This window comes from Microtus oregoni, unplaced genomic scaffold (assembly GCF_018167655.1).
Source record: "Microtus oregoni isolate MIOR12 unplaced genomic scaffold, Mior012 000008F_ref0000371, whole genome shotgun sequence".
Classification (NCBI taxonomy): domain Eukaryota; kingdom Metazoa; phylum Chordata; class Mammalia; order Rodentia; family Cricetidae; genus Microtus; species Microtus oregoni.
In genome coordinates, this window is record NW_024543067.1 from 25,579,119 (window position 1) to 25,651,207 (window position 72,089).

The window sequence follows — 72,089 nt, forward strand, 5'->3', positions numbered from 1 at the left end:
TACATAGTGAGATCTCTCAAAAACCAAACGAACATTTTCATTATCATATTATTCCCAGAGAAGAAGACCTCAGTGGCTTCCCTTCTCAAAATTATAAGTAAAATACATAAATTATAACTATTATGAATAAGTGATTTGAATCATATAAATCAATTATCAATTACGTGTATGAATAAAGTTTAGGCTCCGTATGTGTCTGTCCACACAGCCACACCTGAGCAGAAAGGCAGAAAGGGAGCTGGGCACTGTGCTGACAGCTGATGACCACTTAGTCCCATCCTTGGGGCCTCCTCTCTCTGAAGATTCTGCTTCTGCTGTTTCCACTTTCCTTCCCTTCTGAGCTCCGGGCAATCACATGTGCAGCCTCATGCATACTAGGCACACACATTACCCCTGAGCTGCCCCTGGTCCAGAGATGTCCTTCTGCTTGCTGTCCTGCCCTCTTCTTCCTCATGGTGGTAAAGAAACTGCCTCCTAGACACCTTGCCAGGCTGCCTCTGAGCTTCTCATCCTCACAGGACAGGGAAGGTCATTTGCTGACTTTCCATGTTGATTTTGATGTTGGTTGTGAGTCTTGAATACAGTTTAGAACTTTGATTTCTAATCTATCTAATTCTATAGCATGTGTTTACCTAGAAATTCAGGGTATTGGATGATATTATTCTTCATTTTAAAGACAGGGTCTCATGTACCCTACACTGGCTTTGAACTCACTAGGTGGCTTTGAGGATGACCTTGAACTTCAGATCTTCCTGACCCCACCTCCAAAGTACTGGTGTGTGCTGCCACACCTGGTTTATTCCACTCTGATCAGAGCCAGCACTTCGTGTATGCTCGGCAAGCACTCTGTCGTTCTAAGCCCCATGCACAGCCCTGTTATTCTCTCTGTTTCTTCTCTCTGTCTCTGTCTCGTTCCCTCCTCGACAGTGTGTGAGTGTGTGTGGTATGCATGAATATGTACATGGGGAATGTATACACCTGTGTGTTACATGTGGATGCCAGAGGAGGACATTGGGTGTCTTCCCGTATCACTCTGCACCTCATTTTCCCACCTTTTCTGACAAAGACTCTCTCACTGACCCTAACGACACATTCCCATGTCAGTTAGGCTGGCCAGCTAGGGAGCCCCTGGAACTCCCTTGTCTCAGCTTTCTGTAGGGGCTGAGAGTCAAACTCACGTCTCTTGCTTGCTTAACAAGTGTTCTTACCCCAACCCATCTTTCCTTCCCCTCCCCAGCCTTATTATTCTATGTTCTTAACCAAAAAATTTAAACCTCCCTCTTTTTTCAGAATTTTACATTTATTTGCTTGTTTGTTTAGTGTGTGTGTGTATGTGTGTGTATGTTCATGCGTGTTGCATGCCAGTTTTCTCCTACTATGTGGTCTCCAGGAATGGAACACAGCTCATCAGGCTCCAGGTCACAAGCCCTTATCCTCTGAGCCACGTCACTTGCCCGCTAAGCCTTCCTTGAGGCTGGTATTCAGTGTAGTGTTTATTTACCAAAGGATCTGGAAGAGGTTGTGAGGGCTGGCTGGCTAGAGAGAGCTGCTGATACAAACAGTGTGCACAGCCCAATGTCTGTAGAGTTTATACCGCAGCACTGAAATAAGGACGAAGAATGCTCAGCCCGTCCACTGCCCTGGAAGTGTCAATATGACCTAGGACAGCTGGCCTTGGGTTTGGAAATAGTGGGCCTATTAAGTGTGGAGCAAGCAAAAGTCAAAGAGGGAATAACAAGCAGCTGAAGACATGATAGGCAAAGCACAAAACATGAAACCACCGCGTCCAGCAGTGGTGACTACCCCACGGGAGAGCCCACAGGGAAGAGCAGTCAGGAGTGGCCAGCTGAGCAGTCCTTGAGGATCAACATCTGGCTTCCTCCCGTTACAGTGTAAGCAAAAGCTTTCTCTTATGGAATCAGTTTCTCAAGGATGTGGCATGTCTAACCCATGGTGTTCTCCTTTTCCCCCCTATGGAGCCAAGCCAATGAGCCAGCCTGACCCAGCATAGAGGGGAGGAAGAAGACTCTGGGCCTTTTTGCCCCCAAAGTCTACTTTCAGCAAGCTTAAACAGCACATAAAATTTACCAGTGTGATTTACATCAACTTAAACAATTAGTGATGTGCCATTTCCTCTTTCGCCCACCGCTGTCATTTAATCAATGGTTGGGTCAATGGCCAGTGACATCTTAGAAAGAAATATCTTGTGTTCATTTTTATCAATCCATCCCAATATTTCTCAGAAATGTTTTCAAATCATGACAAAAAGCAATTCTGAAATATGAACAATCACCAGCATTAGCATCCATTGGTCGTATTAATACTCTCATAATCCTTGTGTGCAAGGAGAACTTGGAGACAGACAGACTGGGAAGGTCACAGAATGTTTCCTAGGATTGGTGTTGTTGATTATGATTTGCTTTTCCTTGTGATGGACAGTCATTTGCCCTTTTAAAACCCTTAACGGGCAGACTCCATGGTAAGTGTCCTTCCTTCAAGGTAGAAACCAAACTGTCCTCCTCTCAGCCTCTGGCTCAGGGACACAGCGTTCAAACCAGGGCCAATCAACAACCGTCACACATGGGACTTTAGATGTCAAGAGGCTGAAATGGTGATAAACAAGACATCAGCTGCCACCTGTTTGTGGATCTTGGGCTGCCCACCATAGAAGACAAGATTCCCACCAGATCACACTGTGTGTCTGGGACACTGTCCACCACAGAAGACGAGGGTCCCACCAGTTCACATTGTACTGGGACACTGTCCACCACAGAAGACGAGGGTCCCACCAGTTCACACTGTACTGGGACACTGTCCACCATAGAAGACAAGATTCCCATCAGATCACACTGTGTGTCTGGGACACTGTCCACCATAGAAGACAAGATTCCCACCAGATCACACTGTGTGTCTGGGACACTGTCCACCACAGAAGACGAGGGTCTCACCAGTTCACACTGTACTGGGACACTGTCCACCACAGAAGACGAGGGTCCCACCAGTTCACACTGTACTGGGACACTGTCTACCATAGAAGACAAGGGTTCCACAGTTCACACTTTAGTTCTGGTCTGTCATTGTTCTTGCTGGTTCTCCCAAATTGGGGCTCCAACTCATTGGCAATTCTCTGATCCCCAAAGGCACAGTTTCTCTTACATGAGCCAAAGGTCGTTTATACAGCATGGTATTTCAGAACACTCACTGATAGCAGATCTGGAAAGTGGTTGATAATTGCTGAGTTTCTAGGGTTACCTCAATAACAAACCTGTGCCTTTCACTTAAGGAAGACAACCATAACCCCCACATCTTTCCATGAACCTAACACACACACATGGCAGGCACATGCTCAGACACCTGAATGTTGATGGACACATGCGTCATACACATGCACGAATCCCACATACCAAGAGATAGAATAACAGATATAAGAACCTCCTAACAGTATAGAGATCACTTTATATATGTCACTTTCCTTCCATTTTCACATGCTAGTGATGAGAATTTTTGTTTCTCTCTCTTGTCCCTATTAGTTCAGAACACCACCCCTCCATCGCAGCCCGGGTGTGCTGGTCAACTTTTGTCATCCTGACACAGACTAGAGTCACTTGGGATGACAGTGCTCCACCAGACTGGCCTGTGGGCATGACTATGGAGCATTTTCTTCTTGATGAATGATTGATGTGAGTTGGTCCACTGGGAATGACCCACCCTCAGCCTGTGGGCCTGGGCTATAAGAGAGGGAACTGAGAAGCCGTGAAGAGCCAGCCCCTTAATGCGATCCTCTGTCGTCTGTTTCATCCCCTGCCTTGAGTCCCAGCTTTGAGCTCAAGTCTTAGTCCCACGATGGGGCTCTAAGCTGTAAGCCCAACAAAGCCTTTCCTCCCCTAAACTGGTCTGCGGTTCTCGTGGCAGAAAACAGCAAACTAAAACACCTGACCTTTCTGAGTTCCTTCCTGTTGGGGCTGTCAGGAGAAAGTAAGAGGAAGGACACATGAAAAACAGTAAGGAAGTGTCAAAGACTGACTGGGTTTTCATTTCGGCAGCAGCTGTGAAGCAACATCAGGAGGGCTGTGGAAGGCACAGGGCTTACCAGTTTTTGAAACGATTGTTGCAATGTCGTTTACTTTCCTGAAGGCAAAAGATGACAATTACTCTGTGTGTTCATTCATTCATTAAACAAATGTAAGTGGTTTGGTTTTGCTATGAAACAGTCAAGAAACTTATAATTTAGTTAACTGAATGAGGCAAATCAATACGTTTCCTTTTTTCTGTTGAGATGTGTCTTATTGATCCCAAGACAATCGATACAATGCGAGTACCTAACAAACAGGTTGTTACCTAGACGCTGCAGGCCTGGCATAGTCCCTATACTCTTGAGAGACCCAGGCCCTAACGGATCCACAGCCCTAGCACTACCCTTGAGAAGCCTGGCTCTGAACACAGAACCAGAGATAGATACACTGTATCCATGGACACAGAACCAGAGATAACACTGTATCCCTGAACGCAGAGCCAGAGAAAAACACTCTTGACTCGAAGCCAGAGCCAAAGGAACAGAGTTTGACCCTAGAGCCAGAGCCTGTTAAAGAAATTCACCTTGACCCTAAAATCCAAGCCATCTCTGCCTCTGATGCGAAACCAACCAATCCTTGAACAGGAAAGACTGACCAGTCCCTGAGTAGGAAAATAGTAATCTCTAGTTTAGAGGCATGACCTTTCCTGACCTCGGCCCAGGGAGGTAGTCACCTCTACTCTAGGGAAATGACCTCTCCATGACCCCTGACATCAAGGGCTCCTTCCTCCTTAGTAGGGGGAGCTAATCAGAAGTGGGAAGCCCCCTCACCCTTAGGAAGCAACCAGTTCCAAGCCAGTAGACTTAGAGTTCCACAAGCCTTCCCCACTGTATAAACCAGTGTCCCCACATGGCTCAGGGTGCCGCCTGCTCTGCTCCTGCTGCTGCTGCTGCTGCTCAGGTCTGACAGGGAGGTCCAAGTTAACTCACAATAAATAAAAGACTCTTTGCTTTTGCGTTGGATTCTGCCTCATGGTGATATTTCAGGGATCCAGACTTTGGGCATAACACTCTCTCTTCCATTCAGGAAAGGACAGCAGAATGAACAAGGAGAGGAAGATCACTGTGAGTGGAATTTGTCAAAACATGAAAGAAAGACTTTTAACATACTCTTGTGGTCTCAGGGGTAGTGGTGTTAGTTATTTGCAAAAGACTTCCCAGACGATTTTGAAATAAGCAAGGCCCCAGAGGCAACGGCAGCACTGAAAACTTCTTGTGGCTGACGGGTTCTTGATCATTTTCACACTTTATTATTATGTTACCTCACAGCTCCTGGCTATAGCACTCAGCCAGTTCAGTGGGTCTCCAGTGTTACCATGCATCAGAACTGCTTGAAGAGCTCGTAAGGACTTACAGTGAAGTTGGCCAAGCTAAGCCTGATGACCTGAGTTGAACCCTGGAAGCCACATGGTGGAAGGAGAGAACAGTGGTTCCTACATGTCCTTCTCTGGCCACCACACGTGCACAAAACATATCACACACACACACACACACATGCGCGCACATACACACTCACACACAAACTTAAACATCATGTCCACAGGCACACAGGCAGCTCCTATTGCACTCAGTGCATTATAAAACAAAAGAATGTAGAAGTTGGGAGGAAACGTGGTGGGGAACTGGGAGGTGTTGAATTGGAAAAGGGTAGATTTGATCTAAGTACACTATATTCGTGTGTGAAGTTAACACAAAAATATATAGTAAAGGTTTGATAGTTCTCGGTGATTTTGGTGCTGTGGGTCCAGGAACCACACCTTGAGAACCAGAGACTTAGGGTTCCAGGCATTCCCTTGCCAATAGACTTATTAAAAGCCAACCAGGTTCCAGGTAGCCAAAGGAAAAGCAGCAGAGCCGACATCATATGTACTAACCTTTCACTGTATTGTGCTACAATCTCTACAATGACAAGACTTTCCTTTGTCAGTTGGCAGCATCCTCCTATTTTAGATGTGAAAATATCACAGCCAAAGGAGATGAATCAACCTCATAGATCATGTGCACACAAGTCAGAATTGTGAACTGAACAAGCAAAGCTTAAAAAATAAAAAACATAAACAAAAAATAAAAATAGCTTTGGGTGAAAAGTATCTACAAGTGAACAGAATTCCTGCAGAGTTAAGAAAAGGGTTTCAGTTCAGGGTACATGCCAGGGCAAGCCACAGGACGATGAAGGAGGGGTGAGAACATTTGTTAGGCAAAGAAAGAGAAACATGCATGAGCTACTTGCCTGCAAAATGTATTGGTTTGAGAGACCTGAATCCAGAGCTGATGTTACAGTACAGATAGAGTGTGGAGGACATGCTGGGGAGGAGTTAGTGCAGGTAGACTCTGGAGGACGAGCTGAGGAGGAGTCAGTGCAGGTAGACTGTGGAGGGCATGCTGGGGAGGAGTCAGGGCAGGTAGACTGTGGAGGGCATGCTGGGGAGGAGTCAGGGCAGATAGACTGTGGAGGGCATGCTGGGGAGGAGTCAGGGCAGGTAGACTGTGGAGGACATGCTGGGGAGGAGTTAGTGTAGGTAGACTCTGGAGGACACACTGGGGAGGAGTTAGTGCAGGTAGACTCTGGAGCACATGCTGGGGAGGAGTCAGGGCAGGTAGACTGTGGAAGGCATGCTGGTGAGGAGTCAGGGCAGGTAGACTGTGGATGACGAGCTGAGGAGGAGTCAGTGCAGGTAGAGTGTGGAGAACATGCTAAGGAGGAGTCAGTACAGATAGAGTGTGGAGGACATGCTGGGGAGGAGTCAGTACAGGTAGAGTGTGGAGAACATGCTAAGGAGGAGTCAGTACAGATAGAGTGTGGAGGACTTGCTGGGGAGGAGTCAGTACAGGAAGAGTGTGGAGGACATGCTGGGAAGGAGTTAGTGCAGGTAGACTCTGGAGGACATGCTGGGGAGGAGTCAGTGCAGGTAGAGTGTGGAGAACATGCTAAGGAGGAGTCAGTACAGGTAGAGTGTGGAGGACATGCTGGGGAGGAGTCAGTGCAGGTAGAGTGTGGAGAACATGCTGGGGAGGAGTCAGTGCAGGTAGAGTGTGGAGGACATTTTGGGGAGGAGTTAGTGCAGATAGAGTGTGGAGGACATGCTGGGGAGGAGTCAGGGCAGGTAGACAATATGGAGGGCGTGCTGACAGGGTTTACGTTCGACTCCTTTATGTTTGAGCTGTCCACTGTCCCATGTCAATTCTGATCACAAGTAAAATGTGAGTTTCTCTCCCTCATATTTTCTGACTTTTAATTTTTTTCATCAAGATCGTTTACATAACAGTGAGAAGCTTTGTTTAAAAAATAAAGAAAAGGTTATCTTCTAGGCCCCGCACACATGGACAACTGTAACTGCACACATGAATACACACACAAATGTGACCCAAAACTAACCATGATACACTGAAAATGGCAGGTTTTGTCTTATATTTTGGTTAACAGACATAACTCAGGTGTAGCTTTTATTCTTTCAGCTCTTTAGCGCCTTGGGAGCCCACCACCCACCTCCCAAATAAATACATGGAGTCTTATTCTTTCTTATGAGAACCCAGCCTTAGCTTAGCTTATTTTTAGACAGCTTTTCTGAACTTCAATTATCTCATCTACCCTTTGACTCCAGGCTTTTATCTTTCTCTATCGTGTATACCTTTCTTTATTTCTTACTCTGTGGCTTGCTATGTAGCTCGGTTGCTGGCCCTTGAAGTCCTCTCTCTTTCTTTTATTGTTCCTTGATCTTTCTTTCCCAGATTTCTCCTCCTATTTATTCCCTCTGCTGGCAAGCCCCGCCTATTTTCCTCTCCTGCCTAGTTATTGGCCATTCAGTTCTCTATTAGACCAATCAGGTGTTTTAGGCAGGCAAACTAACACAGCTTCACAAAGTTAAACAAATGCAACACACCTATGCATCATTAAACCAATGTTCCACAGCATAAACAAATGCAACACATCTTAAAGTCGTATTCTACAACACTCTGGTGTTATCTCATTGCAAAGTCTTCTGTTAGTTATGGTACCATGGTATAATGCATAGTTGCCTTGATGACTCGAGACCTTGTGTGTCTTAGAACCACCAGCAGCACTCTGAGAAACATTGTGGGAAATGCAGATACAGGATGCTGGAGGTTGGCTTCAGTGTGTAGACAACTCTATTGTATCATAATCCAACTACATTTTAAACATTTAACTTTTTCATTTTCAAAGTTGCATTTATTTATTTTATGTATGTATTCATGGGAGGGGGCATGCAGAAGGTGCTGTGACATGCATATAGAATTCAGAGGATCACTTGGAAGAACCAATTCTCTGCTTCTGCCATGCGGGTCCCTGGGACCCAGGTCATTAGGCCTGCCAGCAGACACAAGTAAAGGTTCAGTAGAGAGCCACAGGCCCCTATCTTTTCTGTAATCAGAATGGAAAGGGGATCCGAAGGCAGGGCTAACCAAATGGTTCCATTGGGTGGGATTCAGATCAATCAAGCTCACCCCAATTTGTGCACATAGCTAACAAGCTTCATTAAATGTGACCATTTCTCTCCTTTGTGACTGGGTCAGTCACAAAGAAGAAAGCTTTCCCTGGCCCTGTGCAGGGCTGTTACCCCATCATCAGAGAGAGACACCATCTGTGTAATTACCATTTGAGACATGAATCATCATTTGCAAAGCCCAGACCTGTGCAACTCTATAAAAGGAGCGCAGGTCCAGGGGCAGGGGTGCACTGTCTGCCACCCCCTGGGCTGACATATTTACCACGAGACCAAGAGGAAATGAAGGTGCTACCTGCCTCTGGCCTTGCTGTCCTTATCACAGCTCTAAAGTTTGCCACCGCAGTCCCCACCCTATTTGCAGCCACTCCTAGGACCTTCAGGAGCAGCTACCACCTCGCACAGGTTTGTGACTCTCCACCCCATCCCTCATCCTACTCCTAACCCAGAACACCCAACAGGGCATATGAGAAAGTCAACAAAAATCTATTAATGTCCACAGAAGTCTGATGAACCACACCATCTAAGATCCGTTCCTAGTGCTCTTAAGTGTGTGTGTTCCGTGGATGAATTCATGGCTGAGTAGATGTATCTGTGTAGATGTATCACATTATACAGAATATGAGTGGAGTTGTACAACATACAAAATTCAAAAACAAGGCTGTGAATTTAATGTTGAGTGCTCAGCATCCACATGGGAAAATTTTCTTAGGTTTGCATTTTGAAAAATGACTTTTGTGCTCCAGGTAGCATTACTCAGAATTTAAGACAGACCAAGCTTTCTTCTCACCAGAGGGTCTTTTCTCCCTCCTGTGCTTCTCCACAACCCTTACCTCAACTTCCCTTTCCCCCTTGTGGTCTCTTGCACCTGAATGGACTATGAAGGAACTGACTGTGGTGGAAAGGATAAACAATTATATTAGAATTTTGTAAAGATTTCATGGCTGGAAATCATCCCAAATACAGAGAAGTCAGTTAATGGAGAAGAGTGATCTTTAACCTGTAGGACCAGATCTCGGATGACAGAATGGCTAGCTACGGTGAAAGGTATTTGTAGATGTGTGCCTGGTTCTCCTGGGAGTCTGGTGAAAGTATAGCATGCACATGTACATCTCTGCCTGGGGGCTGCTATCTGGTCCGGCTAAGAGCTAGGCATCTGTCACCTATGCACCCTTGACTGTCCCTACCAATTGTTTTGACACTCGACCATTTGGGTTGATCAGTTTCTTTTACAACATGAGAGAATTCAGGGAACATTTGCAATAACAGCCCTGCATATGAATAAGCGAGTCCAGCTTGACAGTAGACACCCCCTCCCCAGAAGATGGGACACCCCCTCCCCAGAAGACGGCAACATCAAGAGTAGACGCCCACTTGAGCCAACTTTCTTCCTCTAGAGCCCATGTGTGATGAACTCAATTCAAAGTAGCTCCAGGCACTAAAATTTTAAATTGTGTTTTCCTGGTCCTTTTTCTCCATATGTAATTCCCCCTCCAGAAACTACAAAGCTTTTGTGGTACCCACTTCCTGACACACAGAGCAGGTGGTGCTCTACCAGAATAGATCTGAGCCAGTGGGGGTTCTGACATTAGTCAGACACTCTCCCAGCCAACCGTGGCCAGACCATTAGATTACAGGCTGTTGTCCGATAATGGTTGACTATGGTCTGCAGAAACCAAAAGGCAGCTCTTTACAGAGGAATTAACGTGGTCCCACTTGAAATAGGACTAAGGTCAGAAAGTTTTGGTCAAGTCATCTTTGCTAGTCTGGTCATCTGTGGGGTGGGGACGCATTTCAAAAGAATGGAGTGACTGAGGTGCTGAGGTCTGTTAGGACACTCTTATTTCATTCTCTATGTAAGCCTCTGTTGTACCTTCGGTACTGTGTCACCTGCCACACAGATGTTCCTGCTGCAGCAGGCCCAGGCACCTGCTCTGGAATGAGCATATTCTTTGAGAGTACACAAAGATGAGGGCAGATCTGTCATGCTAAACCCAAAAACTAGAAACAATTTATATGCGATCATGTAGCTTACAGAAATATCCATAGCATCAGCCTTGGGAGCTCACAGAATCCCAATGCAAACAAGCAGTGTCTATTGTTACTGGTGGCCTCTGGGCAGTATGAGCGCCAAAGCGCGGCTGAGAAGATAAGTCTGTCTCTTCTCTCACGGTGCTGACGGGAGAATGGCGGGACCGGAAGGAGGGTAAAGGGAGAAAGCAAACGTGTCTCTCACGTGCACAAGCTTATTTTAGAAAGTAGGAAGAGACACCGGAAAGAGACTGGCTGACTGGGACTGTGTCCCATCCAGGGAACCTCTCAGACAGTCACATCTGGGATGAGCCTCAGCTGTAGAATGAGCTTGTCCTGGAAAATCCTGGAGGCAGGGCAAGCTGGCAAAAGCATCCTTAAGTGCAGGAGTCCAGTGTAGAGGAGTGTGGGGTGTAATCACTGTGTGGCGGAGCTCAGAGACCATGAAAAACATGGGTAACTAGAAGGCATCTTCCACTCTGCTCTTTTCCTCAGAAACCGCTAGCTACGAAATAACAACCCAGACATCTGTGTCCCCAAACCCACAGACAAACATCTGCACTTGAGAACTTAAACAGTCCTTACTTCATTTATTTATAAATCCTTAAGTTCTGGGTTTGTTGATCTGCATTAGGGCTTTGAAATGATAGGATGGGGCAGTAGATGTAATATGGGTGGGCAGAGCTAGGAATACAGCTCAGTAGTCGAGCATTTGCCTACCGTACCCGAGGTCCTTCCTCCACTCCCCAGCATACACACAGTGAGGGAGGAAGAGGGGGAGAGTGACTACTTCATGGCTTGCTTTTTCAAACAGTGTAGATGTTTCTTGGTTTAGAGTGGTGCTGTGTCTTGATAACCTCACCGTAGGTCCCACAGCTTACCCAAAGCTCTTGCGCGGCGCACAGCACTCTGCGGTTAGCCGGCGTTGGCCTGGCTACTGTGTGGCTGTGAGCTGTGGTCATGGCCGAGGCTCGGGATCCAGAGAGAGCCGCACCCCACACTTCCAGTCTAGGGAAAGACCAAGAGGGAAACTTTGTAGTGCGGTTTGTATTGAGAGGGCATATCACCCTCGCACCTTCATAAAGTCAAAGCCCACTAGCCCAGCCTATCAGAACGTGGGCACCACCTGGTGCTGTTGACATGACGTCTAAAACAGCTTCTGGAGGGTCTCTCAACACAGTACTTACCACACGCTTATGAAAAATTAAACCATCCAAAAGAGGATCCTAGATTCTGGAGCCATTTGTACCACTTTCTTTTCTGTGACAAAGATTTTTCTAATTGCTATTATCTTTAAATTTTGGCTTCTATTTTTCTTGCTGAATATTATACCATAAAAACATTTTAGCTTTTAAACTATTTTCATAACTTTGAAGAGTTACAAACAGGGACTAAAGAGATGGCGGAGCTCTACTCTCGACATCCACATGGTAAAGAAACACATTGGTACCGTCTCAGTAGGGAAGACAGTCAGGAAGGCTGAAGCTGGCCAGAAAGCTAAAGTGGGAGGAATTCAAAGAATTGCCCTGGCCTGTTCTGTACAGCCTGCATTCAGATAGCGTCAAAGTCCTTACAAACCTCTTTTGATGACTCTGAGAGATAGGGGAAGAAAGCATACTCTGGCCGCTCCTCAAACCAGTGACTTGAGTCCTAAGATGTTGGCAGGGAGCCAGCAGAAACAGACCCTCTTAGCCTCGGCTACTTTTATTTGTCAAACATTAGACAAGAAGCAGGCAGAGGACAGTTGGAGTGAAGGCTGAAACTTAGTGATTTGAACCGTGTGGGCGGTGCAGGTGGGAGGACACCAGTAAGTCTGGAAACCTGTGACCCAAGGACAGCATCAAAGTAGTGGCCTATAAAACGGGACAGTTCCAAGTATACCTCTAAGTGCAAAATGGAACACCTTGACTGCAGAAAGAATGCCAAAGCCTTGTCAACAGCTCTGGCAAGAAAGTGCCCACAGCACAAGCCTCACCCTAACTCAGAACGAACGAGAGTCCTCCATAGAGGCATTCCTAACCCATTGCCTCAGGAATCACCATCTCCTTAATGTCATTGCAGTGACTTGGCTTTGTTCTTTTATTAAGTAGGAATAACTTCTGAGTTTATTTCATTAAAACTGACAGCTCTGATCCCATCTATTAAGTTCAGCCTTAAACTTTTAAAGCTGTAGGTTTGACAACCTGCGGAAAATTTAAAGGAAAAGAAAAACATTACAAGCATTGTGTAGCCTCATAGGAGAAAACATAAAAACCACAACCGAAAAAAGGAGATTCCCCTAGTTCCATCAGTAGCTTGTAGACACCGCTAATCCTTTTGTCTGTAGCTTTAAAATTAACTCGTTCTTACTGAGGGTGAGGTTGTGGCCAAGGCAAGCATGGGCTGCTTTTGGTTTTGAGGTTTTGGGGTTTTTAACTTTCTATTTATTCTTTGAGAATTTCATACATGCAAACAATATATTTCAACCACCTTCATCCCACCCTCCAAATCCACCCAGATCCTGTCAACATTCCCCACCCCAACCTCATACTTTCTCTTTTTAAAAAATATGTCCCTCTGAATCACTGCTCATACCTGTTGAAGGGGGGGTCACTTGTTTGTTCCTGACGGCTCGCCAGCTCAGACCCAAAATAATTACACAGAGACTGTATTAATTAAATTACTGCTTGGCCCATTTCTAGCATTCTGTGTATTGCCGCGTGGCTGTGGCTTACCGGGTAAGGTTCCATCCAGCTCCAGCAGGGCTACATTGCTTATCTCTACTCTGTCTTCCTTCTCCCAGCATTCAGTTTAGTTTTCCCTGCCTAGCTAAGTTCTGCTCTATCAACAGGCCAAGGCAGTTTCTTTATTCACCTATGGTATTCGCAGCATACAGAGGGGAATCCCACATCACATACCTTTCCAGGTATGGGGCTGTGCCAGGAGGCAGCAGGGCAGGGACTGCACCTCTTAGAATGCAGGCTCCCCTCCTATGCTAGGGTGGGAGTCCCAGGGCACCCTTTACCCCTGACCCAGATGATCCTGCTAGCATGTAAAATTTTCAGGGGTTTTAAGGACTTTCTGGCATTGGTTTTAGGGGGTTGCCCAGTGTTTGTACAGATTTATTATTTCTCTTGACTGTTGAGTCTTTAGTAACCTCTCCCTGGTCCCTGTGTCCTTGTTTGTGACAATGGCACTTTAACAACAGTAAATGCCGGGTTTGCCGAATTTACCATAAATACCCCCCTTCTAAGGTTACATCTCATAAAGCAGACATCAGAAGGTCGAGTCTAGCACATTCTCAAACAATGTGGGGAGGGGGGAAATCCTTGAAACTGAAACCATCGCAGAAATACTGAGCATCAGGAATTAGACGCAGTTCCCTGTTCTCCGAGGAGCATAACTGAGACATCACCTCAAGCTGCCATAAACTAGAAGTCCTCAATGCAGCTTCAGCCTCAGAAAGAAAGAGGAAATGAAAAGAAAAGAAAAACAAAGAAGCCCTGAGCACAGATGGAGCCAGAAACATAATTTCCCTGAAGGTCAGTGTTCCTCATCCGAGTTGAAAGTCCTAAAATTTTAAAAAATGTTTCAGATCTATTTTTATTTGTGTGTGTTTGGATGCATGTGTGCCACACACATGTGCTCACAAAGACCCAAAGAGAAAGTCAGATCTCCTCGAGCTGGCGGTACAGACAGTTGGGAACCATCCAAACTGGGTGCCAGGAACCAAACTCGGGTCCTCTGGAAGAGCAACAGCAGCACTCTTAGCTCCTTAGCCAAACTTCCCAAGGGCTGTTCCCCGGCAAAGTCACCTCCTCTGGGGACGGGAGAGAGGAAATGGAACATGAACTGTAACAACGGCCGACGTCACCACAGAAAACGTATGGAGCACGAAAGGGAAAGGCAGAGTCGCCTGCAGTTGCCCTGTGCACAGACGACGGCACTGGCACTCAGGCCTCGCCGCCTCCCGTCATTGCTCACTGTATACACGTTCTTTACTTCCGAAACTGCAGGACTCCAACACAGATTTCTCTTCCCTTTTATTCTGTGTGTTGTTGTTCCATTGAGAACATTCTCTATGCCAGTAAATATTTTTTAAAGATATGATCTTAGTATATACTTAGCTTTGGTTCACATGGATATATGATAATCTTTCTAACAAATCGCCCGTTGTAGGTGGGATGTGGCCCAGCAGTAGGGCACTTGCACAGCACGCCAGTGTCTCCAGGTTCACACCCTAAAAACAAACGTATACCGCTTGCTTGCAACATTTAAATATATCTAGTATATGTTAGTATACTAGGCATAATTTATAAATAGTTAAGTCTATGGTTAATGTAGAGATAAATGTTTTTATTTATTTATAGAATTTTTATAAAGTTATAAAATATAAAAATTTGCACACAATAAATAATCAACTAAACTTAAATGTAGGATTCTAACTCTCTGGCCACAGTGGGCAGGGAAAATTCCTGACCCAAATATGGGCCTCCACTATGCATTTGTGCGATCCTGTGCAGTTCAGGTGGCCCTGCTCCCAGGGGAATATCCACACAGCAGGGTGATCAAGGTATCCTGTGTGGGTGAAACCTGGTAGTGCAGGGAGGAGCTAATGTTTTTTTTACTCGTTGAGTATTTCATACACGTGTGTGATGTATTTTGATCATATTCATTACTGCTCCTCCCCAACTCCTGGATTCTTCCCAATCTCCCTCCCAACTTCATGCCCTGTATTTTTTTCCTCTGTCTCCTTTTTGTTGCCCTCTGAGTCCAGCTGGTACTGCTCACGTGCACAGAGGTGTGGGCCACCACTGGAACACGTCAACCTACAAGGAGGCTTGCCTCTAAGGAAAGTGATCCCCTTCTCTCAGCAGCCATCACGGGACTCATATGCTTCTCCTGCATCCCTGCTGCAGTGTTGACTGGCTTGGTTCTGTGTTACAGGCAGGGGTCCCATCACGTCCAAAGGACTCTGTTGCACCTTACTCCTCCTGGGACTCTGTCTCCTCCAGTCTTCCGACCCCCTGCTCCATAATGTTCCCTGAGTCTCATATGCAAGAAGCCTAATAATTTATGGCTCATTTTCTTGCCTCAGAGGGTAGTGAGCCTGTTTCAGGAAACCACCCTATAAAAAGAAAGCTCACCCACAACCCACCAAAACTAGTTAAGATCTCCAGTCCATACAGTGGCTTCTTTGTGTCTCTTGGGGGGAAAAAAAACCTACTTATTTCACATTATACATTATGTGTTCTATATTACATGATTAAGAATGACATACCAACATCAACCTGTGGTTTCCACATGAGCCCATACAAGCAAGTATGCCCGCACACACATGTGTATACCACACACACACGCAAAAGCTGTAGGGGAGGAGAACGGTCTACAAAAGTAATCACTAATAAGTTTTGGCAAACATGTTTCATCTATGCAAATACGTCAAAGTTTTTAAAATAAGAAGACATACCCTATTTATATGAGGACTATTGCACCCTGCCCCAGCTGAGTAAGGGTGCGTAGGGGCGCTCACCAACCACACCACCAGCTGAGTAGGGGTGCGTAGGGGCGCTCACCAACCACACCACCAGCTGAGTAGGGGTGCGTAGGAGCGCTCACCAACCACACCACCAGCTGAGTAGGAGTGCATAGGGGTGCTCACCAACCACACCACCAGCTGAGTAGGGGTGCGTAGGGTGCTCACCAACCACACCACCAGCTGAGTAGGGGTGCGTAGGGGCGCTCACCAACCATACCACCAGCTGAGTAGGGGTGCGTAGGGCGCTCACCAACCACACCACCAGCTGAGTAGGGGTGCGTAGGGCGCTCACCAACCACACCACCAGCTGAGTAGGGGTGCGTAGGGCGCTCACCAACCACACCACCAGCTGAGTAGGGGTGCGTAGGGTGCTCACCAACCACACCACCAGCTGAGTAGGGGTGCGTAGGGCGCTCACCAACCACACCACCAATGTGTCAGCCTGCTCTCCCTTTCAGGACTACCTTGACAAGTATTACACACACAAAGGAGGCCCCCAGGCCGGTGAGATGGTGGCGAGACAAGGCAACCCCATGGTCAGGAAGATTAAGGAGCTGCAATCTTTCTTTGGCCTCCAAGTCACTGGGAAGTTGGACCCGAGTACCATGAATGTGATCAAGAGGCCTCGCTGTGGCGTCCCTGATGTGGCCAACTACCGCCTCTTCCCAGGTGAACCCAAATGGAAAAAAAATATTTTGACATACAGGTAATGAGATTGAGTCTTTCCCAATTCAAAGAGAAAGACGCGCCTCACCTTCTCCTTTTCTTCCCAAACTCTCTTGCTCTTGATCTGTGGGGAAGGCAGAACCCACAACAGCCATGAGAAAGAGTAGAATCTCTCCAGCTGTCTTCTCGAAAATCTAATCTCAGGATAGCTGTCCATCTCTCCATTACAGACCTGACCAGCTAAGATTAAAGTAGCCCTTGGGTAGGACTGATAACCTTTTAATCTGGCCAGTTGGGCTCGGCTACTCAATCAAATGAGAGACTAGAAGCCAAGTGAGACACCACCTCAGAAAAAGCATGGATGTCTCGTGAGAAACAACACTGGAGTTTGGCCTCCACCCTCACCCCACCCTTTCCCACACATACACTGCCAAAGACTCATTAATAATATTCATTCACCAATTCCACAAATCATTTGCTGATGATTTTGGCTAATATAGGCACTCAGTTTGTGGAATATAAAGGTGCACGGATCATCCTTCTCCTTTCTGGTCTTTAGGGGGAGACAGACATGAACAAGGAGAAAGAGTTGTCCTCACAGGCCCTCAGTGGGCTCTGGGGCAGCAGAGGGGGAGCTATCTGGCTGGCCAGTCATACAGAAGTGGCTCCTGACCCTGATTTGAAGCCAGTTGCACCTTCAAGTCCCGTTTACCCATGGTGCCTGCCTGGTACTGCCCCATCATCTGGTATCTTCCTGTTTAGACAGAGGAGGCCGCCCAACAGGAGCTTTGGTTCTTCCTTCCTGAGCTCTCAGTAGAGAGAGCAAATTTCCTGCTCTAGATTCCTTGATCCACTCCAGGGCTCATTTAGAGGATAGCCCAACCTAAAGAGCATCACCCAGGGTGCCCACTCCTCAGCCTCAGTGACCCTGAAGGAGGTGGGTGGCGCTGTCAGGCTTGGGCCTCACATAGGCCTAGTGGGTATATCGTTGGGTGGTTCTATGCCAGATTTTTGTACCTACCAACCAAGCTGAGTGAGATGGACCCTCGTGTTGCCAGTCCCAGTGCCCAAGCACACTAGTGAAGTGCAGGAGAGGGCATGGCAAGGGAGTGGTGGAACTGAGGCTGGGGAGGCAGCTGAACAGTAAGCTAGCTTTGGGGAAGGCCAGGATCTGGATTCTGTGGGCTCCAGGATCTGGATCCCGTTACATTGCCAGGACCAGAACACTTGGATGAGACCTGGAGATGAGCAGGGTTGTGTTGCTGCACACTTCAGCAGGTGGGAAGAAGACAGTTTCCTTGCTACAGCAGGAGCCAGCTGCAATGGCAGGGATTCTGGGGTTTATCGTTATGTTCCCAAGAGCTTCCTGGGCTTCTTGATACACAATGATGTAACTTTACAAGTAGAGTGTATTTTAAAACAGAGCTAACCAGAATATATTACTTCCTACTTTTCCGTTTTCCCCCTACCTAGATTCACAAGCTTATCCGTGTCTATTTTACCTGACTAATCTCCTCACTCCACAGTGGCCTCTTGACTGTTGCCAATGTGGTATCCCTGATGGTCGGGCACTATTTACAATACAAAAACCAGCAAGCCGTGCTGGCCAGAGTCATGTGTTCCCTGGTGAAGGAGATTGTTAAACCCTTCTGACAAACCTGGTGATCCCACACAAGACAAGAAGTTGGTGGGGACTTTTGTTACCTGCTATTAGAGGCCCCGTCCACAAGGTGCCACTCAGGCCAAAGAAATCAAAGCAATGGGGTAGCCTAAGAAAAGTTCACCACAGTCTGAGAAACAACTACAGTTTAAGCTCTTAGAGGGAAAAAAAGATAAATTCATGACATCTTTTCATAATTCTTTCAACTGTGTCCTAGAATTTTATGATGTTGCTATGCACAGTTAACAGCAGGGTCGTGAATGTCGGAATAACTCCCGTAACTAACATAGCTGATGCACATGGAAGGCAGGAAGCACACAGAGTGCTCCTGGGCACAGCCTGGAAAGCAGACAGAGCAGGACTGGGCTCCCCCTAACCACAAAGTGCAGGCCTTGATCATCATCATTACCCACTGCCTGGGCCTGAGAGGACGAGATAACACACCGCGTTAAAAAGTGCTGAGAGCCCAGTCTGGCACGGAGCTCATCTCCAAAGAACACTGCCTTCACACCATCAGCTCATGGTTTTCAATCCGTAGACCCCAGGTCAGGATTTTCTCCACTTCCCTTTCTCTTGTGTTATTCTTTTCCCCATCCTTCTCTTGGCTGTCTCAGCTACACCATCAACTCAAGGACACAGTTGCTCCGCCTGTATCGAGAGGGAATGACGAGGTATTGTCTAGCCTGGGCCTAAACCATAGGACTGTATGACAGAGGGGTGTGAGTATTTTTAAATCATTAAATGGTCCAGAACTGAACAATTTTCCCTCTCCTTTCTTGGTCTTTATTTTGAGTACCCTAGGATTTTGGTCTTGTGTGCTAGCTCAGATCATATCACCTGTATGAGAATGATCTAAGAAACTTGCTAAAGTACAGATTTCAAAACTAAGCCAGTACATTCAACAAGCTTGCTAGACTGTTGTCACGGACCCTAAAGTTTGAGAGTCCTAGGATATCCTAAACAGCTAGCCTTTGTTCTTCCATTTGCCAAGTACCTGCATTTGGCAAATGTGTCTGTCTGTGTTAGACACGAGTCAAAGCTAGAGAAAAGGCTGTGGCCTCAGATCTACCTCCAAAGTCGGCTGCTGAACATCTGCCTCCTCATTTTGCAGCCATTATTCCAGCCCAGTCCAGAGTCCCAGGTGAAATTCTTTCCCCCCTTTCACTGCTAGCAGAACTCCAATCTCTGGGCTTCAGCACAGAGGGAACCCTGGGATCCAGCAACTCTGCACTTGTCTCCAGAAAAACCTCTATGCTCTTCTAAGTTGTCCCCTGGACTCTCCCAAGAGAGCTCAGGCCTCTTCTCACCCCAGTGAGCATTCTGTTCTAGGCTAACAAATCCTTTCAAGGAAAGCACACAAAGGGCTGGAGAGATGATTCAGCAGTTAAAAGCACCTGCAGAAGATCAGGTCCAATTCTCAGTACCCACAAGGCGACTCACAGCCCTCTGTAACTCCAGTTCCCTAGGGATCGATGCCCTCTGCTGGCTATCATGAGCATTGCACACATTATGCACAGACAATACATGCAAGCAAAAAACACCAATACACATACAATAAAAACAAACCTTTTAAAAAGCAAATTTTAAAAATTTTAAAAGAAACTGTGCCTCTCTGTCTCTCCTGTGTCTGTCTGTTTGTCTCTCTCTCTCTCTCTCTCTCTCTCTCACACACACACACACACACACACACACACACACACTTACAGGCCACTCTCCAACCCTGGGGAAATTCCATTGACCTTTGATAAAGAATTGAAGTAGCAAACCCTCCAACAACGAGAACTAACCGTTCAAAAGTCCAGGGCTGGATGTCTCTGCCTTCTAGGTCTCTCTGTAGTGTCCTGTTGGACAAGAAACAATCCGGGATGTTACAAAGCAGGGCAAGAACTACTGATTCAGGAAAAAGAAAACAAAAAACAAATTGTGCCATGGAGACCCAGGCCTGTGGTCTGTGCCATGGAGACCCGGGCCTGTGCTCTGTGAGCAGTCTATGCTATGGAGAGCCGGGCCTGTGGTCTGTGAGCAGCCCGGGCAGTTCCTCTGCCTGTCTGTTTGGGAGCAGTCACTGAAACACATCTGCTTTTCCTTTGTCCAGAGTCTCTAAGTACACACCTTCCATGAGTCCTGCTGAGGTGGACAAGGCTGTGGAGATGGCCCTGCGTGCCTGGAGCACCGCCGTCCCTCTGAACTTCGTTAGGATAAACTCTGGGGAAGCAGATATCATGATATCTTTTGAAACTGGAGGTACTGTACTGTTTCTTGGGTTCTTTGCCCCGAACTTGCTCCTTTGACAGACTTAAGGCTTGATCAGCTCAGGGCTTCATCCCATAGCACTGGGATGGGTAAAGGCGGGGGCAAAGATGAGCATCCCTTCAGAAGGCAGGATAGAGCAGTCTCAGCACTGTCTGAGCTACTCTTTCACTGTGGCTCCACCCCAGGAGAGGACAGTTCGATCAGCTTTAGTTTCCTACTGACTAGGGGGCCAGACGACTCCAGGGTTTCCCATAACAATGTTTATCACTATTACCTGGTTTCATAGTGCCCAATATTCTTCTAGCTGGAGTCCCCTCTAAGGAAGTCAATTCCCCAGGGACCCTGTGGTCGCCACCCCTGTGCAATAGTTACAGAGGTAGCATTCAGGGCCCACCCTGCTTAAACACTACTCTTGGGAAGTGCATGTGCGTTTTCCTCTACCTGCCTGCTACTCCATTTTCTCCCCTGCAGAGAAACCCTTGCAGGAAACAGAAGAAACAGGATGCCCCTAAAACACTCCCCTCCTCCACTTACAGCAGTGAAGATGAATGTCACTCCCTCTTCCCCTGCCCAGATAATGCTGCTAAGTGCCCAAGACAGTCTGAGCCCTGAGCTTATTCCAGTCTGGTGTTGCTACAGGGAATGTGCTTAGGAGGGAGGGGAGGGGAGGCCAAGGGAGCCATGAAATGGCCTTGAGTGGAAGGTAGCCTTTGGCAGGTCCTGTTCCTGCCAGGCATCAAGGGCACTTGGTGAAATGGCAGGACATTGTGAGTCAGGGTAAGTTCAGGGTACATGGAATTGATTTGCGATTCCTTGTCTTTCAAGCTGGTCTTCTGTCTCCTAGCACAAAGGCTGCCTAGAAACCAGCCAATCTCCCTTCCACTTCTCAGAACACACAGACCTGATGGAACTGCATCAAATGAGAGCTGAGAAATAGCATACTGAATCCGGGGGTGGGGCTTTAAAAACGATAAACAGGGCCAGTGAGGTGACTGGGCCAGCAAAGCCCTTGCTGTCAAGCCTGGTAGCCCAGGTCGATCCCAAAAACCTGCCTGGTGGGAGGAGAGGACCGGCTCCCTGTGTTGTCCTCTGATCTCCACATAACAGTGAGTACAGCCACTCTCTCTCACACACAAAGTAAATACATTTAAAACTAACAAATTAATAAAATGAAATACAAATACCAATTTTTAAGTAAACGAAAAATCGAGCACTGTCACCAAAATTCTGAGAATTCAAGAGCAGTAGCTTCTGTCCATCCTTCAGATGGTTTCTGTCGAGTCATGATGCTGCTAACTACAGAGGGCAGAACAAAGCGCCAAAGGCCCCGGGTACCGGGATTTCCCCGACCACCTTTTCTTTCATAGACTTTACATGTGCAGCTATCAAAATTACAAAGACATTTTCTTTTGATTTTTTTGCACTTAAATTATGTTATGCCATGCAAACAGAAAGCACACTTTCAGTTTACTAAACCCTTTCAGAGGAATTGGACTTTGCTGACAGGTTTATATTGTAATCAGTCAGTGGGCCTGGCTGCTACCAAATGTCCCTCAGTTCTTTCTCCTTCTGTAATCTGTGTTGTGTGACCATCTACCATATGCTGTGTGTTGTGATGAAAACCATTAGCACAAAGATTGCCTGTTTGCAACGCATCTTTGAAGTACAAAATAATCTTTCTATTTTTCAATTCCATGACCCTTGACCTTTTCTATACTTAAGAATGAGTATTAATGCCAGGGAAATGACGTGGCAGTTAAGAGCACTTGTGCTGCAACTACGCCCTCTTCTGGCCTCCTTGGGCACTGCACACATGAGCACATACTCCCACAGGGAGTACACACATAATTTAAAAAGGTCTTTCAAAGATAAATATTGAAAAGCTCATTTAAGGGCCAACGCTGTTGAGAATGTTGATCGCCTTCTGCCCAGAATTACTATGCCTTGATATGATTGATGTTTCCCACTTAGATCACGGGGATTCCTACCCATTTGATGGGCCTCGAGGGACTCTGGCCCATGCATTTGCACCTGGAGAAGGCTTGGGAGGAGACACGCACTTCGACAATGCTGAGAAGTGGACTATGGGGATGAACGGTATATATGCACAATTCACCATAACCTGGAAACTATTGTACCTTCTTCTGGGCTCCATCATGAAACCTTGAGGTTCAACGTCCCAAGCTACCCTTTAACTAGGGGGCTGGGTAGGAAAAACAAGTAAGCCAAAAATCCAGAAGGGAACCTACAGGGGAAGACCTTCCTACTATGATGCTATAGATTTGCCTGCTCTCTGTTTCTTGGCATTTAATCCACAGAGCCAATCCCATCCCAGTGCACAGCTTACTTCTTGTTCAGATGTATAAAACTATAGTTTTTTTACCTGCATGTGGAAATGACCCCACGAAATGAATTAGTACTCTCCTGAGGAGTGTGATGGGGGAGGGGGTGTAAAGTTCCCAGCATGCCATGCAGGTCATCTGAGTGTGAAACACAATGAAAGAAGAAGCTGGTACACCCCACACACTTAGGATAGTCATTAGAAATCCTGCTTTGATGTCAAGTAAATTAAAATCTCAATTCCTGGTTCCACCGATTGTTGACTGTAACCATGGGTAAATTATTTTGACTCTGTGAATCTAGTTTCCTCAAGCACTGACTGAAATGGTAACTGTGTATACCACTGAGCTGTGTGAAAACAGACGCATTTTAGAGCCGAAAGCTAACCTTCCTATAACTGAATTCAGCTTGGTGTGTGAGCCCAATTTCCTTATAGCAGAAGATAATTTGATTGCATTGGACTACATTCCATTTCTATCCAGTGATTTTTTTCATATAACCAATTTATAGTATAAAAGGGGGTAGGCTGTAACAGAAGGTGACTCTAGGACTTAAAATCCAATGCTGTACACTACTGCAAATTTCATCACCGCTCCTAACTGCCAGACCCTTTGTTATCCACTATCACACATTGCTGGCAATGGGAGAATGGACTGTTTTACATTTCCCTCTGCCCCCCTTCCCCCAAAGGGTGAAGGAACCAAAAGAGACTAAAGACAGGAAAGCCAAGTACTAGACTTGTCTCCCAACCTTTGAGTCCCATTATGAAAGGAGAGCTAGCTGTGATGTGGCACAAATTCTCCTGGGACAAGCTGAGGAAACACAACTGTGTTGACGCCCTTGCTCTCTCTCTCTCTCTCTCTCTCTTGCTGTTTAGGGTTCAATTTATTCACCGTCGCTGCTCACGAATTTGGCCATGCTCTAGGCCTGGGCCACTCCACAGACCCGTCAGCACTTATGTACCCAACTTACAAGTACCAGAACCCCTATAGGTTCCATCTCCCTAAGGACGACGTGAAAGGAATTCAAGCACTATATGGTATGATTTCTTCACTACCTCTCACCCCTGGTTAGAGAGTACAATTTCCCAGGACTTAGCTGCATCAACAGAGATGAAGCTAGAGCCACATCTGCCTATAAAGAGTGTGTGCACCAGAGAAAGCACTGCTGTCTTGTCTTTCCTCCAGAGTATCCTGGCTCTAAAAAGCCAAGGAAAATGGTCCATTTCCTATTTTCCAAAGCAAAAAATTATGCATTGGAAGATGGAAGGTGGTGATTATAGTTTATAGTTTATACAAACACACACACACATTGACAGATAAGGGGTCTTAGCTCCCAAAAATAGTGATAATGATGCTAATAACTCTATCACTCAACCATATAGATAATCTGTGGAGTATGATACCTGCTTACACTTGTCATTTATGTCCTTTTCATGGCAAGTTTGTATAAACTCTAATTTCATTGAAGTAAAAGGTAGCAGGGATCTTAAGGCATCTTTAGCTACCATTTGGTTGTGCATAACAGTAAAAAATAGCAACATCTTCTTACGGACTATTTTCATTAATTCTCTGAGAATTTCACATAAGTGTACAATGTTTTTTGATTCTAGTCACTTCCCATACCGCCCCAACTCATCCCATACACACACGGGCTTCCAAACCCTGCTACCAACTCCGTGCCATCTTTGGTTTTTATAATGCACTAAATCCAAATTGTACCGCCTGTGTACCGGAGCAAAGACACCAAAGTCCACGCCCATGGCAAACTGGCTTTCCAGGAGTCCTCAGCTGCTGGTATTTTCAGGTATTACTTAAGTTTTACACAATATTCATAGGTAGGTTCTGCTGGTAGCACTCCCAATTTACAACTGATGTAACCAAGGCTGTAGGAAGTTAAATTGTTTTATGTCACACAACTAACAGGTAGAGATGCTGAGACTCAAACCCAGGTCTGCCTGCCATTGGCAGCCATTTCCTTATGGTATTCTAAAGTTCTCAAGAGTAGAAGTGGACATGCTCTGAGTTGCTGGCATTGTTTTACACTTTGAATCCTAGGACCCCGGAAGACATTCCCAGGAAAGCCCACCATGCCCCATATCCCGCCTCACAAGCCATCCCTCCCTGACCTCTGTGACTCCAGCTCATCCTTTGACGCTGTGACGATGCTGGGAAAGGAGCTTCTGCTCTTCAAGGACAGGTGAGCCCAAGACTTCCCCGGCCTCAGCCACGCCAACCAATGTTGTTGTCTCACTGACTGAAGACCACGCAGACATGCTACATTGATGGGAAGTAGGCCAGGCAGTGGGGTCTGGGATGCACAGCCGCTGTGAATGAAGACTGGCTGAGGTCTGGATGCTTTGCTGAGTGTGTTCCTAATAGTGCCATCTTTGTTCTAACTGCTTTCATGATAAAGATTAGAATCCCCAAAGGCAGCAGCTTGTCTCCCAGGCAACAGTCCAGGTGTAGTGGGCTACTGTTTGTTGGTATGTGTCTAGTGAGAGGAACAGTAAAAGGCTCTTTATCTGTGAATGACAATTAGCTAGTTGGACAGTTGAGCAGACTGGTAAATGCGTAGATGGTAGGTGGGTGGACGCATGCATGCATGGGTGATCAAATGCTACACACACAGGTGGGTATTTCTAACGAAAAGCTCTTCCTAAATGCCCCATTCCCCAGGCCTCCAGGGTTTTCAGTGTCAGTCGGCTGTCTTCTGTCCCCTTACTCTGACTACTGAGAGAGTTTCACAATTGCCCTCATGAGGTCTCCGTGACTCCATGAAGGAAAATAGAAACATAGCAACATTCACCCATATTCTTTCCTTTACTGAAGAGGAAATTTAATAGTAATAAAATATAGAGAGGACCCCAGGAACATGTATGTAACTTTGTCTTCATTGGGAAAGGTGTCCAATTGAGTACTTGGGTATGAAGTACTATCATACTGTCAAACATTGCAGAAGTAGGTCTGCCTTGGCACACCTCATGAGAAAAAACATTCAAAAAGCATTGCAAGGGCAGGGACATAGCTCAGGGTGTAGAGTGTTTTCATACCATACACAGGGCCCTGGATTTAATCTCTGGTACCTTGTAAACTAGGCAGGATGGTAAACACCTGTAACTCCAGCCCAGGAGGTAGAGACAGGAAGATCAAAAATTCAAGGTTATCCTTGGCTATATATAATGGATTTTGAGACCAACCTAGAATACTGAAAACTGTTCCAATTTATTTTTTCATCATTACAAGACAGCTCAGAAGGCAGAGCCGTGTGCAGGAGTGAGGACGTGCTCAGGAGGAGAGCTATGAACAGGAGTGGGGATGTGTACAGCAGGAGAGCTGTGTGCGGAAGTGAGGATGTGTGCAGGGGTGAGGATGTATACATGAGGAGAGTCGTGTGCAGGAGTGGGGATGTGTACAGGAGGAGAATCATGTGCAGGGGTGAGGGCGTGTGCACGAGTGTGCAGGGGTGAGGATGTGTACAGGAAGAAAGCCATTTGCAGGAGTGAGGATGTGTACAGGAGGAGAGCCATGTGCAGGGGTGAGGGTGTGTGCAGGGGTGAGGGTGTGTGCAGATGTAAGGGTGTGTTCAGGAGGAGAGCCATGTGCAGGCGTAAGGGTTTGGGCAGGACTGAGAAGGTGTACAGGAGAGCTATGGGTAGGGGTGAGGGATGGAGGAAAGCAGGTGGTGAGGAGCTAGCTTAGACTAGTTTTGATGTCTTAAGAATCCAGACAAAAAGACAGTTGGTGAGCCAAGACCACTGACTCTGTCACTGCCGAGCTCTCTCTCCTGTCTGAGGATGGGCCCTGCCTTCTCTTCATGAGTCTTGGCTTATGAGGCTGCATGCCCTGCTCCTCTCATGGGTGTAGACTGTTAGACCTCCGAAGCCAACTCCTGACTTCCTAACCCACGCCACTCCCACGCCTGCAGTTATAAGTCCACTCACAGCTTCTGTGAACTAAACAATGAATGCATGGTTGACTGGGGGGCCTCTGAAGCAAGTGACTAATAAACCCCCAAATGAACACCTTCTCGTCCACAGATGTGCTGGTACGTAACTCAAAGCTTTCAGGAACAAGTTTCGAAGGAAACTACTGGTAAACATTGTGCTGAAAACTTCCATAGTAATACCCTTCTCTTCAGACCATGTAAACCTTTCAAATTTTGTATAGTGTCAATTAATAATTAAAACGTTGTAGAATAAAACATGTCTTTAAAAATTTTATATAAATAATCATAAGTGCCTTCAGGTTCATAGAGCACTTTCTTTTTTAAGACCCCTTTATTCTTTTTTATTTTAAATTTTTTATTGACAAAAAGAAAAAAAAAGTTTCCACCTCCTCCCAGCCTCCCATTTCCCTCCCCCTCCTCCCACCCTTCTCCCCCTCCCCCCACTCCTCTCCCCCTCCCTCTCCAGTCCAAAGAGCAGTCAGGGTTCCCTGCCCTGTGGAAAGTCCAAGGTCCTCCCCCCTCCGTCCATGTCTAGGAAGGTGAACATCCAAACTGGCTAGGCTCCCACAAAGCCAGAACATGTAGTAGGATCAAAACCCTGTGCCATTGTCCTTGGCTTCTCAGCAGCCCTCATTGTTCACCATGTTCAGAGAGTCTGGTTTTATCCCATGCTTTTTCAGTCACAGTCCAGCTGGCCTTGGTGAGCTCCCAATAGATCAGCCCCACTGTCTCAGTGGGTGGGTGCACCCCTCGTGGTCCTGACTTCCTTGCTCATCTTCTCCCTCCTTCTGCTCCTCATTGGGATCTTGGGAGCTCAGTCCGGTGCTCCAGTGTGGGTCTCTGTCTCTATCTCCATCCATCACCAGATGAAGGTTCTATGGTGATATGCAAGATATTCGTCAGTATTGCTATAGGATAGGGTCATTTCAGGTTCCCTATCCTCAGTTGCCCAAGGAACTAACTGGGGACATCGGCTTGGGTTCCTGGGAGCCACTCTAGGTTCAAGTCTCTTGCCAACCCTAAGGTGGCTCCCTTAACTAAGAATTGTGCTTCCGTGCTCCCCTATCCAACCTTCCTTTATCCCAATCCTCCTTTTTCCCCAAGTTCCCCCCATCCTCCCCTTCTCACTTTTCTCTCCCCATCTCCCCTTACCCCCATCCCACCCCACCCCCAAGATCCCAAGACCCCCTTATTCTTTTAGGGGACATGTTTGCAATGTTTAAGAGGGGCTTATTGTAACAGGGGTGAAGCTATCACTTTTCTCTCCTAGACGGGGTGTCTAGCTTAGTGTCTAGACCTTCCACCCATACACTTTGCACATCAGGCTCAATCCCAGGACTGTTCTGGGGTGAGCTGCTGTCTGCAGAACAATCATCATCAAAAGGTAACCTGACTTTGAAAGTGCAGTAAAGGTCAATTAAGATGCAGCTGCTCCTTCAACGCCAGTCGTTTCAGGAAGCAAAGGAGCACTAATAATACTGTGTGGACGAAGAAACCAATTAGAGAGTAGGTAGGAAAAAAGCAGGGTGGGGCCGGCGGTAGAGAAGAGACCGAAGGAGAACTAGAAGGCAAGGTCTAGGAAGATGAGGCAGCCCTGTCTAGAGGTGGAAAGAAAAGGAAATGAGGTACAGAGATACAATGGGATACTCTAAAAACCATCCCAGCTCTTGGGTTCCCCAGGTCTGATGGCAGATGCTGTTCACGCTTCTGGACAGCTTTCCGCAGGTCTGAGAATTCTGGTCCCATCCCTGGGCACTCCTTCCCACGATGGGCTGAGTACTAGTCACATCTCAGCTCTGACCAGACTGGATGTCATTTGCTCTCGCTAAAACTGTCTTCCTGGTTATCCAGAGGTATCCAGCAGGCCAAGGTTCTCATACACTCCAGTGGCAAGTGCTCTGCAGCCCAAGGATGTGTGCTTCCAGGAGTGGCTAGACCATCATTTTAAAATGGCATCATTCAACCACTCTTGTTGAATGCCGAGAAGAGTGTTTCCCTAGTGCCTCCCTTTCCTCTGCCGGTCCACAACTTTTAACTCCCTTCTCCTTGGATTTTGTTCTTTCGAGTGTCTTTTATTAGGCCATGGCTCCAGTCTAGCAAGGAGTAGGAATGAGCTCCCCAAAGCTTACCACGCCTCCAGGATGGAGTCTTCACTTTATTCCCCTCCTGCTCAGCTAAGTCCCCTACTGCACTTTGTTATTGCGACTAGAGATTTTCAGCCATCACCTACCTCCTCGGAGGTTACTTAGTTACCTAACTTTTCCTGATTTGTTCCCAAGGATGCTGGCAGGCCATGTCTGCATGTCTTCTGTGTACTGTTCCTCTATTTGTACCACACCGCCTGACCCCAAAAGAGCATCCAAAAGAGGGGAAAGGCACCTCTTCCTCCTCTTCCCAGATAAGGGTACCAGAGAAGCAGACTCAGGAGGGTGTGGGGCTAATGTGGGTGAGAGACAAGAGATGGGTGCAGCTGTGCTGGGCTCCATGACTTCTGAAAGGGAAGAACATGGGTCTGTCTAGGCAGGTTTGACAAAGATGGTCACAGTGTTCCAACTCCATGAGGGGGGCAACAGTACAGACTTCCTGAACAATGACCAAAAATTTAGAAAAAATGAAATGTGGGGGCTGGAGAGATGGCTCAGTGGTTAAGAGCATTGCCTGCTCTTCCAAAGGTCCTGAGTTCAATTCCCGGCAACCACATGGTGGCTCACAACCATCTGTAATAAAGTCTGGTGCCCTCTTCTGGCCTGTAGACATACACACAGACAGAATACTGTGTACATAATAAATAAATAAATATTAAAAAAAAAGAAAAAATGAAATGTCTAGTGAATCCCAGGTGTGTCCAGCAGCCCTCATCCATATTACATTGTGTAATCACCCAGCCTTGGTTCTGTACCCACAATATGCATAGTTTACACTGGGCGTGGTATCTCAGCATGCCATGCCGATGGACACAGCACAGTACCTCACTGCCGTATCAGACTGTTGAAATTATGTGTTATTGTGATACATACAACATTTTCTGCTTTTATAATACTGTATGGAAAGCAATGATTTTTATCATGTTCCTAAAGTCATCCCTTCTATGGAAGGAAAGATCAACCCAATGTATCTTTGGGATGTTCCTATGTTAGGCAAGCAAGCATTTCAATTGGAAGCAAATCTGTCTTAATCATTAATTAGTGATAAAACAAAAATTTATGTGTATGCCAAAAATTAAGATAAATTCTTTATGATTTATCATCAGTAAATGATTAGTTTGTATAGCTATTTTATATGCCTATATACCTGGTTTGCTTATATCTTTCTCGGAAATAAGATGGGTCATACGTGGCAGAAATTTTAAGAAAGAAACATTCAGCCTGGAAGGTAGTTCTGTGACTTAGCAAGATCCAGAATACAATTCCCAGGGAGAAAAAAAGGGTAAGCCAAAAGGATGAGATGCCCCAGGATAAAAATATGAGTGAGACGTGATCCTGCCTGCCCCAGTGTTCCAGAACAGGAACAGAGAAAAGGCCAGGGAGGAGGCTAGCAGTACGTTAATACCATATTTAATGAATTAGAGTTCTAGTAACAGGAAATGTACATTTCATAAGCTATAAAATTCATTGATCAATTATATTCTGCTCAACCCTCTGGCATCAGCTGACAAATGTTCATTGGATCTTGATTATGGCAACCACCAGGTACACAAAGATAAATAGTGCGGTAATAAATATCAGCTGGTTGGTGATATCACGTTCTACTATTTTCCCTTCCTTATCAAAGATTAGATTATGGATGTTGACATCTGTCTGCTGCATTACATAGTTCCTGTGTGTCCTAACCTGTCTTTTGCCAACAAGTCTCTAGATTGAAGAAAGTTCCATTTTAAATTCTTTATTCAATTTTAATTCATCTTTTGCTTTAATATGCTGAATTGATGTTCTATTGCTTTCTTGTCTACCAAACATAAGTTTTCTTCATCCACTGGTTAATGAAGAGCGTTTGTGATAATTTACATTTAATAGATAGCACTATATAGACTATAGCACCGCGCGGAATGTGCACATTGTAACGGAACTATTGAAATAGCATTTCCTGTCTTTGGAGCCACTGATACTGTGAGCCATGCTGTCTCTTCCGTTAGCTACTCCAAATTCTGAGAGCACTCCCCAGCCTTGGCTGTGATAACCAACATTGTCAGCAGACATTCGAATCCTGTGTCGCCGAGGGCACAGATATTAGAATCAGAGTGGCTACTGTGCTCCAGGTTAGTCCTCACAGTATCTGAATAGCCAGTTCTGACACCCGGGAGAGCCCTGAGCCACACTTAGCTGCCTGCCCTTAGCACTGCTCTCTGTGCACGGCAGTTGCTGTCTGAGTCCCATTGCTTCCGATGAAAAGTAGTCTTTAGGTTTTCCCAGTCATTTGTTCATTTTCCAGTTTATTTTGGAGATTTTAGTTCTGGAAACACCAGAATGGAATACGAAAGAGAAACTGGTGTGTAATGATCTTTGGGGGTAAAGGGTATGTGTTCCATGAATACCCATGCTCTACCATCTATGTTCTGAACACCCTCACATAAGTGAAGTGAAGTCTCAGAGGTCCTAATACAATCAGAAAGAAGAAATTGTTTAAAAGGTTAAAAGATGAAAACCAGACATGACAGCAAACCCCAGGAACACAGCACACAGGAGGTGGAAACCCAAGCTCTGGAAATTCCAAGTCATCCTTGATGAGTTTGAGACCAGCCTGGGTGGGATTCATGAGACCCTGTTTCAAAAATAATAATAGTGATAGTAGCAGTAGTAGAAGTAATATAATGTGTTATACTCTAAATCACGGCAAAGGGCAATGGGGATTTCACAATGTTCTCTGCCAATGGTTTTAGTACCATTTCAGTCTCCGCAATCTAAGATCTCAACCAATCCTTGATGTTGATTTCTTCTGGCCCACCCAATAGGATTTTCTGGAGAAGACAGGTGCACTTGGCAGCAGGAATTCGGCCCAACACCATCACCAGCTCCTTCCCCCAGCTCATGTCCAACGTGGATGCAGCTTATGAAGTGCCTGAGCGAGGCCTTGCTTTCTTCTTCAAAGGTATCTGCAGAGAAATGCCAAGGCCTTGGTGCCATGCCTGTGTGACTCAGTGCTCTTGGGCAGGTTTCAGCTGCTCCTTCTCAGGCCGGGCACTAAATGTCCCTCACACTGTTGTAGCCATGGCAGGAATGACAGTGACTATCAGCAGACCCCAGTGTGGGAGGTCCTTCTATCTATGTGTTGCTTTTATTGGTTAATCAATAAAGAAACTGCATGGGAGGAGGAAGGTGGAGTTAGAGAGAAGCCATGGAGCAGCTGGAGACAGACTGCTGAAACTTTGCTGGTAGGCCACGACCTTGTGGTGATGCACAGATTAATAGCAATGGGTTAAATTAATATGTAAGAGTTAGCCAATAAGATATTAAAGCTGATGGGCTAAGCAGTGATTTAATTAACATGGTTTCTGTGTGATTGTTTTGGGTTACACCAATCTGTCGCAGCAGGCCGCTTGTTTGTCCCAGTTACCTAGAACCGAAATGACCACTCAGAAAACCATATTATTTGCAATACTGTTTGGCCAATAGCTTAAGTGTATTTTTAGCTAAACTCATATCCTAAACTAACCCATCTGTATTAATCTGTACATCCCCACAAGGTCATGGCCTACCAGCAAAGTTTTAGTGCTTCTGTCTCCGGTGGCAGTGGCTCCATTCATGACACACCTCTCTCTCTCTTCTCTCTCTCTCTCTCTCTCTCTCTCTCTCTCTCTCTCTCTCTCTCTCTCTCTGCCTTCCTTCTCCCAGCATTCAGTTGTTTTCCCCACCTACCAAGTTCTGCCCTATCAACAGGCCAAGGCAGTTTCTTTATTCGTTAAACAAAAAACCCCACATAGACAGAAGGACCTCCCACACCACCTCAGCACCAGTCCTTGGGCTTAGTCAGCACCATGCTACATGATCAGAACTAGGGGCTTACAACCAGGCCCTGGCCTCCTGGTTTAGAATAACATGGCACACTCTAGTGAGATCCTTTAACATTCCTTGAAATCCTTGCTACAAAGTCATGCATAGAGCAGCTGGTGGGACACCAACTCCTGTGACTTAGGGAGACAAACCCACAGGCATCCAATCTCTGGCTTCAACCCTTCGTTATTTGAATAACGTTGAGACATTGTCCAGCTTTCACGAGATTTTATTTCTCATCTGCAAAGTGATTCGAAAAAGACCAATCTTGAACATATGTCTCAGCAGTAGATGGTCAAGCAAAGTCACCTGGAACACACTGACTGTGGCTTTGTTGACACAGAAGACTGTTGTCAACTTAAGTGAAAAACTTCATTGGATGTCACTTCTCTCCTGTTCTTCGTGGGTACATGAAGGTGAGGGAAGTGTATTTTTAAAAAATGTACTGAAAACACAAAGGTGCTAAGTGTAAGAAGACACAGATTTCTCAAGATATAAATGTAGCCATGCCTTGGGGAAGTCTGAAGTCTAGAGTAAGGAGATATCTATATCCACATGTACCCCACCCACTTATGATCCAGAACACAGTGTCTTCACCGGTGAAACGGCTTGATGAGTGCAGCAGAATCTCTGCAGACTCCACCCTTTGCTTCCAGGTCCGCACTATTGGATCACACGAGGATTCCAGATGCAAGGTCCTCCCCGGACAATTTATGACTTCGGGCTGCCAAGGCGTGTGCAGCGAATAGATGCTGCGGTTTACCTCAGGAAGCCCCAGAAGACCCTCTTCTTTGTGGGAGATGAATACTACAGGTATGGTTTTACCCCTTCATTTCTTCAGATGTAACTGATGGGAAGGGAAAAAAAATATCTTTTGCAAAACCTCCGACAGGCAACTTGACAGCATGCTGTTTGACTTCTCGGCCAAGGGCAGTCTTTAAGATACAGAGCAATAGGCAACCATCTGATTGTCTTTAGGACCAGCGTTGTAATATTTTAGTGAATTCATTAACTTGGCCCCAGTGAGCTGAAAGAGTGGAACTGGTGTCTCCAGGTTCATCACTACCATGTAGAAATGCCTCATTCCACCATTACATAAGATCATAGAAACCTTTATGATTTGAAGCAGAAATGGAGGTGGTCACAACAGAGGTGGTCACAGTGTGGTGCTCTTTGGAAAGAGCTTTTCTTAAAGGAAAGGCTTCAGAGAAGTCTTCTATCCAAATTAGAACATAAAGACTTCTCGCATGAAGGAAGCCGTGTATAATCTTCATGGCTGTCCTTCAAAGGTCACAGTGAGCAGATCTGCCTGAGGTCAGACCCAGCATCCAGTCAATGCACATGGGACCACACCACATCTACTGGCCAAGGTTCTGGGAACTGATTAAGGCTCTCTGCCAAGCACCCACAGAGACCACCTCAGCACCCCCACTACCATCCCTGCTTCCGTTCCCACCTTGCTGTTGCTCATTTCCATGAACATCAAACAAGAAGTGAAAACAGGTTCTAAGCAGGTAACTGTGACAAACACCATGTGTCCATGGTGGGGCTCTAAAGGAAATCAGGAAAGGGGAGCACCCAGCTTGGTAGAGAGAACTTTTGTCTCATTCTATGTTCTTTATCTACCATCTACCCATATCCATCCATCCATCCATCCATCCATCCATCCATCCATCTATCATCTATCCATATCCATCCATCTATCATCTATCCATCATCTATCCATATCCATCCGTCCATCCATCCCTCCGTCCATCCGTCCAACTATCATCTATCCCTATCTATCTATCTATCTATCTATCTATCTATCTATCATTTTAGTTTGCTTTCTTTCTTGAGACAGGGTTTCTGTGTGCAGCCCTGGCTGTCCTAGAACTCACTCTATAAACCAAGCTGGCCTCCAATTCAGTGATCCTCTGGCCCCTGACTCCCAAGTGCTGGGATTAAAGGTGTATGCCTCTGTGTCTGGCATGATTTTATGTTATCTCACTTAAACAACCATTTTCAAAAGAAATTGACAGAAAGTAACCTCTTTCTTATCTTTTCCCACCTGACTGACACTTTCCTTCTTAATCTGGATAAAAGAAAGTAGTGTAACTAGTGAACACATATTTCAGGAGGATTTTATTATTATTATTTTATGAAACCCAAACAGCAGAGGACCCTACTGACTCCTCTCGTCGACAGGGAGCCCTGGAAGTGTTGCTCAAATCACTGTATACTTCCTGAGAGAACTGTGGCTGCAGGTCCAGCTTACACCGCTATGCCAGCTCCTGTTTTCTCAGAACCTCCCATCTGAAACATACTCCTGAAATCCATCAAAGGACACATCAGTGTCTTCACGTTAGAGTGTGTTCCACAAGCTTTCTCTACCACCAGCTCTGTGCTGACAAGGCCAGCGAGTAGATGGATAGATGCCTGTATGAGCGGGGATGGGGAGTACATGTGGAGACTGTTCAGTCTGTTCCTCATTGCTCAGGGCCTGATCTCACTGAAGGGCTCACCTGCACTAACGCAGTCTGTCTTCATGTTTGTGGCCCACCACAATACTCGGTGAAGGACGCTGAATGGAGGGTGTTGAGGGCAGAAGTCTCAGACTCTCTGAGGTAGGGATTGGCGGGGGGGGAGGGGGGAGGCATCTCTGGTTTCATGATCTCCAATGCCATCAGCGGAAACAGCAGCGCACCTTCGAGCTGGATTTCCATGACTATGAAGGAAGTGCCTTTATGTATTATTATCTATTTATGTTTCTCAGGAGGTGCACATGCTATGGCACTGTGTACAGATCAGAGAATAGCTCTCCAGTTCACATCTCCCCTTCCACCATGGGAGTCTCAGGGATTTAACACTAGTGTCAGGCATAGCAGCAGGTGCTTCTATCTGCTGAGCTGTCTAGCAAGCCAAGAGTGTTCAGTAATCTAGATTAGGAGAACCCCTTACCAAGTTGATCTGGGACACTAACTTAAATGTTAATGAGCTCATTTTGCCTCTTAGGGAAGGAAGGCACCTTCCACGGAGTTAGGTGGCATGACGTTGCCATGTGTTCAGACACTGGGACAGGATCTGGACAGCAGAGAGTGAAAATCTTAGCGATAGTAAACCCCCATTATAACTTATAGGCAGTCACTTTTACATCTGTGGTCATTAACAAATGATTAATTTAACCTTGGTATCCCTCGGAGCAGCAAGGAAGTCAACGAGGAAATCAAAGGAAGTTCCTGTTAAACTGTGGCGGCCCTGGCGTTAGACTGTAATTACTGCCGTTGCCGAAGCACAGACTCATGTATGCACGGCAGGAATCCACATATTTATGTTCTGCTGTGTGCACTAAGTCCAGAATGAAAAAAACTACTGGCAGCCCTGTTGGTAAAGCCTTGCAAAGCCTCATGCCCACAGCACAGTTGTCACGCCAGCCCTTCCGTTGCTTAGAAAGTGATGTCAGCTGCAGGTGACAGGGATGCCCCCACCCCCAAATCACTGGGATTCTGATACCTAATGCTTTTTTAATATACATCAAACAGCTTGAGCAGAACCCCAGCTGGAACTCTGTGGTCACCAGGACCCAAGTATCTTCAGATATTCTGTCCCCATATGTTTTATCTTGTTACATTTTTATTTATTTTCTACAGGGGGTAGGGCACATGCCACAGTGCACATGTGGAGGTCAGTTCTTTCCTTCCGCCATGGGGTCCTGGGGACTGGGCTCAGGTTACCAGGCTCAGCAGGAAGTGACTTTACACACTGAGCTAACCAAATTCTAAACACGTGGCTTCCATTCCTGTGGTTGCCTCAGGATTTGAGATGGCTTGTAGGTAGGAGCATATTCAATACTTCTTGTAAAAAGAAAAATTTGAAAAAGAAGGCAAAAAAACAAATGAAGTTTCAGGCCAAGCATGGGGCCACACTAAAATACCCAGAAGGCCACGTGTTTTAAGGCATGGAGCAAGATCTCTCGAATCCCCACAGACCATGGGTAAGAGCTTACTTGCCAGGCTCCGTCTTAGTCACCATGTTAAAGCAGGCTGTGATACAAACAAAATTAAAATTAAATTAAGCCTCTTAGTGGGGAAAAGACTCCATGAGCTCTCAGGATTTGGGTTTGATTTAGTGAACGAAGTGCACAAGAAAATGGTTGAAGAATTTCCACCATAGGGGACTGAGGGTTAGCTGGGGCTGCTCAGTTCAGGCCTTGGCTTATCACACAGCAGTGACTTACAGGAAGTGGCACACACAGAATTCAGGGGAAATCTCAAAGAGCACTTGACTAAGTTGGCATCCTGACATCACCAGATCACATCTCAAGAATGTGTGTGCCAACAATAGAACATATTAAATTAATAACTTAGTAAGCTTGGCTACGCAGGGCTGTTTCTCACACGCCGTGCTACCTTTACTCCTTCCCTTCCGCTTTCTAACAGCCCCTGCGGGCCAGACAGATGTTTCTCTTTCTTCCGTTGTCGACGGCTGACTTCTCCCTTCAGTCTTCTCCTTTATTCACCAATGGCAACAGGATGGTGGTGTCTAGGGTCCTCATGGGGTGCAAGTGCCCTTGTCTCCATAATTCTTTGTTATAATCAGTGATTTCTCAGTTTATGTGGGGTGATTTGCACATGCACAGATCCCGCCCTCTTTCCCTTCACACTGGCAGTGCAGACACAGGCTGGCAATACGGTAAACTGGTTCCTCGCTGCCATAAAGGACACGTTTCCCACATCTCCTTTCTGGATGCCCCTCTAATCCCAGAAATGCTTTCATTTAAAGGTTTCCTGTTTAGTTACCATAGAGAAATAAATAGTAAGTGGGAAAAGTGAGAGCAGTTAAGTAAAATTAGTTACTTATGAATGTCTTAAAACAACTCATCACGACCACACTTCATTAAGCCTAGCTGTGAGGTATGAGTACGTCCTAGACTCGCTACTGGAATCTTGATACTCCAAGGAAGGCACAGTTTCCAGCTACGCGGGTTAAACTCAGGACAGAACTCAGCAGTGACGCACAGCACTACCGAGCCAACTTTGAGCCTTGAGTTCCAGCAGTGCCCTGCGCTCTCCTAGCAAGTGTGAGGCCCTAATCAATTTGCAACACTGTCCCAGCAACGCTGAGGTCCTGAGTTTAACCCGCAGGGTAGCAAACCCGAGGTATTTATAAACAAGGGAGCTAACCAGCGATGATCAGGCTAGCTCTCCATCTCTTTGTTTACAGAACAGAGCCAGAAACTGTACTCACTTCGGAGTTACTGAGAAAGATTAAAAAAAAAAAAGTGTGATGCCTGTCACTTGATACGTGCTCATAAATCATCCTACAGATCTATCTATAGATAAATAATTAACAGAAGTTCAAGTGCAAAAGCACTCTCATGGGAGGCAGCGTGGCTTTCAGAGAGCCAGATCAAAGAGGAAGCAGGTGGTCTAGCAAAGGTATCAGGAAAGAGTCCCTGGAGGAAGTGATAGCTGCACCCTCTGTGAGAGCTGCGTGGGAGTTTCCCAGGCAGGAGTGGGGGGAGCCGGTGGCTTCCAGGCAGAGAGCAGCTGATGTAAGGCACTGAGACAAGAACAGGCTGCGAGGGGGGGAACCACAGGTGACTCATTCCACGCGGTAGGAGGGACACCGTCCAAGACAAGCGGGGAGAACAGTTGGGGAGGAGCCTTGACTTTTCACAATGATCCTTGTCAACTCTATAGAAGGGTGCGGCATAGTCAAATACCTTAAATAAGAGGTTATCTGGATGCGTTTTGTGACATAGAAATATCACTCTATCAGCACTGTGAATGCCTGGAAGTCAAAGGAGCGAGACCACAAACCACAGAAAGCCTATTCAAAGTGTTCAAAGAAATAACTCATGCCTCAAAGCTATCATTTAAACACAAAGAGAGGCTGGGCAAGCTGGTGCATGCCTTTAGTCCCAGTGTGTGGAGGCAAAGGCAGAAGGATCTCTGTGAGTTCAAGGTCAGCCAGAGCTGCTTAGTGAAAGCTTCTTTAAAAGAGATTTGGGATGGAAAATAGATCCATACAAAGAAACAGAATATTCTCAAGGAAACAAAGTCTGAGAGAATTTGTGACTTGCTGACTTGCCTTACAAGAAATAATTGAATGACTTTATGCTGAAGGCAAGCGATCCTAAATAATACACACACACTCACACAAGTACACGTTCACACAGCACAGAAAATGTAATTATGAATCAACAGAATAATATTAATGTGCTTCCTCTTCTGTCTTCTCTTAACTGACCTGGAAATCAGTTTAATTAACATATACACATGCTAGCACACATGGAATTATCACTGCTTGTGTGGAAGAAAGCTGTTCTGAGCAATGGAACAGACACCAAGTGATAACACACACTCACAGAGAGTGTTGATGAGACAGAAAGGCTAGTGTAACAAAAAATGCAGATAAATACTTGCATCATTTCAAAATATACAATTATGCAAAATTGTGGTTATAAAGATTAGTTACAGCCTGCAATATGTGTTGCGAAATCACAGGAAAAAAAATAAAGCAATTTAGAGTAAATCTCTGTCTTACTGGAGCAAAGATACTTTGAGCCTTGAGTGCATATATATACATGTGTGTGCGTTTGTTCCAGCACAGGGACATGGTGTGCATGTGGACACCGGAGGACAGCCTGGGGTCTTGTTCATACTAGCTACCTTTTTATTTTCTTAAGTCTTACTGGGCTGGGACTTGCTAAGTAGACCAGATTTGCTGGCCACTGAGCCCAGGGACGCTCTGTCTCTACCTTCCCAGCACTGGGATAATTACCTCGTGCCACCATGCCCAGCTTTTTGAATGAGTGCTGTGCAGTGAACTTGAATGCCCAGGCTTGCATAGCAAACATTTTGCCAAGTGAACCACCTCCGCGGCCGCAGAAGCTGAGCTTTTGACATGAACACACATATGGAACAAGGTATCATGCGGTGTGCCTGCAATCCCAGCTCTTGGAAAGTGGGGGCAAGAGGACCAGTGTGTAAGGTCACCCACAGCTGTGTAATAAATTTGAGGCAAGCCTGGCCCACATGAAACTGTCAAAAAAAAAAAAAACTCAGAAACTCAATGGCAAAAAGATATACATGGCAAACCCAGGAGTAACCACTAATGAAATAATTTAAGAAAATAGTAAGTTAAAATACTGCTTTAGAAAATTCTCACTAATACAAAGAAAACAGCAAGGAGGGATATGTGATGTATAGAAAATGGAAGATGAGAGAGCAGGTGTAAATCTAACTTCTTCAATATCATCAATAATACATAGCATAGCAGTGATTATCAGATTAGATTTAAAAATAAAAAAGATCTAATTACATGGTGTCTACCAGCGACAGATTTATTTGTTTGTTTGTTTTTCATCTATTTAATTGTTGGCGGGAAGGCTTGCATGCCATTGCGTGCTTGTTCAAATCAGAGGAACAGGAGCAGGAAAAGCTGCAGGAGCAGCTTTCTCCTTCTCACATACGGGTCCTACCGATGGAGCTCAGCGTGCCACTGGGGGGCAAGTGCCTTTTGCTGCCGAGTCGGACACTACAGGTGTTGGCCGCCATTCCCAGCCACTTCCTTCTTTTTCTCTTTTTGAGATTTATTTATTTATATTTTTATATATGGTTGTTTTGCCTGCTTTTATGTCTGTGTACCACATGCATGCAGTGTCTGTGAAAGCCAGAAGAGGATCTTCTCAGACTGGAGTTACAGGTGGTTGTGGGCCCCTGTGTGGGTACTGGGAATGGAACCCAGGTCTTCTAGATGGGAAGCCAGAGCTCTTAACCACTGAGCCATCTCTCTAGCCCCTGGTTCCTTTGTAATAGCTAAAGACTACCACAATATCTGTCAACTGTTAGTCTAACTAAAAAGTTATACAAACTTTTGTTTCATTTTTAGTTTTGACTTCTAATGTGTTGTTCAACCCAGAGACAGTTAGCTTTCTGTTGAGTTCATCTGTTGGGATTAGGTCCTGCCAGATGCCAGTATTGTGTCTCGTGGATGGTCAAAGGAAATTTGCTTCGTTTATTAAGAAAATTTAATTATGATGGTTATTTGTAAGTTATTTGAGCATATCTCTAAATATAGAGAATTTTGTCTGATCTTATCTAAGAGGAGACTTTGTAACTTTTCAATCATTGGATATCGATTCAAACGCCTTGTGACTCAAGCATAGCAAATAATTTCCTATATGAAATGGCATTTTGAGCTGGGGTGTAGCTCAGTGGGAGCCCATTTGCCTATCACGTGAGTTCAACCCTCACACTTTAAGGGAAACACCAGAGAGGACTTTCTATGATTGGAGTTTTCAGTCAGACAGTCCCCATTCGGGTGTGCTGTCCTCTGGAGAGAGACATCAGACAGTCCCCATTCGGGTGTGCTGTCCTCTGGAAACATCAGACAGTCCCCATTCGGGTGTGCTGTCCTCTGGAGTTAGACATCAGACAGTCCCCATTCGGGTGTGCTCTCCTCTGGAGTGAGACATCAGACAGTCCCCATTCGGGTGTGCTGTCCTCTGGAGTGAGACATCAGACAGTCCCCATTCGGGTGTGCTGTCCTCTGCTTTCCCCCTCCCTACTGAATACAGAGAAGTTACAATCCATTCTCTCTTTTCAAGCTATCAATCATTGCTCTTTACTACAGAGGCAGTGTTATGACTACAGACACAAATACTCATATCCCACTGATGGAGTGAATCTTGAACCCTATAATTTGTTCCTCCTTTGGGGGTAAATGGCTTTTGTCCTTACAATTGTTCTGTTAATACACAGCTATCATTTTTATACTTATTGATTTCAATGTTTTTGTAACTTTACTTTCTGATAAGTGGTTTATGGACATGGTTTTTTTTTTTCTGTTTATAGGAGGTCGTGTTTTTTAGACAGTATCTCTCTATGCAGATCACATTAGCCTCAAACCCTCAGCAATCCTTCTGCCTCAGCCTCCTGACTGCTAGGACTACAAGCATGTGCTGCTACGCCCAACTAGTATGTTATTAAGTAAGAAAGCATTTAGTTCAAAGCAACTATAGCAAAACTTTCCATATTTTTGAATTACTAATAATTTTGAATCTCCTGTTCTGCTCACCACGTACACCCTGTTCATTTTGCTCACACTTGCCTCTGCATGTTAACAGGTCACTAGCCAGGCCTGGTGCTTGTTATCACAGAAGAGCTACATATATCGTGTGAATTTGGACATACTGCCACGTGCGTGTGCTTGACCAAGTTTCTTTAACTTTATAAAAATAGCTGACAGTTTTTGTGGTGATCAACTGTTCCTTAAAAATGTTCTTTGGTATCTATAATGCACACACCTGCGTGCACACATATGCATACACACACATGCATGCAACGCATACATATGCACACACAATGCTAGATTAAATTTAAATAAATTTTTAAAATAGTTACAAATTCTTATAAAAAAAATTTACCCTACATATTTAAAATTGAAATAATACTGACAATAATTTTCTAACATTAGAAATTCTCTGGAAGGGTTTATTCACCAGTGATTTTCTCCAAAATATTTAAAGAAAAATCAAGACCAAATTTTCACAAGCTTCTCCAAAACATAGAAGAGAGCACCACACCAGTTGGCTGTATAAGCCATCAGGTCTTGACACAGGAACTGGGCAAAGGTGTCATGACGAAATAAAGAAATAATTTTATTTGCATATATGAATCCAAAGGAGCTCCAAAAAATACTGCCTAGAAACCCAGAAAGTGCTTAAAAATAATTACACACAAAGATGAAGAGGGGATTTTAATAGGAATGTAAGAATATGTTAATATCCAGAAATCAAATAGCACTATGTTTTATGCGGCTCAGTATACGAAAAAGCATGTGATTGTCTCACTAGATGCAGAAAGGGTGCTTGGTGAAATCAAGCATCATTTTATGATGAAAAGGAAGCATGACAGTAATAGAAACAGAAGAGAGAGAAACTTCCTCACAGTTAGAATGAGGCTCAGCAATGACGGCTGACGGCTGCCCCCACTAAGATCAGGGGCAAAATGAAATCCCCGCTTTCCCGCTCCTTCAGTGTTTTCAGGAAGTACCAAGCAGAGCAATGAGGCAAGAGCAAATGAAAGAAAGCCAGAGGAGAAAGTCAAACTATTTTTCTCTGTGCAGGATACTATCTTTTAATAGAAAAACATAATTAAGACTCAAAACAAAACCATTAGAACTAACAAATGCATTCAACAAGTTTGCGAGGATGGAAAGGACGTAAAATAACTACATAATATAGCATCGAAGACACAAAATATTTTTTAAAAATAAACTAAGGAGATATTGAAAATCATGCAGTCTAAATGCTGAGCTATCCATGAAAGCAATCACACACAAGCTCCGAATGGAAAAGTGTTCAAGTGTTCCTGCCCGTGAGCCGCAAGCCCTCGTGATCTTCAGCTTGAGCACAGTATCAGAGTGTCGCTCGCTTTGTAGAAAGTGACAAGCTGAACTTCACGGGGAATTTCACAGGCCCCCGAATAGCTAAGCCATTGGAGGAAGAAGAGGAATGAGAAGAGGAACGAAAAGAATTTGCATACGGCCCATTCTTGCTGATTTCCAAACCCACCACAAAGAAGCCTCAGACAGAGAAGTGTGAGTCATAAGGACAGACGTATACATCGACGGGATAAAATTTGGAGCCTAGAATTTGACCATATGGCTATGGTAAGTCAGCTCATAAGCTGCTAAGGACGTTCAGTTGGGTGGCAATACTTCTCAACGAATTCTTTGGTCCAAGTAAAGAGCCACACGCAGAAGCATGGGAATGGACTCTTTGCAGCATGAATAAAATTAAGTCAAAAGTGGCTAAATACCTTACATATAAATGCTAAAATGAGAAAAACTTTTAGAGAAAAAATAGAAGCTCCATTACTTTGGATTTGACATTGGCTGATTAGATACAAACACACACAAAAAGAAATCAGACAAACTGGACCTCATTAAATTAAGTTTTTGCTCAAAGGACACTAAAATAAAGTATGATAAATCATAAGGAGTGTAAATGTAAGTCACAGGTCTGGTAAATGACTTGTGTCATCTAGTTCAATTACTAGAAAGGTATACAATCCAGTTAAAATATGACAAGAGAGTCTACTAGACATTTCTCAAAAAAGTATGCTCAAATGTCCAAATAACACATGGACAGATGGCTGGCACCCATCATTGGATAAAGGTGAACCAAAGATGTCACTTCATACATACTAGAAGCTCTAATCTAAAAGCCAAATCCTATCAAGCACTGTGGGAATGCAGTAAGACAGGACCTTCATACAGCTGCTGATAGGACAGGGAGTGAGTGGGGCCGCAATGGAAGACTGTCTGCCATACCAGAGAAACATCAATAGAACTAATCAGACCCAATGTGTACTCACAGACACGTTCCTAAAAGAAATAGAATCTATAACAAGTAATCATGGCAACATCTCATAATAATCAAGTGAGAGAACAACCCAAATTACCTTCAAGTGCTGAACTGGTAGATAAAATATGATAAATTCCTTCAATTGAACATTATGTGGTACATGTGGTTCTTGGGAGAGTATATTAAAGCATAGAGAAACTGGCTGTAGACATACCAGAAATAGTGGAATGTCATGACACAGGCCTCAGTACTGGGGAGGTGGAGGCAGGAAGTGGCCAGTTCAAGGTGAGCCTGGGGAGTCCTATCTCAGAAGAACAAAGCCACCAACAGGAGCGCTCCACAGGCCTATGTTGTAAGTACGGCGTTATGTCCTGGCTCTTTGCCAACATTTGTCTTCAGTTACAAATGTGGAGGTGAAGGTCCATCTGAGAATACACATTTGATATCTCTGCACTGTGACATCACTAAGTCATTGGCAATGATTCACAGCTATGCCCTTTGATCCACATTAAATGATGGGCAAATGTTCGTGATTGAAATAATCATACTTGCAGAGAATTATTTATAATTTGGTATCCGGGTTTCATAGACAAGACTTTAGACATGAGAAAATAGAGCAGTAGTTTTAACATATCATAGCACATAGCAGATTATCAATAGAAATGTTTACTATAAATATTCAAATTTAGCTAATAGTCATTTTGTTGGCTTAGCATATGGCAGGAACTATAGAGTATCTCAGGTTTTCCTCCTTCTATCTCTTCCATGTGCTTTCTCAACAGTCTTGAGAAGAACGTGCTATTGCCTTTGTTTACAGTTTAGAGTTTAAATGAGAGTTTCAACCTATCACAACTAGTGGTCAGCAAAATGGCAGAGCAGTTAAGGCATGTGCCTGACGACCCTCATTCACTCCCAGAGACCTAAATGGTAGAGGGAGAAAACAGAGCCCCTCAAGGTGGCCTCTAATCTATACACACGCACATACACACCCATGCACACACACGCACATACGCATGCACACACACTAAAAAATAAATAAAATGTAAAGGTAAATGTTAAGCTAACACAGCTAGGAAGCGGTGTGTCAAAAGCTGTATCACATATCCTTTGAGTCCAGATATACTCTTTCTTCAGTTTATCTCACCATAATTTACTGAGTCAGAAAGCCTGTGCGTCTTGTGCACCTAAGTTCTTCTTCTGTAATCCTGTCGGCAAAGTCCCTGACCTGGCTCTCAGGAGCAACTCCACCACCTCCCACCCTCCGTCCACCCCACTTGACCCTTTCCTCGTACAAAATGTGATCTGCTGACATAGGTTTAAAGATTGAAAACTAAACATGAAACAAAAAAATAGGAAAGACAAAAGAAAGAGAAATTAAGACTTAAATTCATTGAAGACGTAGGATCCCAGATCAAATTACAGAGTCTGCTAGAACTCGTGGAAGAAGTCAGAGTCTTGGGATCAAAATAAACCACAGTGACTGCGGCTAGAGCTTGTCGTGGCTCCCATCTGAGGAAGGGAGAGTGGCAGAGGGGACTGAGTTCATGCATGTGAACTGTCTTATCCTCATGGTGACTCTTTTCCAGCCAAAGGCTTACAGGTCAAAGCATAGTCTCGTATTCCCTCAGTTACAGCTTGTATAGATGATAAGGGTCAAAAATCCAAACCCAAAGCCATCTACCTAGGCACAATGCTCTCTACTCTGTCACTGGAATCCCCAAACATCTGTCCACAAAGGGCAAGACCATCACCACATTTTCACAACAATTTAAGAACATCACCATGCCATAAAGGGGGAGCCTGTCAACACTGGGAAGGTGGTTGGCCAGAGGCGTCTTCTATTCCCACCTTATACTCTTTCCGCCTTTCTAAGCGATGGCTTCCTTCTTTGTGAACAATGATGGAAATCGGCAGCAGCCAGTCACTTGATGATAACGTTCTTCATTACTCTGTGTCAGTGATGCAGAACCTTGTCCTACGTCTACATCAACTGTCTCAGAGGCATACTAGTACATCATAGTCTGTTGATACACTGGGAGTGTTAGCCTCTCCCCCTGCCCATAGCACTCCAGAGAGCAGTACAGCTCAGTCTCACCGCCGTGAACACTTCCTTGTGAAGGCTTAGTTTCTCCTCAGATCTTGGCAGCTGTTTTCCCCTGTCCCATGAAGGCAGAGGTACATTTCACGGGATAGTGGGCATAAGCTACCACAGGAAACTACCCAGTAGCCCAAGGAAAAACTTTATCTGGTGAGGTATGTACATGGGAATGCCCCAGCTCGGGCTCTGTGCTCGTAAGGAAGGGACTTTCTCCTGCTTGAAATGGAGTCTCACCGAGCAGCCATCCACACCTGTGCTGAGCTCATACAGTGCGGCTGACTCACAGCCATGGCCTTTACAGCTTAGGTCTCAAAGAGACCTGCTAACCGTTTCAGAGCTAGAATCCTACTCTCTTTCCAGGAAAGGGCAATGAGATTCAAGTGATGTGATGTGAACGAGAAGAGAGTCACATGTGTGGCAATCGTGTGGAGCTGTCTTAGAGCCTGGTGGGCTCTTCAGTGGGTATACAACTAAATACAATGGCTGCCTGTCCCTCAGAATCAGTGGCCACTAGTTCTCCAGAGTGGGGTAACGTGGAAGCATGGGAAGGGTGAGCGAAGTGCAGGCTCCAGGATGCAGATGGAAAATGTGCATATTTGAAATCCTCAAAGAACAAACTCAACAGAAGCCACACATTCATTTGTTCATCCAAAAGAGACAGAGAGAGATCTCAAACACATTCAAAATCAGAGCTGGCTGATAATGTTCCTGGCCACCTTAATGTCACCTGTAACCAACAGTAACTTATTTGTGAAATAATATCTCCTCCAGCTATGATGAAAGAAAAAAGAAAATGGAAAAAGACTATCCAAAGAACACCGAAGAGGAGTTTTCGGGAGTGAGCGGCCACGTAGACGCTGCTGTGGAGTTAAATGGTAAGTGTTCCCATATCAGTGGTCCCTGGGAAACTACAAGTAATCTGGGTTCTGCTTTAACTTATAGCAAATAGATTCCAATGGGAGTCACTGGTTCTTACTTGGGTCCTAAGTCATTTCATGAATTCAAATAAGCAAATTACATACCAAGAGGGGGATTTTCTTAAAGTCCTCTATTAAAAAATAAATAAACAGCAGGCGGTGGTGGCGCACGCCCTTAATCCCAGCACTTGGGAGGCAGAGGCAGGCGGATCTCTGTGAGTTCAAGACCAGCCTGGTCTACAAGAGCTAGTTCCAGGACAGGCTCCAAAGCCACAGAGAAACCCTGTCTCGAAAAACAAAACAAAACAAAACAAAAAAAACCACACAAAAATAAATAAATAAATAAACAAAAATAAAATGATGGTTCTCCCTTTACTAATAGATATGTTTAAAAGTGTAGTGTTAAGTTGGGAAATGTAGTTGACCCTGACCCTGACCCTGACCCTGACCCTGTGCACAGCCCTGGGTTCAGTTTCCAGCTGACATAAACTAGGCATGTGACTTGTAATCCCAGCACTTGGGGAAGGGAAGTTCCAAGTCTTCCACTACATAGCAAGTCCAAGGAAAGCCTGGGATGTGTGAGACCCTTTCTCATGTGGAAACACAAGAAGTGCAGCTCTGGCCTGTAATCCCAGCATTCGGGAGGCTGAAGCAGGTAGATGAAGAGTTTGAGGTCAGCTACGTAGTGAGACCCTTTCTCCAAAGCCAACAGCACCACAGTGTAGCTTGAGTCCAGTAGTTAGTCTCTGCCTTCCTGATATTACCTTTCCACTACCCAACTCCTGAAATCTCACACATAGCTAAAGAAGTCAGATGAACTATTATATACAAATCAAATCAATCTAGTTACTTCCTTTCCATCATGTTCTTCCTGAGTATGTAGCACAGAAACAGACAATGTTCAGAAATTGTAAGAAGACTGCAAATGTGGTCTTTATTCTCATGGAATGTTGAGCCTCCTTGGAAAATGCCTATCTATGTAACGCAGATGGAAATACTGGGAGACAAGACAGTCTGTGCTGTAGTATTGACTGGTGTTCCTAGACTTCACAATGATGTTCAGAAGTGACCTAAGACAGTGGGGACAAATGTGGCAGTTGGCTATATCATGATGAGCCTTTTTCTGGTCCTGAAGGCCAGTTAGACATTTGACAAAGGCAAAATGACTAAGCAAAATCATAAAACATGATGACGGTGATTTATCTCATACCCTAAGTGAAGACCTTACCCTGATGGAGCACAGGACATAATGAGGAATGGCCTGAGAGGTTGGGGTGTCAGGTTGCTGGAGCTGTACAGGAGACAAGCTCTGCCGTGTGACGGAGCCCAGCTCCCCACTGGTACCCCCTCAGAGCCGCAGTTGTAATCCTCCCCCCAGAGACCCACAAGCCATCTCCAGTAACCATGATTTCAACCTTATCTCTTCTAGGCTACATTTACTTCTTTTCAGGACCCAAAACGTTCAAGTATGACACGGAGAAGGAAGACGTGGTTAGTGTGGTAAAATCCAGCTCCTGGATTGGTTGCTAAATCTGCAGGGTTAGTCTCCTCACAGGAACGGAAATCACTGTGAGCAACTGATGACCGGACATTATGGACTAAGCAGAGAGCCTGGACACTCTTGCCCGGCCTTCAGCCCTAAGGGTGATTTAAAGTTCCTTGAAAACAATAGCAATTCTATTGCTTTTCCTAATTATTCATTTCCAATTTGAATCCTGATGAGAAATTAAGCCACCTTTACTCAGAATCAAATAATACACCCTTTGGTTAAACTTTTTTTTTTAACCTACTGTGTTAAAGCAAATTGATCAGTTTGGTTTCTATTTATAGGAAAAAGACTGCATACGCACACACTCACACAATTCTTTCTTTAAGAAAGGTCGTTACCACACAAAATAGAATTATCCTTTAAAAAGGGCCATTGTCCACTATGATGAGTATAAATGTGCCTATTTACGTGTTGAAGATGTCACTACCAAAACGCAGCATCAGGTCTGTTTCTTGGTTTGAGTTGTTCGCTGGTCCCCTCACTGGTCTCTGGAGTGGGGTTGGTACACAAACATTCAAATTAATTCTCATGCTTACCAACAGCTGGACACTCAGCAACAGGGAACCTTTTTAACAAACCCAATAAAAAATATTGTATTAGAACAGTTCCTCATTTCTCTTTTCTGTTAACATTTACTTGCCCTTATCATGCTTTATTTGGCAACAGATTCTGTGTACCTGTAGAAAATGTAAACAATAATATCATAAGCACACGGAGCCAGGAAAACAGCACAATCTGACCGATTTCCTTCTTCCTGGTAGCGCCTCAGCCCCCAGGGGGAGACGTCTTTGATCCTCCTGTTTCTTCTGAACAGTTTTCTACATAGGAATTTTCTGTCCTTCTACTTAGTGAGTTTGTTTGTTTGTTTGTTTTGTTTTTATTATCTTTTTTATCCAAACTAAACCTTTTCTTCTCAACTCTACCCAATTCACAACTGATTATGATTATCAGTCTTATAGTTTTTAAAACTTTAGCCTCTAGAATTCTAGAACTGGTCTAGAGAAAATCTACAATTTAGGAGTTCTTAAACTGAGTGATATTTTACTTTATAGGTTGCTTAGAAGACCTACAGTTATAACAGCTATAAGCTGTTGTTAGCATCATTTATTAAACTTGATTCATGTATCCATTAAAAGATTTAATGACAGTTACAGCAAGCATTCCATTAGGTTTCTATTATTGAAAGTCATAGTGCATAGCCAGCCAGATGTTGACTATCGAGGACAACATTTGGTGTCTTTGCTCAGTCCAAGGTGCTCCTATTAAGAAGCAGAACTGTTTCATTTTTATTGCAAACATCTTACTATCAATAAGCAAAAAACTGGAGGCTAGAGGGGTGGCTCAGAGGTTAAGAATGCTTGCTGTTCTTGCAGAGGACCTGAATTCAACTTCCAGAACCCATCTGGACAACTTACTACCATCTGTTAGCTCTAGTTTAGGGCTCTGATCCTCTCTGTGGCCTCCTTGGGTACGTGAACATATGGTGCATATTGACACACATACATATAAATAAAAATAAAATAAATTGTTTAAAAAACAAGCAAACAGCAAAGTAGTGTGTCAGGTCCTCACAGTGTTAAACAGAAGCCCAGCAACTACACAACTGTGTATATAACTATGAGAAATTAAAACACAAAATCTTGAACACAGATGTTCATGGCAGCATTATTCACAACAGTCTAAAGTGGAAATATGTCCATCACATGGTGCAGGTATGAATAATGGAATGTTTAGAAAACCATAAAAGGAATGGAGTGCTGAGACACTCTGTAATATGTATGAATTTGAATACATCATGCTAAGTAAGAAGGTAGACACAAAAGATCACATATTGCACAATTTGTTTATGTGAAATGTTGATGATAGAAAAATCCATAGAGACAGGAAATATGTGATTGCTTGTCAAGCAGCAGAACGCCAAGCTGCAGGGGACAGGTGTCACTGGGAATGTCCTAGTTGGTGGTGATAGTCGTACAATTCTGTGATGATGCAAAAGCTGCCGAATTGTACATTTTAAATGAGTGAATTACGTGTTTATAAATTCTGTCTTGATAAAGTTGGTATATTATAAAAACGCAAATAAGCAAGGGGATCAAAGCGATGCGGTGATCCATGAAATTCCTGCAACTTGGGAGCTGTGGCGAGAAGCACAGAGCAATGAAACGTGGCACTGAAGAGAGCTGGTGCTGAGCAGGAGACGGACACTTTCCTTCTGCACAGCAGTACCCAGGAGAGGAAGCCTGCAGATGCTGCCCTGTGAACAGGGATGCTCCTGGAAGCAAGGAAGCATGTGCTCTGGGGACAGGCTGGCTGCACTCAAAAACCAAGGACTTGTTTTCTGCTGTGTGATGTTGTTCAAGTTCTCTGATCTCTTCTTGATTTCCTCCCTTGCAAGATAAGTAAGAATAGCTCTTGACTGCCTGGGGACATTTAGAGACTTAAAATATGACTCAGATTATACAAAGTTCTGAGAGCAGTTCCTCATACTCTGAAAGGTTTACTTGTTGTCATTCATAAGATAATTAGCTAATTTTGTTCTGAGATACTGTGGAGAATTTGGATTTCCCTTGAGATCTCACAAGATCTGGTGACATGTAACAGCAGTACATGAATTGGTAACCTAGAATTTTTCTTCTTTAAATTTCAGATTAAATCAAAAACTAAAAAATATACTGACTGTGGCCAGCCCCTAAAAATTTCTATCAAATTGTCATTGTTCCTTTGTTGGATCTGAGGTGTCCTGGCTCTCAGCTATAACTCTAAAGATTGAGAGTCTTTGTTTCATTACTTATGGCCCTTACCCTATTAGAGGCAAGAAGTAACTTACAACACATACAGTGATATTCCCGTATCTGAGGGCTTCTTACCCACAGACTTGCCAAACAGAGATAAAATACAGTGAGAAACAGTTGCCTCTATATTGAGTATGCGTGTCTTTATCCTCTGAAGTTATACCATTCTGCTACCTACACATCATCTTCATCACATTCTATATTTTAAGTACATACAGTCGACTACACTATATGTGAGCATCCATATATTTTCAAGGAGGAACCTGTACCTTCCTAGATTGTATCCATGGAATCAGGATCCAAGCTCTGAAAACCCAGGGAAACTAAGTGGAAAATTGCCATCCAGTCTCTGGTGACCTCTGTGAAGACTGGCAAAGCCCTCAAAGTGCCAGAAAGGAAAGATGCCTAGATTCTCCTGGGGGTGCTTCCCTAGTGGCTCCCTTGAAATGTTCTGTGGTTGGCACAGGTGAGCTTCCACTTAACCTTATCCAAAATGGCAGTCCCGCGTTAGCTGGGGAAGCACCAAGGACAGTGTAGCCCTCTATGTCACGAAGTGGATGCTAAACCAAATATTCAGAGTTTTATTTAGCATTCTGAATACATGTTTATGAGCTCTTAGATGGTCTCCAGGGTGTTTTCATTTAGACACGTCCATGTTTTGTCCTTATTTCTGTTTCCATCATTTTCTATAATGGTATCAAAGGGTCTGTGTTCACAGCTGAAATACCCAGTGAAGTATTATTGGAGAGAAACTTACAGTACTGCCCAGTGAGGCATAGTTTCTAAGTACCAGTCCAAGAACAAGGAGAGGCTAAGGGAAAGGGCACTCTGCACTTCCCCCAACAGGCCTGAACAAAGGAAGATTCAGCACCCTCAGGCTGTTTCACGCCTGCCAAGCACATCGTTAGCATGACTAAACATTCAATGTGACTTGATACTGTGGTCCGATCAAAGGATCTTTTTGTCCCCCAAATTGCATAATCCCAGCTCTGTTCTCATTACCTAGACTCTCAGAATTGAAATGGGAGCAGAACTGGAAATCTTGTGGGAAATAAATTCTAGTTTAAAACTAGCAAATGACTTTTAGGGACAAATTAGCTGCTTTTCAAGTGCACACGTCTTCGTTGTAATCTGATCTCAATCTACCATTCCTTCCTTTAATCCAATTGTCATTTAACGTGTTTGAGGATAAATTAAACTTCTCTTGTACAATGCCATTGTTTCGGCAAGAGTTGAAGGAGAAATCAAAAGACAGAAGAATAGGAGTCAATGAGAAATTCTCAAGAGAACACAGACCATGGAAATCCCTCTCACTTTGTTCATAGTCGGGAACGTCATATGTTCATATGACATAGCAACTTGCCTATTCTTGGAATATCTCAAGGCACTAATGCAGTGATAAATAACATTAGCCTGAGCTTAGCTTTTGGACACATTTCTATGTATGAGTTTGCTGTCCATTCACTTATGCATCTGAAAGAATATTTATCTGGGAACATACCTAAGAATGGAATTCTTGGGTTATAATCTATGCATGGGTTGAGTTTTCTTATGTACCACTAAACCACTCTCAAAGTGATTGTAATTATACTATTGTACATTTCCACCCACAGCGTGTGATAATTGTCATTGAGTTTTATTAAATGGTCCTTTTTATAGAGCATTCATTGTGTGGCAGACACTGTTGAGCAGGCTGTGAGATGAGTGTTACTCTTTCTCCATTTTCAAGCTAAATAAACTTAAGCTATCAGAGCTAAAAAGAGACAGGTGGCAGTGGGACCTAGGTCCAACACTCTAGGAACCCCTGAGATCATGTGAGTTCCTTTATGCTCAGAACAGACGCACGTGGCAGATGCCTTCACAGGACGCTAAAGGAAGAGCAGTGTTTTGCTCTGTGCACTCCTTGGCTCTCGGCTCTGCACTGAAACCTGCTGTTTCTGGTGAACAGAAAGGGAGCTCCAGATGGACGCAGTGTGGGAAGAAGCATGGGAGGCGTGGGGTTCGGCGACGAGCAAGGCAAAACTAAGCAGTGAGGAACGCACAATGGGGCCAAGAGCCTGCTCCCACTCTGCCCTCAGCGTTGGCACCGTACACAGGTAACGTCTTTGCCCGTGAGTCATTTGGTTCTTCGAGAACTGCCTGAGAAACATGCGGCCATACCACAGTACCTGATACCCTATCCTTTCCCTGGGCTCTGCTCCTCAGTTATTTACTCTGACACTCCAGCCTTTATTCTTTGGTGCTGATTTTCGGCCTCTTTTCCTCCTTCCGCTCATGCTGAGGTCACCACACTGCTGGGAATTCCTCTTAAAATACCCAGTCTCTTTAATGAGCCTTGCCTGAAACCTTAAGGTATACCTTGGCTGAGGGCCCTGAGTGTCCGAGGCAACTTCCCAGCTTTCCACAAGGCACATTAGAATGTGCCAGGGCGCGGTTTATTCACATTTTCCCTCTGCATGGACTCTGACCCCCTTGAGAGAGGAACGGGAGTCACAGTCCGGTGCTTTTTACTGCTGATTTAGATCAAGGCATATCCCTGCCTTGCACATTAGATGGACACTTCTCTAGCTACGGTTTGTAAGACCTGGTCTCACCCCCTCTGCTTCCTGACTCATGATGCCAGCGGTTTTCTCTCCCATGCGTTCCTGCCATGATGGGACAGCTTCACTGCAGGCCCACACCAAGTGCTACCAAGCATATGGACGAATTACACCACAGTATAAATCCCCTATATTTTAAAAACTACATTTATGAATTGCAGAACAGAAATTTACAGCTTGGACAAATGGGATGGGTATCTAATTTCCTGTCCACTGCACCTATGACCATCTTGTAATTTATAGAAATCCATGAGACAAAGGCTGGAATGTGTAAATTTAACTTTGAGACAACTAAATGCTGCTTTCCTTGGTTAGGAAGAGCAGCCTGGATCCAGGAGCCTGAGATGGAGAAGTCCAAGCCCTTCCGTGTTAACCTGTTTCTAGTGGCCCAAAGCAGGTCCCAGGCTGAACACTGGATCGTGGCTACAGTCCTTCAGATAGCGTGAATCTTAGCAGAGCTGGGTTAACAGCACAAACGAGGGTTAGACCTGGGCACTCCCTCAAGGGACTTGGGTCTGTCTTCTCCCGAGTCGTCACCATACTCCAGCCCTAAAGAAAAGTCCTGTACCTACACAATTAGCCTTGCTAGTGTACAGATCCATGACGTCACTTCAGGCATTGTGGACGAGGGCGGAACAAGGAGGTGGGGAAGTCCAGGCAACAACGTGCTTCTCGGGAAAGAAGAAGCAGGGCAGTTTCACAGTCACCAGAGGGAACCCCTCTGTACAAAGCCCCGTGGAAAATCCTCTGACCAGAATGACTGGAAGGAGACAGTTCTGTGACTCCCTTGAAGGAGTGGGATAAACAGGGGAGTGTTCTTGTTCTACCACCAAATGACGCTTCTTCAAATCAAAGAAAAAACATAAAGAAGCCAGGTAAGGTGGTACAAGCCTGTAACACCCGCAGTTAGGAGGCTGAAGGACGAGGGGGTCAGCACACATGGACTGCACAGCCAAACCCTGTCAGAGGGAGACCATGGAGGGGCAGGAGGAAGAGGAAGAAGAATAAAGAGGAGGGGGAAGAGAAGCAGAAAAGGGGAAGAGAAAATCCTAGTAGTCAAAGGATTCAGTCTGTTATTTAACAGACACACACATGCAACCATGAAGTGGCGCTAACTAACCTAGCCATGATTTACACCAGGAAAGGGGAAAACCAAGAGCATGGAGCTGGAGAGGTAGCTCAGTGAGGAGTGCTGATTGCTCTTCAAGATCACATCAGGTAGCTCACAACCCCTACCTATAACTCCAGTTCTTGGGGATCCTTCTGGCCTCCCTGGGCACTGATACTCAGGTGGTATATCCACACAGAAACATACACACATACATATAAAATTTTAAAGGCCAAAAGTAACCTGTAAATGGAGACTATGCATTTATTCCCGCTACCCAGACCTTAATAATTACACGGAAACTATATTACTTACAACAGTGCTTGGTATATTCACTTGGACTTCTTATTAAACAACTCTTACAACTTAAATTAACCCATTTCTATTAACCTGTATATTGCCATGAGGCTGTGGCTTACCAGTAAGGTTCCAGCGTCTTTCTCCTGTGGCAGCTACGTGATATCTCCTTGATTCTGCCTACTCTCTCTCTCTCTCTCTCTCTCTCTCTCTCTATATATATATATATATATATATATATATATATATATATATGTTCAGATTTCCTGCCTGACTTTATTCTGCCCTGCCATAGGCCAAAGAGTTTCTTTATTAACCAATTGTAATAAAATATATTCACAGCATATAAAGGGGAATCCCACATCATCTCCCTTTTTCTGTCTAAATTAAAAGGAATGTTTTAACTTTAACAGAGTAAAATTATATATAACAGCTATCAAGCAAGAATTAAAGCTACAATATTTAGTCCATTTGTATTAGGCAAAAATTAAGGAAAATATTCTACATCTATCTTATCTTTGTGAGTCTAAAGTTTTGTGTCTAATTTATCTTTTATTATAACTAAAAAAACTGTAGCTATAACTATCTGTCTTCAACTCCATCAAAGACCCCAAAAGGATGTAATATTACCTAAGTAAACAGGAAGTACACTGTAAGCAACTTCCAAAACTCTAGAATTAAAAGAGACATCTCACTGCCTGGACAGTCACTTAAAATTCTTTTATAACATTGGAGCATCCATCTTCAGCTTACAGGCTCATAATATCTGGCAGACTTTTCCATGAAGCAGGAAATTTGAGAGACTGTTTTAAATATATTGGCAGTTTGTCAGTCACTTTCTTCTTTGTCCTGTAGAATGCCTGGCAGACTCGTAAATGAAGCAGGAACCCTAAAGGACCATCCTATCTTTTGGAAAGCTCAGCAATCATTTTTATATGGATCCTGCATGTTCAAGTTTATACAGCATATCATCAAGTAGTCCAGGCAAGAGCAATTTCTTACCCAAATGGCTAGCCTTGTCACATTGAAGGCAAAATCCAAAATGAGTTTCTTTAATGTCCATCAACCTCTCTGACTCACTCTAGAGAAAAGTCTAAGTTCTTGAAGCCTTTTAAATGCCATATTCTGTAGGTATTTAAAAGGTTTGAAGAATACCTATCCATCTGAAATATATCTCTGTACATCTGGAAAGCTTAACTAACATAACTACATTATAGATGACTATCTATTAATCTGTATTTCTTATTTATACATTACAGTTTTAAATGAGCTGCACAAATACAATACCTTAAACAAGAGCAGAGATACATATACACAGTGTAACAAATCAACCTTAAATTAGTATCAATAGATCAAGATCCATACCAATACAAAGTATTCATTTTTATACTATATCTCCCCCAGCCTTTTTAAGAAAGAGATAAACTGTGACCATTTAACAACTTATAATGAATCCCTTTTAAATGAAAACAAATATTTATAAACAATCATTTTGGGAATTTGAGCATAGTTTACTCCAAACTGCTTCCTGTTGTTTGTTGGGCAAAGTATTTTTAGGTTCATATAGACCTTTCGGGGGTCTTGTTTCATCAAACCACATTAGCCTGGAAGGAATGCACTGGGTATATGTTACCATTAAGCAACTTGTAGCACTCTGCTAACAAATCCCATTTAAGTGCTCCATTGCTTGACCCCCACAAAGAGCCAGAGCCATTCACATCACCAGTATGAACCAGGAAGCTGCCTCTTAAAGGAGCCACACCTCCGCTTGCAACCAGCAAACAGAGCCTATCTGGAATAAAAATGTGGTTACTAAGAAACTGCACTTGACTCCCATTTTGTGGGTCTAGAAGGACTCTTTTTTTCTTGTCTTTAGACTTTATGTGAATCCATGCCCCAAAATTTGGGCACCATTTTGTAGGTGGAGACTGCATGTACATTCCAGCCACCCAGACCTGAATAATCACACAGAAACTATATTAATTACAACACTGCTTGGCATCTTAGCTCAGGCTTCTTATTTTAAAAATACTCTTACAATTTAAATTAAGCCATTTATATTAGCCATGAGGCTATGGTTCATCAGTAAGGTTTTGTGTCTTTCTCCTGTGGCAGTTATGTGGCTTCTCCTTGACTCTGCCTACTCCATATATATATATATATATATATATATATATATATATATATATATGTCTCTGTTCAGATTTCCTGCCTGGCTTTATTCTGCCCTGACATAGGCCAAAGTAGCTTCTTTATTAACCAATGGTAATAAAATATATCCACAGCATACAGAGGGGAATTTCCACATCAGTAATCCATTGGAAATAACCAAAACCCACCAGCTATTACACTCAAGGGTAGCAGGGGACTTCTTGCACACCTAGCTCTTCTGTCTCAAAGCCTTCTCCTCTAAAAGGGATTTAATACTTATAGGTGAATTTAACTGAACCAAACAATTCCACACAAGAGTAAATCTGAAGATTTTTATGTGTTAAAAAGCCAAACTCTAAACTTTTTTTTAATTAGCTCGGCCAAGGGAAGTAGCTCATTGGTAGAACACTTTTTGAGCATGTATGAGCCCCTGAGTCAAATAAATAAGCATACATACACATATACACTGTGTGTGTGTGTATGTATGTGTGTAAAATAAGCCAAATAGAGATCAGCCTCCTGAGTGCTGGAATTTAAAGGTATGCACAAACACACAGAAATAGGAAAATCAAGGCAAAAGGCAGGACACAAATCTCATCATTGAAATGTTTTGATCGTGAAGTTTTAAATTGGTTCCCATATGGGACCATCACTTATGTTCCACTTCTCATAACTTTCCAATAAAATCCATCCTGTCCCACAGGGCTACTTCTTCTGAGTCCATGTGGAAGGGGCCAGACATACCAAGTTGTGTCCCACTTCAGAGTTTGGGCTGGGACAAGGGAAGTCCCCTTCTTCCTGGAGGAACCTGCACACCCTGAACTGACAGGAAAAGGGTTACAACCACTCCAAGGTTGTTCTGTCTCGCCCCTCCTGAAGTGGAGCTGTGCTTGGTTATGAAAGGTCTGAATCCTTGGCAGGTTAGGGTCGGGTGGGAAGGAGAAGTGGAATGGTCAGCAGCCTTGTTCTGCCTTCTTCCTCTGGGGAAAGCAGCACGGCAGAGGAACTCTGAGCTGGGGCTGTGGTCATGCAAACCATCCTTTCCCCCAGTTTCCTCTCACTTCCCCTTCCTGTTCCTTTCTCCTGCAGTTTCCCATTCTGGAATTCACTATCTGTATGAGCCTCAGAGCAGTGCTGGCTGTCTGAGAGGCAAGGTGTTAGAACAGCTCACACCTCCTTCTCCAGGAACTCTGCATGGCCACTTAGCCCGGTGTCTCTCACCCAAACACAGTGGAAGAGTCACTGACTCCAGAGGAATCCTTCTGCCTCTCTGTCCTTTCTTGAGCCTTCTGATGTGGGACTTTTCTGGGCATTTAGAACTTGGCTTGTGTCACTTGTCCTAACATCTGGCTTACCTGGTTTCAGTCTTTCTTCTTGTTTTCCTCTGTGTTCTGTTGTCCACGATGTACAGCCAGACAGTTTCCTGATAAGGATTGTGCTCACCTTGCTTGCAGAGTGAATAGCCAAGAGACTCCTGTACTGGCATTTCCTTTGTATTTTAATAAATAAAGCTTGCCTGAAGATCAGAAAAGTAAAACAGCCACACTGGCCAGTCTTACAGACCAGGCCGCAATGGCACACACCCTTAATCCCAGTAGGCATACTAGATTGCCATAGAAACCAGGTGGTAGTGGGGCACACCCTTAATCCCAGCACTAGAGAGGAATCTAAAACAGGAGGAGACAGCTATCAGGCTCAGGCTCATTCTGAGGTTTCCTGGAGGCAGACTGGCTGCTTCTATTTTCTGGTCTTCAGGTTGAACCCACTATCTGTCTCTGAGTTTTTATGACTTGTGCTTCAGACCCCTCTGCTAACTCTCATTGCACATCACACTGTAGTATTCAGAGCGGTTACTTCCTGATGTCACGGGACATTAGCATTAACAGTTTCCATAGAGATTATTGCGACACAGTCATTTCAACCTTTTATTTTTCTTCTATATTTGTCATATTTCCACACTAGATTCAAAGATGTGGAAGAAACAGAACATTACAACACATAACTCCCAGAATAGTGGAGATGGCTCACAGTTAAGAGTACTGGCTACCCTTCTCAAAGGCCTGGGTTTGATTCGTGGCACCTACATAGTAACTAAGCTGCAACTCCAGTCCCAGGGGCCGAGCACCCTTTCTTCTTGAGGTACTACATGTATGTGGTGTATATGCTGGGAAGCACACACACACACACACACACACACACACACACAAACACACACGGCTCCCAGAATCCCATGGCTAGCCTTTACTGAATTCTTACTAGGTTCCCAGAACATGGCTCAGTTTTTTATAAACTTAGTCTCCTTATTAGCCCTAAGAAAAAAAGATCTGCCTTTGTTTTTCAGGTAAGGAATCTACATTTCCGAGAGATTATGAGTGACTCCCTTGTAACGTAATAACCAGGAGAATCTGACTGATTAACAAAACAGAAGCTTACACTATGACAAAGGACAACAGACATGGAAGAGACTATGACTGAGAAATTGGGAAGTGCTTACTTACTACATAAACTTGAAGATCTACATTCACACACCCCAATTATGTAAACACACACACACACACACACACACACACACTTGAGCTCCCAGCCTGAAGAAGCAGGTCCTTGGAGCTCACTAGCCAGAGGAAGAGCCAAAGTTACATATTTAAGTTTTAATTACTATGCCTTAGAGATTCATAAAACAAAACAAAACAACAACAACAAAAATGCCTCTAACCTGCAAGCCCCTTGCCCCAGGGCAAATAGTCCTGGAATGCTGGAGGCTGTTGCTATGAGATTACAAGCCTGTGTTTTCACCCCCTAAACAAGTTTGTTTGCCCGGTCTGCACCAGAGGCGCTTGATCACAGGTGGCCATGAGGTTCAAGGGCAGGAAATACGTCAGGATGTACACTTGCCCCGGATTGGACCTGGTGGGAAATACAGTGAATTGTGGATTTTGCCTTTTTAAGCCACTGCAAACTGTGAGCCATTTCCTGGGAACCCAGGTGTGGACCTGGCCAGAGCCCACCCACCTGGCCAGTATTTAATTACAGCTTGCTTTAGATTTGGCTTTAAGCTGTGGTAGTGGTCTTACTTTCTACTGGTGGGATCAACACCAGTCAGCCTAGCCTGGCCTGTGAATTCCAGGCTTTGTAAGAGACCCTGTCTAGGAGAAAGAGAATAGAAAATAGTGACTTTTTTTGTAATAAGAGTTTGGCAGTTCCTCAAAAACGAATCAAATGTAAACTTACTGTTAAGACCCATAAAAGTTATTCTTGATTGTATACACAAAGTAATCGGAACCAGAGGTTTTTATTTTTTAATTCATTTTACATTCCAACCAAGGTTCTTCCTCCCCCCTCCCCCCCCATTTCCCCATCCACTCCTCCCATTAAGGTAAGGCTCCTACGAGAGTCGACACAGTTTGGCATATTATTCGGGGCAGGACTTAGCCACCCCCTCTGCATGAAGTCTGAGTACGGCATCCCCTCATAGTGAGTGGGCTCTAACCAGTTGGCTCCTAAACCAGGGATAGATTCTGGTCTTACTGCAAGGGCCCCTCAGAGAGCCCAAGCTTTTCAACTGACTCCTGCATATGGAGGGCCTAGTTCAGACCCGTGGAGGCTCCTCAACTGTCCATCCAGAGCTCGTGAGTTCCCACGAGCTTTGTTCAGTGGTCTCTGTAGATTTCTCCTTCGTGATCTTGATCTCCCTTGTTAGTGTTTTCCCTCCTCCTTCTCTTTGACTGCATACCCAGAGCTTGGCCTGGTACTTGGTTGGGATACACAAGTGATCATTGCACAAGTTGCCCAAATGTCTGTTTTGGAATTAATGGATAAACAAAATTTGTTATATCCAAATGCTAGAGTATTATTTATCTATTGACAAGAGAGTGGTGGGCTAATACAGGCTACAACAGTAAATCAGTAATTATTGAAAGTGTCAGGGAAGGGACATAAGCAAACACACAAAGAGTAGTTGTTTTAATGGTGGGATTTAGATGGAGCTCCTGCAATAGAATCATAGAGACAGGAAGCAGAATGGAGATTACTAAGAGAATAGGAGAGAAGACAGCAATCTGAGATGATGGAAAGTTCTAGAAGCAAATCCCCTGACAGCTGGAGAATATGGTAATGTGTTAGTGCCATTGAACTGGACATTCAGAAATGGTAAACACAGGGCAGGCGAGATGGCTCAGTGGGTAAGGATGCTTTCTGCCAACCTGACCACCTGAGTTCAGTCCCCAGGGCCTACCTACATGGGAGAAGCAACTACCACATTAAAAATAAGTCATTTTTTAAAGGTGAAAATTGAACTAGAGAGATGGCTCAGTGTTTAAGAGCACTAGCTGCTCTTGCAGTAGATCAGGTTCAGGTCACTGCTCCCACACAATGACTCACAACCATCTGCAACTCCAGTTCCAGGAGATTCAACACACACAGTGTTCAGACACACAAGCAGGCAACTCATTCAAACATATAGAATAAAAATAAAAGTTAAAAATAATTATGGTTGAAATGGCAAAATTTACATTATATCTATTCTATACACGCCAACACACACGCGCACACAGGCGTCTAGTTTCCTCCTTTAACAGTGAGTCACTTACAGCCTGTGACTGCACACTGCGTCACTCTCATGAGTTCTAGACATGTTTTCCTAGCTGAACCCTCAAGTTCAATATCCAATATTGATTCCAATGGCTTAGCCACAGCGGACTCTCTCTTTCCCTGGCAATGGCCGTCCCTTGTCTTAACAGTGGCACCCTTCACTAAGCTCAGACCTCCTCCGATTCTTTCATCTTCAGTCCTGCACTGACCAGCTCCCAGGTTGTTGTTCTATTTGCTTTGCTCTAAATTCTGGTTTGTTTATTTACTTATTTTTTTCTTTCTTTTTATTTTTTTTTCTGGGTGAATATATTTTTTTATTTATTTATTAAGGATTTGTACCTCCTCCCCGCCACCACCTCCCATTTCCCTCCCCCTCCCCCAATCAAGTCCCCCTCCCTCATCTGCTCGAAGAGCAATCAGGGTCCCCTGACCTGTGGGAAGCCCAAAGACTGCCCACCTCTATCCAGGTCTAGTAAGGTGAGCATCCAAACTGCCTAGGCTCCCCCAAAGCCAGTACGCGCAGTAGGATCAAAAACCCACTGCGATTGTTCTTGAGTTCTCAGTATTCTTCATTGTCCGCTATGTTCAGCTAGTCCGGATTTATCCCATGATTTTTCAGACCCAGGCCAGCTGGCCTTGGTGAGTTCCCGATAGAACATCCCCATTGTCTCAGTGTGTGGGTGCACCCCTCACGGTCCTGAGTTCCTTGCTCGTGCTCCCTCTCCTTCTGCTCCTGATTTGGACCTTGAAATTTCTGTCCGGTGCTCCAATGTGGGTCTCTGTCTTTGTCTCCTTTCATCGCCTGATGAAGGTTAATATTCAGGAGGATGCCTATGTGTTTGTCTTTGGATTCACCTTCTTATTTAGCTTCTCTAGGAACATGAATTATAAGCTCAATGTCCTTTATTTATGGCTAGAAACCAATTATGAGTGACTACATCCTATGTTCCTCTTTTTGGGTCTGGCTTACCTCACTCAGGATAGTGTTTTCTATTTCCATCCATTTGTATGCAAAATTCACGAAGTCATTGTTTTTTACTGCTGAGTAATACTCTAATATGTATATATTCCATACTTTCTTCATCCATTCTTCCATTGAAGGGCATCTAGGTTGTTTCCAGGTTCTGGCTATTACAAATAATGCTGCCATGAACATAGTTGAGCATATACTTTTGTTGTATGATAGGGCCTCTCTTGGGTATATTCCCAAGAGTGGTATTGCTGGATCCAGGGGTAGGTTGATCCCGAATTTCCTGAGAAACCGAAACACTGCTTTCCAAGTGGTTGCACAAGTTTGCATTCCCACCAGCAGTGAGTGAGTGTACCCCCTTCTCCACAACCTCTCCAGCAAAGGCTATCATTGGTGTTTTTTATTTTAGCCATTCTGACAGGTGTAAGATGGTATCTTAAAGTTGTCTTGATTTGCATTTCCCTGATCGCTAAGGAAGTTGAGCATGACCTTAAGTGTCTTTTGGCCATTTGAATTTCTTCTGTTGAGAATTCTCTGTTCAGCTCAGTGCCCCATTTTATAATTGGGTTGATTAGCCTTTTACGGTCTAGTTTCTTGATTTCTTTATATATTTTGGAGATCAGACCTTTGTCAGTTGCGGGGTTGGTGAAGATCTTCTCCCAGTAAGTGGGTTGCCTTTTTGTCTTAGTGACAGTGTCCTTTGCTTTACAGAAGCTTCTCAGTCTCAGGAGGTCCCATTTATTCAATGATGCCCTTAGTGTCTGTGCTGCTGGGGTTAAACGTAGGAAGTGGTCTCCTGTGCCCATGTGCTATAGAGTACTTCCCACTTTCTCTTCTATCAGGTTCAGTGTGTTCGGACTGATATTGAGGTCTTTAATCCATTTGGACTTGAGTTTTGTGCATGGTGATTGATAAGGATCTATTTTCATTCTTCTACAGATTGATATCCAGTTTTGCCAGCACAATTTGTTGAAGATGCTCTCTTTTTTTCCATTGTATACTTTTAGCTCCTTTATCGAAAATCAGGTGTTCATAGGTTTGTGGGTTAAAGTCAGGATCTTCTATTCGATTCCATTGGTCGACTTCTCTGTTTTTATGCCAATACCAAGCTGTTTTCAATACTGTAGCTCTGTAATAGAGTTTGAAGTCAGGGATGGTAATGCCTCCAGACAATCCTTTATTGTATAAGATTGTTTTGGCTATCCTGGGTTTTTTGTTTTTCCATATAAAGTTGATTATTGTCTTCTCCAGATCTGTGAAGAATTTTGATGGGATTTTGATGGGGATTGCATTGAATCTATAGATTGCTTTTGGTAGAATTGACATTTTTACTATGTTGATCCTCCCAATCCAAGAGCAAGGGAGGTCCTTCCATTTTCTGGTGTCCTCTCCAATTTCTTTCTTCAATGCCTTATAGTTCTTGTCAAATAGATCTTTCACTTCCTTGGTCAGAGTTACCACAAGATATTTTATGCTATTTGTGGCTATCGTGAAAGGTGATGCTTCTCTGATTTCCCTCTCTGCTTCCTTATCCTTAGTGTATAGGAAGGCAACTGATTTTTTGGAGTTGATCTTGTATCCTGTCACATTACTAAAGGTGTTTATCAGCTGTAGGAGTTCTTTGGTAGAATTTTGGGGTCGCTTATGTATACTATCATATCATCTGCAAATAACGAAAACTTAACTTCTTCCTTTCCAATACAAATCCCCTTGATCTCCTTATGTTGTCTTATTGCTATTGCTAGAACTTCAAGCACTATATTGAAGAGGTATGGCGAGAGTGGACATCCTTGTCGTGTTCCTGATTTTAGTGGGATGGCTTTAAGTTTTTCTCCGTTTAATTTAATGTTAGCTGTTGGCTTGCTATAAATAGCTTTAATTATATTTAGGTAGTACCCTTATATCCCTATTCTCTCCAAGACCTTTATCATAAAGGGGTGTTGAATTTTGTCGAATGCTTTTTCAGCATCTAATGAAATGATCATATGGTTTTTTTTCTTTCAGTTTATTTATATGGTGGATTACATTGATAGATTTTCGTATGTTGAACCAGCCCTGCATCTCTGGGATGAAGCCTACTTGATTATAATGGATAATTTTTCTAATGTGTTCTTGGATTCGGTTTGCCAGTATTTTATTGAGAATTTTTGCGTCAATATTCATGAGTGAGATAGGCCTGTAATTCTCTTTCTTGGTTGGGTCTTTGTGTGGTTTTGGTATCAGGGTAACTGTAGCTTCATAAAAGGAGTTTGGCAATGACTCTTCTGTTTCTATATTGTGAAATACATTAAGGAGTATAGGTATTAGTTCTTCTTGGAAGTTCTGGTTGAATTCTGCATTGAAACCATCTGGTCCTGGGCTGTTTTTCGAGGGGAGATTTTTGATAACCATTCTAATTCTTCGCGAGTAACCGGTCTATTTAGATCATTCACCTGGTCTTAGTTTAGCTTTGGTATGTGGTACTTATTTAAAAAAAAATGTCCATTTCTTTTGTATTTTCCAGTTTTGTGGTATACAGGCTTTTGTAGTAAGATCTAATGATTCTCTGAATTTCCTCTGTGTCTGTGGTTATGTCCCCCTTTTCATTTCTGATCTTATTTATTTGCGTGTTCTCTCTCTGTCGTTTAATTAGTTTGGATAGGGGTTTGTCGATCTTGTTGATTTTCTCCAAAACCAGCTTTTTGTTTCATTGATTCTTTGGACTGTTTTCTGTGTTTCTATTTTGTTGATTTCGGCCCTGAGTTTTATTATTTCCAGTCTTCTACTTCTCCTGGGCGCGTCTGCTTCTTTTTTTTTTTTTTTTTTTTTTTTTTTTGAGCAGTGACTCCTTTTATTTTCTCTGTTTAAAATCAAACAGAAAACAAACATCAATTCTGTTATACACTAACGCGTCTTCAAAGTACATCATTTGTACAAGAGAAGGACTAAGAACCAAACTGTTTACAGAGATCGAAGCACGAGCGGGAGAGGGCACGCCCCTCACACAGCTTTCCGATGGTACTCAGGAGGAGCCACTTCATAATCACTGGCACTGAACAAGGTTGCAGAATTCTTTGCCAGGTACTTGAGGAAATCATGTAGATAGTTCAGTAATAAAGCAAGGCTTTTCTCATCTAGAGGTGTATAGGCCAACATTGCTCCAATTCGCACAAATAATCTCAGTAAGTGTGGCGCTCCATACACCTGGGACATGGGTGCATCAGGATGATCTGCAAGAATCTCAGCATACTGTGGTCTCTCAAATTTGTAGAGCAGCTGAGTGCCCATCATTACATTGAAGTACTCCTTTATCCCTGCTACAACCTCATTGACTGCATACTCCTTATTATCTGTATTTCCTCGAGATTTCTTATAATTTGCATAATCCTCCAAAATGGAATCCACATTCTTCTTAGCAGGAAGATAAAAAAGCTGCTTTTGTCTGGTGATCAAGCCCCAGTCATCAACAAGCCATGGTTTCAGCTCTTCCGGAATCTTTACTTTAACTTCCACTCTGTTCATGAATGTTTCTTCATTTTCAACTGTAGGATCTACCCGGGCTCTCTTCTTCCTAGGAGGCTGAGGTGTCTCACTGGTACTGCCACCATCTCCATTTCCAGGTGTTTTCTGCTTGTTCTTCTTTGTTTTCACTTCAACATTTTTCTGCTGCAGACCAGATGTCTTCTTTCCTGGAGCAGCCCCTCTCATCTTGCCCTCTGCATATTGTTCCTGATTGGCCTTTTGAAGCTCTCGCTGTTTTTGCAAATTGGTGTCCACATATTTGAGTACTCTGCTTTCTGGAACCCATTCATCCCAATTTTTGTTCCAACCACTGTAATGGATAAAGTATTTCACTTGTTTGTCCTTTATGGCAACCTTTACACACTTTGCTTCATAGAGAAGGGGCCCATGAAAGCACAGCACTCGCTCGCCCTCCTGGAATTTGGGCTTCGGGTCCTGCTTGGGCGCCATTTATAAGTGATTCGCCGCCTCCTCCTTCTCCCACCACCCCCGACTACCGCCCCCTACTCTCTACCCCACCCAACTTCTGCTTCTTTTTTTTCTAGAGCTTTCAGGTGTGTTGTTAAGTCCCCAATGTATGCATTTTTATTTCTTTTTAAACAACAGTTCTTTATTCCATGGTTTGAAACACATAGCAGAATAACCATGCTCCCTGAATATTAGCAGAGGCATTCAGTGCAAATCCACACTGCAGTTCTCATGGGTCTCCATAAGTCCCACTTCAGAAAGCCTTGCTCAAAGAGTTCTAAGCACTAGGAGACATTACCAGCAGTGGTTTGATGTCTTCATTGTTAGAGTCAAATATGCAGGTTCTTCTCACTATGTGCCCGTCCTGGAAAGTGGGTGCTACAGAGTTTATAAGTATAACTTACCAATGCAACGATGAAGCCATTAAAAAGAACTTAATAACTGCTGCCGGGAGGCAACTCAATGTGAAGGATGAGATTTGAACACACAGACACACATCACAGTAAATGTCTACTCCAGAAGAGGTGCAAGTGAACTCCTCACGCACTACAGGAGTCCCTAAGCTGCAGCAAGCCTGCTTTCTTCCTGGTGTCAGCTTTAGTACTGCAGAGCTCTGTGGGCAGTCACTCTGTGCACTGGCACAGGAGACACCTGAGCCATGACAAGGAATTCGGACTAGTGGACAGTTCTGCAGGACAGACTCCTCTCAGCTCCTCTGTCTCCAAATATATTCTGTTAAAAACTTGCTCCTTGGCAATCTTGTTAAACATCTCGATGTAATTTGTATTCAGGAGACAGAGAAGCACATTTGTTAGAGAAATGTGCTTCTCTGGAGAAATATCACTAAATTTGGCATGAAAATTTTCAGCAGCAAATCACAATCCCAGAAAATCTAGACAACAATGAGGACACTAATAGAGACATACATGAATCTACATGAGAAGTAGGAAAAGATGAGATCTCCTGAGTAAATTGGGAGCATGGGGACCTTGGGAGAGGGTTGAAGTGGAGGGGAGAGGCAGGGAGGAGAGCAGAAAAAAAATGTAGAACTCAATAAAAATTAAATGAAAAAACCCTCTGAGCTCAATCTTTCACCCATCAGTCAGTCACCTCCCCTCCCCATCCCTGTAAGCACTGATCTGCCTGCTGCCTCCTTTTATTGAATGGCATCTGTTGGAATCATAGACGAAACCCTTTTCTGTTGGCTTCTTTCACTTAGTAGCACTATTTAAGCCTCTGTCATGTCTTTTCATCGTTGGTAGATCTTTTATTTTTGGTGCTGAATAATATTCGTTTGTGTGGCTTACCACAGTCTATCCAGCCGTTCCTCCACTGAAAAAAGACATCTTGAGTGTTCCCAAGTTTTGAACAGTATGGATAAAAGTGCTGTAAGCATGTATTTGCAGTTTTATAAGGGCATAGATTTTCATTTTCTCTTTGACTAGGAAAGAGTACACTTGCTGGATCATGTGGTAAGAGGTGGTTTAGTTTTGGATGTGCCAAACTGTATTGCTAAGTGGCTGGACACTTTGTATTCCCAGCATGTCTTGCCTTAGTGTTGCCCGTGTTCTGGATTTCAATCATTTTAATGGGTTTTAATTGGCTTGTTCTTATTTTAACTCACATATCCCTGGTAGCTGCAATGGGGAGCATCTTTTCATATTTACTTAGCATCTGTGATTCTCTTTTGGTGAATTATCTGTTTGGGTCCTTGGTACATTTTTAAAAATCAGTTGTGTTCTCGCCGTTAGGTTTTAAGAGTTCTTTATATAATTTAGATTTTCTTTTTAATCCTTTTGTTAGATTTTCTTTTTGCAGTCTTATTCTTTGAGATAAGAAAAGATCCACGATTTTACTCCAAAACAAGGGTCAATGACCATCTCACAGCATTATAGTTACCTGATACAGGTCACACCTCTAAATACTCATGTATTATACAGACAGAAGCTATACATGGCTCTCCCTGGAGATTTTTAAGGGGGTGTTTAACTGAAGGAAATTAGAAATAGCATTAAGAAAATAGGCCACTGATTAAAGGAACACTTACAGGGGCTTCTCACGGAGTGACTGAGATGCCTGACTGTTAGAGAAAAGGCTAAATGCTAACACCACGGCAGCCGTTGACACAGAACCTGCCTCGCTCCTTCACAAAGAATTATGGGATACCAGCAAAGCCCACTTCCCCTTCCATCCTCCCTTGTTTCCCTCTTTCATTCTTTCCTTCCCTCCTTCCATTCTCCCTTCCTTCCCCTCCTTCCTTCCTTCTGTTCTCTCTCCCTTCCTTCCTTCTGTTTTTCCTTCTTTCTTTCTTAGTTTAATCATTGTCTCGCTATATAACCACTATGTGGCCTCAAACCTGCAATCCTCCTGTTGAAGCAGCCTCCTGAATTCTGGAAAGGCATGTTTCATGGTGCTTGGTGGTATTCTTTCTTGACATTGATTTTATCACAGTACGTGTTCAGTAAAGTTATTTGTAATTTACATGCTGCTCCGCACATTACAAATTTTTAGAAGAATCCTTGTGAGATGCAGAATACAATGATGAACCCAGAACTACTTTGTCGATGAGAAGACTTGGGAAAGTAGTCATTTGATTCCAACAAATAAAACACAGTTTTGGGGGCTTCAGTACACAGCGGCAGGGCTGGGAGGTCCTCTAAGAGATAAATGCCATGTGTTCCTCCTGCCAATGTAAGGACGTAATCCTTCACCATTGTTACTAATGAAAATGACACATCCATTCTAAAAAGAAAGAACGGATGCAGATGAGTCACCTGTTTAAACACTCAGGGTTAAGAAATCGTATAAATTTCTCCGGCCCCTGTCAGAAAACATCAAAGCGACTAGGAGATCGGAGAACAATTGCCTTTTGATGCCAGTTATGCAGCTCGCCCTGTTCTGGACTGTGTGCCTGCTGCCAGGCCACCTGGCCCTGCCCCTGTCCCGGGAGGCTGGGGATGTGAGCACACTGCAGTGGGAACAGGCCCAGGTATCTGTCCTCTCTCCCGGGTTCTCTGGCCTTGCTGTCAGCATGCAAGCGTGTTTCTGAATGATCTGTCCTTTGGTGTTAGAGTGACCGTGGATGTTCCTGTGTAGTGTGTGACGCTCCTGGTTGGTGTTAGAGTGACCGTGGATATTCCTGTGTAGTGTGTGACGCTCCTGGTTGGTGTTAGAGTGACCGTGGATATTCCTGTGTAGTGTGTGATGCTCCTGGTTGGTGTTAGTGTGACCGTGGATATTCGTGTGTACTGTGACGCTCCTGGTTGGCGTTAGTGTGACCGTGGATATTCCTGTGTACTCTGTAACGTTCCTGGTTGGTGTTAGTGTGACCGTGGATATTCTTGTGTAGTGTGTGACGCTCCTGGTTGGTGTTAGAGTGACCGTGGATATTCCTATGTAGTGTGTAATGCTCCTGGTTGGCGTTAGTGTGACGATATTCCTGTGTAGTGTGTAATGCTCCTGGTTGGTGTTAGAGTGACCGTGGATATTCGTGTGTACTGTGATGCTCCTGGTTGGCGTTAGTGTGACCGTGGATATTCCTGTGTACTCTGTAATGTTCCTGGTTGGTGTTAGTGTGACCGTGGATATTCCTGTGTACTCTGTAATGTTCCTGGTTGGTGTTAGTGTGACCGTGGATATTCGTGTGTACTCTGTAATGTTCCTGGTTGGTGTTAGTGTGACCGTGGATATTCGTGTGTAGCGTTCCTAGCTAAAAAACAGAGTAGTTTTCTGTGAGGAGTCATGCAAGCTGGCTTCCAGGGCCTCCCAGAACTCTGATTGGGTGCCAGCTTCTTAATCTGCAGTCTAGGTGGACTTTAGAATGTCATTTCATTTCTGACCTTAAATTTTCCAATTCAGAAACTGGAGGAGTATAACAACACTGTCAGCAAGACGAGCTGGATAAGCTTCTTAATACAGTACTTTAAATATAATTCATGCTCAGGAAATGGACATATTAGTATTATTATTTATTGCGACTTGAAATTATTTTCATAAACTGTACTGGCCTCACAGTGAAGAGACCGACAGTCAGAAAGCACCAGTAGAAGGTGTGCCTTTCTTGCATGTGCAATAGACGTTATAACACCATCTTTGTTGTGCCCACAGGATTAGTCTACCAGACAAATGACATGACCATAGGAACTCCCATGTATGTAGTGGGGCAGACCATAAGGAACTCTGGATCCAGCACATCGTTTGATCACCAGCGCTATACTGAGAACTCAAAGTCACCTGATGCATATTCTTCTGCCAATTGTGGCAGGCACCAGGATAAGCTTTGCTAGCTCAGAAATTGTGTTTCTTCAAATATATTACCGATAAGTACAGTAATTAGTAAGAATAAAATGTCATTTGGTAAAATCAGATAATGATTGGTAAGCTTTAAATGTAAGAAAATAGAATTATATTTCACATTCAGTTTGACCTAATTGATATACTAGACTCAACCACATGAAATCACCAATATTTAACTGGCTTTTCCCTTACTGTTATGCTCAAATCCGTGGGTCCCCACAAAAGCCAACAAAGAAGACCGAGTCCCATATATAAAAGCAAAGAGCCTTTATTTTAATCAAGTTTGCAAACTCGGTCTCTCTGCAAGTCCAATGTATTAGAATATCCGGAGAGCCCCAAGCTCAATTAGAATTGGGTTTTTATAGTAGTAAGGTGGGAGTGAGGGGTCTCTGAGGTTCAGGACCCTTGATTGGCTGACATTTGTCTAGGAGTGTCCTGGTGAAGTGCTGGCAGGTGTTTCT

General features: G+C 44.2%; 3 protein-coding genes across 3 annotated transcripts in view; 2 read left to right on the forward strand and 1 right to left on the reverse strand.

Annotated features, from left to right (window-relative positions):
• Nucleotides 1-8,817: 8,817 nt before the first annotated feature.
• On the forward strand, nt 8,818-48,839 carry Mmp20 (matrix metallopeptidase 20). The gene is made up of 10 exons (XM_041657791.1): nt 8,818-8,940; nt 16,543-16,790; nt 20,506-20,654; nt 22,635-22,760; nt 23,881-24,042; nt 25,061-25,202; nt 31,900-32,036; nt 33,595-33,751; nt 47,164-47,267; nt 48,739-48,839. Exons 1-10 carry the CDS (start codon nt 8,818-8,820, stop codon nt 48,837-48,839), a joined length of 1,449 nt encoding a protein of 482 aa, XP_041513725.1.
• Nucleotides 48,840-66,184: 17,345 nt separating this feature from the next.
• LOC121451626 (mortality factor 4-like protein 1) lies at nt 66,185-67,380 on the reverse strand. The gene has a single exon (XM_041657320.1). It carries the CDS (start codon nt 67,312-67,314, stop codon nt 66,343-66,345), a length of 972 nt encoding a protein of 323 aa, XP_041513254.1. The 5' UTR covers nt 67,315-67,380; the 3' UTR covers nt 66,185-66,342.
• Nucleotides 67,381-70,184: 2,804 nt separating this feature from the next.
• Nucleotides 70,185-72,089, forward strand: part of Mmp7 (matrix metallopeptidase 7) — a 9,403-nt gene continuing 7,498 nt past the window's right edge. Inside the window, exon 1 of the mRNA XM_041657699.1 lies at nt 70,185-70,321. Coding sequence (XP_041513633.1) covers nt 70,205-70,321 — 117 coding nt within the window. The 5' untranslated portion in view covers nt 70,185-70,204. The remainder of the gene's footprint in view (nt 70,322-72,089) is intronic.

Coding starts and splice junctions, on each gene's coding strand:
- Mmp20 (XM_041657791.1), top strand. CDS start 8,818: ATGAAGGTGCTACCTGCCTCTGGCCTTGCTGTCCTTATCACAGCTCTA. Junction 22,761..23,880: donor GTGGACTATGGGGATGAACG/GTATATATGCAC, acceptor CTTGCTGTTTAG/GGTTCAATTTATTCACCGTC. Junction 25,203..31,899: donor CTTCTGCTCTTCAAGGACAG/GTGAGCCCAAGA, acceptor CCCACCCAATAG/GATTTTCTGGAGAAGACAGG.
- LOC121451626 (XM_041657320.1), bottom strand. CDS start 67,314: ATGGCGCCCAAGCAGGACCCGAAGCCCAAATTCCAGGAGGGCGAGCGA.